This window comes from Dendrobates tinctorius, unplaced genomic scaffold, assembly GCF_039654945.1.
Source record: "Dendrobates tinctorius isolate UK_male_01 unplaced genomic scaffold, ASM3965494v1 ptg000162l, whole genome shotgun sequence".
Lineage (NCBI taxonomy): Eukaryota > Metazoa > Chordata > Amphibia > Anura > Dendrobatidae > Dendrobates > Dendrobates tinctorius.
In genome coordinates, this window is record NW_027361829.1 from 54989359 (window position 1) to 55061447 (window position 72089).

Sequence of the window (72089 nt, forward strand, 5' to 3'; positions counted from 1 at the left end):
ACAGACATGGCTTTCCATTGCATAGTATGCAGCTTACTTGGTGTGTCGATGATGAAAGTGTAAAGTTGTGGTACCTCGTTGTACCAAATTCCATTCCATAAGTCTAGAAGCTACTTGTTGTGATTTGTCTTTAGATAATGACAGATCTCTTACAAGATCATCTAAATCTGATTGGCTCACCCTCCAGTTGTACTGGATCAGGAAATACATCATGCCAATCAACATCTTCTTCCTCATCAGGATCAGAACCTTCAGTTTCAATTACCATTCTTGCTGCTGAGGGACAGGCAGTTGATTCTCTACATTGTGTGGTACCAGTTTAAGAGCAGTTTCACTGTCAGGATACACAATTTGTGACTTGTTTCTCTTTGATTTTAATCATTCAAAAATAACAGTGTGAATGGTGATTTTTCTGCTCATGGCAAACCATCGCCATTGCAAAAGACATTCCTCTCCTTTTAACATTCAACCGCTGCATTAGCTCAGAGTAACACACAGTGAAACAAGCATGAGGGGTTCAGCTTTTCTCTCTCCAAATTCACACAAAATAACACTTGTAAGCAAAACCTACTCACTTTATCAGATTCTTGCACTGATCTGAAGTAGTGTATTTGCCACATACATAGCAGAAATTGTCCGGATTGTTAACACATTTTCACCTATCCATCTCAAGCCTCTAAACCGATAGCACTATAACAGATCACTTTATTGATTTCTGTCAAGCTTGCCTTTTATACTTACTGCTGATATCAGGGAATAGACCTGTTTGAGCGCGTCTGGACAGGTCCGGGAATGTCAGTTAAAATACTTCCAGTATATAATGCTTTAAGATTATAAGTCAATAGGCTTGGAATGTATACCTTAAAATCTAAGAGAAGGCTGGTAGTGCAATAAGAGACTGCGCTGCTGTGGTAGAATTCAAGATATCTTTAATGCCAACGTGTTTCCTGAGCCAGTCCCAGCTCACTTCATCAGGGCATGTTACAGAAGATGATTGCAGGGGTATATATACATTAAAAAAAAAAAAAAAAAAAAAAAGGGGGAGGCGCCAAGAATAATAGGGTGACACGTCAGCATGGATACATATACATGAATCATACAAAACAATATGTTATATTTGTTTATATTTATGTTTCTCCCTCTCCCATATTGATAGTTCTGCTTCACGTCACTTGTCTTATCTATTGCATTTTTTCTAGGCTGTATTGTGCATAAATATGTGACTTCAGATTTTGTATTAGTCTAGCCTGATGAAGAGACCTGAGTAGTCTCGAAAGCTTGCAATGTGTTACCATCTTTTCAGTTAGCCATTAAAAGGTATCAACTACTGAGGACTCTCAATCCTGAATATTTTACAAAACAATAAAACTTTATTACAACCATATTAAAAACTATGTTTAAATTGCCATAAAAAGAGTGTTGGTATAAAAAACGTGATTAAAAAATAAAAAGACACAGGGGGATCACGAGGTAAAAGATGGCTCTTGAGTTCTGGAGTGGATTAGAACTTGCCTCAGAGGATATAACTCATGGTATTAGTCCACTATGCTACATGTGAAACTGGAAAGTAAGGAGAAAATGGTTAGAATCATGTGTAAATAGCTAAAACGTCTCAAATATCTTTTTTCTAGGTGGAGAAAGGAGAATAACAACAAGAAGAAACTCTCTGGAATAGGTGATAGAAAAATGGTTAAAAATTGAGTGTTAAGACTTAATAAAAATAAAAACTAAAAAAAAAATTTTTTTAAATTTAAAAAAAAAAAATTCATGGGTAAAAAAAAATGCATAAAATTTTTTTTCTTTAACCCCTTCACCCCCAAGGGTGGTTTGCACGTTCATGACCGGGCCAATTTTTACAATTCTGACCACTGTACCTTTATGAGGTCATAACTCTCGAACGCTTCCATGGATCCCGGTGATTCTGACATTGTTTTCTCGTGACATATTGTACTTCATGTTAGTGGTAAAATTTCATTCAAATAACTTGCGTTTATTTGTGAGAAAAACGGAAATTTGGCGAAAATTTTGAAAATTTCGCAATTTTCCAACTTTGAATTTTTATGCCCTTAAATCACAGAGATACGGCACACAAAAAACTTGATAACTAACATTTCCCACATGATTACTTTACATCAGCACAATTTTGGAACCAAAATTTTTTTTTGTTAGGAAGTTATAAGGGTTAAAAGTTGACCAGCGATTTCTCATTTTTACAACACCATTTTATTTTTAGGACCACATCACATTTGAAGCCACTTTGAGGGGTCTATATGATAGAAAATACCCAAAAGTGACACCATTCTAAAAACTGCACCCCTTAAGGTGCTCAAAACCACATTCAAGAAGTTTATTAACCCTTTAGGTGCGTCACATGAAATTTTTTGAATATTTAAAAAAAATGAACATCTAACTTTTTTTCATAAAAAAATACTTCAGGTTCAATTTTTTTTATTTTACCAAGGGTAACAGGAGAAATTGAACTGCAAAAGTTATTGTGCAATTTGTCCTGAGTACGCAGATACCTGATATGTGGGGGGGAACGACTGTTTCGGCGCATGGCACAGCTCAGAATGGAAGGAGCGCAGTTTGACTTTTTCAATGCAAAATTGGCTGGAATTCAGATTGGACGCCATGTCACGTTTGGAGAGTCCCTGATGTACCTAAACAGTGGAAACCCCCTACAAGTGACCCCATTTTGGAAACTAGACCCCCCAAGGAACTTATCTAGATATGTGGTGAGAACTTTGAACCCACAAGGGCTTTACAGAAGTTTATAACGTACAGCGGTACAATTAAAAAATCATATATTTTCCACAAAAATGATCTTTTCACCCCAATTTTTATTTTCCCAAGGGTAACAGGACCCTAAAAGTTATTGTGCAATTTGTCCTGAGTACGCTGATACCCCACATGTGGGGGTAAACCACTATTTGGGCGCATGGCAGAGCTCGGAAGGGAAGCAGCGCCATTTGACGTTTTTGGCTGGAATTGAGATTGGACACCATGTCGCGTTTGGAAAACCCCTGATGTACCAAAACAGTGGAAACCCCCCACAAATGACACCATTTTGGAAAATAGACCCCCTAAGGAACTTATCTAGATGTGTGGTGAGAACTTTGAACCCCCATGGGCTTCACAGAAGTTTATAACATAAAGCCATACAATTAAAAAATCATATTTTTTTCCACAAAAATGATCTTTTCACCCTCAATTCTTATTTTCCCAAGGGTAACAGGACCCTAAAAGTTATTGTGCAATTTGTCCTGAGTACGCTGATACCCCACATGTGGGGGTAAACCACTATTTGGGCGCATGGCAGAGCTCGGAAGGGAAGCAGCGCCACTTGACGTTTTTGGCTGGAATTGAGATCGGACACCATGTCGCGTTTGGAAAACCCCTGATGTACCAAAACAGTGGAAACCCCCCACAAATGACACCATTTTGGAAACTAGACCCCCTAAGGAACTTATCTAGATGTGTGGTGAGCATTTTGACCCCCCCAGTGCTTCACAGAAGTTTACAACGCCCGGGCGTGAAAATAAAAAATTCGTATTTTTTCCACAAACATGATCTTTTAGTCACCATTTTTTTATTTTCCCAAGGGTACCAGGAGAAATTGGACCCCAAAAGTTGTTGTCCAATTTGTCCTGAGTATGCTGATACCCCATATGTGGGAGAAAACTACTGTATGGGCACACGTCGGGGCTCGGAAGGGAAGTAGTGACGTTTTGGAATGCAGACTTTGATGGAATGGTCTGCGGGTGTCATGTTGCCTTTGGAGAGCCCCTAATGTACCTAAACAGTGGAAACCCCCCACAAATGACACCATTTTGTAAACTAGACCCCCCAAGGAACTTATCTAGATGTGTGGTGAGCACTTTGACCCCCCCAGTGCTTCACAGAAGTTTACAACGCCCGGGCGTGAAAATAAAAAATTCGTATTTTTTCCACAAACATGATCTTTTAGTCACCATTTTTTTATTTTCCCAAGGGTACCAGGAGAAATTGGACCCCAAAAGTTGTTGTCCAATTTGTCCTGAGTATGCTGATACCCCATATGTGGGAGAAAGCTACTGTGTGGGCACACGTCGGGGCTCGGAAGGGAAGTAGTGACGTTTTGGAATGCAGACTTTGATGGAATGGTCTGCGGGTGTCATGTTGCCTTTGGAGAGCCCCTAATGTACCTAAACAGTGGAAACCCCCCACAAATGACACCATTTTGTAAACTAGACCCCCCAAGGAACTTATCTAGATGTGTGGTGAGCACTTTGACCCCCCCAGTGCTTCACAGAAGTTTACAACGCCCGGGCGTGAAAATAAAAAATTCGTATTTTTTCCACAAACATGATCTTTTAGTCACCATTTTTTTATTTTCCCAAGGGTACCAGGAGAAATTGGACCCCAAAAGTTGTTGTCCAATTTGTCCTGAGTATGCTGATACCCCATATGTGGGAGAAAACTACTGTATGGGCACACGTCGGGGCTCGGAAGGGAAGTAGTGACGTTTTGGAATGCAGACTTTGATGGAATGGTCTGTGGGTGTCATGTTGCCTTTGGAGAGCCCCTAATGTACCTAAACAGTGGAAACCCCCCACAAATGACACCATTTTGTAAACTAGACCCCCCAAGGAACTTATCTAGATGTGTGGTGAGCACTTTGACCCCCCCAGTGCTTCACAGAAGTTTACAACGCCCGGGCGTGAAAATAAAAAATTCGTATTTTTTCCACAAACATGATCTTTTAGTCACCATTTTTTTATTTTCCCAAGGGTACCAGGAGAAATTGGACCCCAAAAGTTGTTGTCCAATTTGTCCTGAGTACGCTGATTTCCCATATGTGGGAGAAAACTACTGTATGGACACACGTCGGGGCTCGGAAGGGAAGCAGTGACGTTTTGGAATGCAGACTTTGATGGAATGGTCTGCGGGTGTCATGTGCGTTTGGAGAGCCCCTGATGTACCTAAACTATTGAAACTCCCCACAAGTGACCCCATTTTGGACACTAGACCCCCCACGGAACTTTTCTAGATGTGTGGTGAGCACTTTGAACCCCCAAGTGCTTCACAGAAGTTTATAACGCTCGGACGTGAAAATAAAAAAATCATTTTTTTCCACAAAAATGATATTTTTGCCCCCAATTTTTTATTTTCCTAAGGGTAACAGGAGAAATTGGACCCCAAAAATTGTTTTGCAATTTGTCCTGAGTAGGCTGATACCCTACATGTGGGGGTAAAACACTGTTTGGGCGCATAGCAGAGCTTGGAAGGGAAGGAGCACCATTTGACTTTTTCAACTCAGAATTGGCTGGAATTGAGATCAGACGCCATGTTGCATTTGGAGAGCCCCTGATGTGCCCAAACAGTGGAAACCCCCAATTCTAACTCCAACCCGAACCCCAACACGCCCCTAACCCTAGCCCTAACCCTAGCCCTAACCCTAGCCCTAGCCCTAACCCTAGCCCTAACCCTAGCCCTAGCCCTAACCCTACACTAACCCTACCCCAACACACCCCTAGCCCTAACCCTAGCCCTAACCCTAATGGAAAAATGGAAATAAATACATTTTTTTTATTTTATTATTTTTCCCTAACTAAGGGGGTGATAACGGGGGGTTTGATTTACTATTTATGGCGGTTTTTATGTTTGGCGGCTGTCGCACGCTAAAAGACGCTTTTTATTGTAAAAATAGTTTTTGCATCACCACATATTGAGAGCTATAATTTTTCCGTATTTTGACCCACCGAGTCATGTGAGGTCTTATTTTTTGCGGGACGAGTTGACGTTTTTATTGGTACCATTTTCGGGCACGTGAAATTTTTTGATCGCTTTTTATTCCGATTTTTGTGACGCAGAATGAACAAAAACCAGCGTTTCATGAATTTCTTTTGGGGGGGGTGCGTTTACACCGTTCCGCGTGCGGTAAAATTGATAAAGCGGTTTTATTCTTCGGGTCAGTACGGTTACAGCGATACCTCATTTAGGTCGTTTTTTTATGTTTTTGTCGGTTTTATGCAATGAAAACTATTTTATATAAAAAATAATTATTTTTGCATCGCTTTATTCTGCGAGTTATAACTTTTTTATTTTTTCACTGATGATGCTGTATGGCGGCTTGTTTTTTGCGGGACAAGATGACGTTTTCAGCGGTATCATGGATATTTATATGCGTCTTTTTGATCGCGCGTTATTGCACTTTTTGTTTGGCGGTATGATAATAAATCATTATTTTTTGCTTCGTTTTTTATTTTTGTTTTTTAAGGGGTTCGCTAAAGGGGTTAACTATTGGGACAGTTTTATAGGGCAGGTCATTACGGACGCGGCGATACCTAATATGTGTACTTTTATTGTTTTTTTTTTTTATTATTTTCAAAAAATGAATTTATTGGGGAATATTTTTTTTTTTTTTTACTAATTTATTTGGCGATTTTTTTTAATTTATTTTTACACTTTTTTTTAATTTTTTTTTTACTTTATTACATAGTCCCAGGTGGGACATCACTGTCCTGTGACAGATCGCTGATCTGTCACATCACAGATCACTGTGACAGATCAGCAATCTGTCACAGGCAGTGCACAAGGCTTCCTCATGCCTGCGCTTTGCAGGCACTGAGGAAGCCAGCTTCCCCAGGCCCCCGAAGGCCCCCGTCGCCATCTTGGATTCGGGGGCCTGGAGGAAAGGAGCCCCCCGCAGCAGCGCTGCACATTGCGCTGCCGTGGGGGGCTCAGGGAAGCACGGAGGGAGCCCCCTCCCTGCCGATGCTTCCCTTTAACCCCCGGTACACCGCGATCATGTTTGATCGCGGTGTGCAAGGGGTTAATGTGTCGGGGGCGGTCCGTGACCGCCCCTGACACATTGTGCCGGGTGTCAGCTGTGATAATCAGCTGACACCCGGCCGCGATCAGCGGCGCTCACCACGTGGGCGCCGCTGATCGCGGTAGACGTACTATCCCGTCCCCGGTCATACGGGCCCGGGTACCGTGGACGGGATAGTACGTCTCATGTCAGGAAGGGGTTAAAGAACCCATGAATTTTTTTTTTTTAAATTTAAAAATTTTTTTTTATTTTTAGTAAGTCTTAACACTCAATTCTTAACCATTTTTATATCACCTATTCCAGAGAGTTTCTTCTTGTTGTTCTCTTTTCTCCACCTAGAAAAAAGATATTTGAGACTAGTTTTAGCTATTTACACGATTCTAACCATTTTCTCCTTACTTTCCAGTTTCACATGTAGCATAGTGGACTAATACCATGAGTTATATCCTCTGAGGCAAGTTCTAATCCACCCCAGGACTCGAGAGCCATCTTTTACCTCGTGATCCCCCCGTGTCTTTTTATTTTTTATTCACGTTTTTTATACCAACACTCTTTTTATGGCAATTTAAACATAGTTTTCAATATGGTTGTAATAAAGTTTTATTGTTTTGTTTGATTCATGTATATGTATCCATGCTGACGTGTCACCCTATTATTCTTGGTGCCTCCCCCTTTTTTTTTTTTTTTTTTAATGTATATATACCCCTGCAATGATCTTCTGTAACATGCCCTGATGAAGTGAGCTGGGACTGGCTCAGGAAACGCGTTGGCATTAAAGATATCTTGAATTCTACCACAGCAGCGCAGTCTCTTATTGCACTACAACCTTCTCTTTGTACCAAGTCCTTGGACCTCGTGCAGACTGCTGCAGCTGTTTTATGCGATTATAGGTGTTGTGACTCTCACAACCCTAACAGGTGAGCCTAACACTTGCTGTGCCCTCATCTACTTTTCATACAGACCTATGCATTGGAAGCGCCCTGTCTCCCCCTTTTCTTTTCATACCTTAAAATCTAGACATGTCAGACAAATTCGGAGTTCATATTTGGAATTTGCACGTTCAGTTTAATATGAATCACATGTTTATTAGAGATGAGTGACTTTGGTTTTTTTAGGGTCAAGTCGGGTTTCATGAAACCTGACTTTCTCAAAAGTCGAGTTGAACGAAATCGGCCGACTATCAAGAAAAGTCAGAGATCCGACTGAAACACCAAACCCAATGCAAGTCAATGGGGAAGCAAAGTTGGCAGGGAGTGGAGGACAGTATACACATCTACAGTGCCCATTTGTCATGGTTAGGACATGGTTAATGTCCTGTTCTCACAGCGTTAACTTTTGCCGGCCTCTCTTTGGATCTGGGAGAGGTATTTATACTCACTCCAGACTAGCATTCTCTGTCAGCTATACCGTTATTCTGGCTGTGAGTCTGACCGACCCCCCTGGTGTGCGTGTATTCTGCATTACTTGTTTGATTCCTGTGTATGACCCGGCCTGTTCCCTCACTCTGTACTCCGTCTCTCGTTTTAGTACTATTGTCTTCTCCGGTTCTGACCTCCTGGCTTGGCTATTGTTACTCTGTTGCAGTTTGTCCCTATTGTACCATCCATTGCCCGTTCTGGTTTTCTGATCTATTGCTACGTCCTGACTATTCGCTCTGTCTAACCCTTTGGTACCGTCCTGCTATCTCGTGCTTTGACTCGGCTTGATCGGGTTTCTGTCTCTGTCTATGCCCCTTGGTAACATTGTCCTGTAGTTACCTTTCTAGGAGTTTCCCTGCAGCTCCTAGCTCTGTGGAGCTTAGGCCACACCCCAGCAGTCACGTGCTTAAGGTCCTGGAGCATGCATCGTCACCGCTGCTGCCCGCTCCACAGGTATCTTTGAGCACTGTTTTTGTACTCAGGACATGTGCACTGGCTCAGTGAGCAAGTGCAGTGCGGTGTTCCTGACATTATAGCTGACCATTTCAGTTTTTTTTTCTCTAAAGAGAAAAAAAAAGTGTTATCCTCATGGATCCCATACAAGCTTTGGCTGATCAGGTCAAGCACCTGACTCAAATGTTCCACAAACTTAATGTGGACAGCGCACGATGGCTCATACCCAGCAACAGTTGGTGGATACTGTGCAGGGGGCTGTCACTGCAGGGGCTTCTAGTGCTGGGGATAGAGATGTGTCATTGGCATCCCCCGAATCTCCGGTCAAATTGCCAGACCCTCAGGGGATAAAAGGGAGTTCAGGCCATTCAGAGAAGGATGCAAGCTTTTTTTTCTCTGAGACCCCGCTCCTCCGGGAATGAGTTCCAGAGGGTGGGGGTCATCGTTTCTCTACTTCGCGGGGCTCCACAGGCATGGGATTTCTCTCTCTCTTCCTCTGCTCCTGAATGTATGCCTGTGAATTTGATCTTTGAGGCTCTGGGGCACATATGTGATGAGTCTGATAGAGTGCAACTGACAGAGGATATGGTGATGAGTGTGACACAGGGGAGGCACTCTGTGGAATGGTTCTGCTCAGAGTTGGACCGCCGAAGTATCCTGGAATGACGCCGCCCTGAGGGGGTTGTTCCGCAGGAGCCTGTCTAACCATCTGCAGGACGCTCTGGCATTACATCCTCCCCCTGATACCCTGGAGGATGCCATGATGCAGGCAGTCTGTATGGACCGGAGACTCCATGCTAGAGGAATGATGCAACAAGAGTCTCCCTTGTACCCCAAATTGTGTGACACTGCACCTGTATCTGAGCCCATGGAGGTTTGGTCAGTCTCGGTTAAGGAGAAAGAGAGAAGGCACCGTAGAGACAACCTACTATGCTTTTACTGTGGAGCCTCTGGACATTGGAAAAGGAATTGCCCCTCCTGCCCTTCTTCAGAGAAACCATCAGAGAAACAACTGAGTCTGGGCAACAATCGAGGAGGTTGTCCAGACTCCCAGGTACAATTTTTCTCATGTACAAAGATGGTGCTCCTGGTTGAATTGGAACTTGCTGGTGGTCCTGTTATGACTACCGCCTTTGTTGACTGTGGTTCCTCCATTAATCTGATTGATGCCCAAGTTGTGACTAAGATAGGGACAGTCAGGGTAAAAGACCCTGTTAAATTTGTGGCTGTTGATTCATCCCCTCTTACCCGGGATGGAATTTGCTTTATGTCTGAAGCTTTTTCTATGAAAATGGGTTCCACTCCTGTGTAAAAGTTAAGTTGTTATATTATGAATAATCTGCCTGCAGGACTGGTATTGGGTATGCCCTGGTTGCAACACCTCAATCCTCTCATTGATTGGGTGAAGGGGGAGATCATCTGATGGTGATGTAATGATAATGGTCTGTGTTGTAACCCGGTTCCTTTTGTCAATCCGATAAGATCTGCATCTGTGTCGTCTGTCGGTCTGGATGGTATTCCGGAGTACCTGAGAGACTTTGAAGACGTATTTTCCGAAAGCGAGGCTGAGGCGCTCCCACCACATATACCATTTGATTGTGCTATCGATTTAGTACCTGGAGCCAAATTACACAAGGCTCGTTTGTTTAACTTGTCCTGGCCTGAGCGCCAAGCTATGAAAGAGTACATCAAAGAGAGCCTTCGCAAAGGGCATATTTGGTCCTCGGTCTCACCCGTGGCAGCGGGGTTTTTCTTTGTAAAGAAAAAAGAAGGTGGGTTGTGACTGTGCCTCGATTTTCGGGAACTGAACAAAATTACTGTTAAGAACACGTACCCTCTCCCGTTGATTCCTGATCTATGCAACCAACTCACGGGGGCCAAATGGTTTTCTAAGCTCGATCTACGAGGGGCTTATAACCTTATGAGGATCCGGGAGGGGGACGAATGGAAAACAGCGTTCCTGACAACTGAGGGGCTGTTTGAAAACCTGGTTATGCCCTTCGGCCTCACTAACGCTCCTGCTGTTTTTCAGAACTTCATTAATGTTGTTTTTTCTGACTTGATTGGGCATTAAGTAGTCATCTACTTGGATGACATCTTGGTATACTCTGAGGACAGTCAGTCACACTTACACCATTTATGTACCGTTCTTATGAGACTCCGGGAGAGCCATTTGTATGCTAAGCTGGAGAAGTGCTCATTTTTTATGCAAGAACTGTCTTTTCTGTGTGTAATTGTATCCGGGAAGGGATTCCGCATGGATCCAGGGAAGGTTCAGGCCATTACCGATTGGGTGCAGCCTCATGACCTGAAGGGGTTGCAGCGATTTCTGGGCTTCACTAATTATTATAGGAAGTTCATTAAAGGTTTCTCGCAGGTGGTGAAACCCTTGACTGACCTCACTTTTAAAGGGGCACATGTAAAAAATTGGTCCGTGGCCGCAAAATATTCCTTCCTTACACTAAAGAAGTGTTTTACCACAGCCCCTGTGTTGGTACAACCCGATTTGTCAAGACGTTTTATCGTCGAGGTCGACGCTTCGGAGGTGGGGGTGGGGGCAGTATTGTCACAGGGCCCCTCTACCCTGACTAACCTCAAACCCTGTGCCTTTTTCTCTAAGAAGTTCTCTTCGACCAAGAGAAACTATGATGTCGGTAACAGGGAATTGTTAGCGGTTAAATTGGCCTTCAAAGAATGGAGGCATTTTTTGGAGGGGGCCACTCATCCCATTACGGTCATCACTGATCATAAAAACCTGGCCTATATCGAGTCTGCTAAGAGACTGACCCCCAGACAGGCTCGGTGGGCACTTTTTTTTTCTCGATTTCATTTTACCATCACGTTCTGACCAGGGTCTAAAAATGTAAAGGTAAATGCCTTATCCCGAAGTTTTGATTCTGTGTCCCCTCCAGAACCTCCTTCCTCCATTCTTCAACCGGGAGTGGTTGTAGCTGAAATCTCCTCTGAGTTACTGAGAGAGATTCTGGAAGCACAAGCACAACCTCCCAGAAATAAACCCCCAGGTAAATTGTTTGTACCCGAACAATTCCATCTCACACTCCTTCAAGAATTTCATGATTCTGTGTTAAGTGCACACCCTGGTATTGCAGCTACCCGGGGGGGGGGGCAGTAACTAGGGGTTTTTGGTGGCCCTCTATGGGTACTGATATAAAAAGGTTTGTAAATTCTTGTGGGGTGTGTGCGCGCTCTAAAAGCTCAGGTCCGGCCGGCCGGGGAATTGGTGCCTTTGCCAATTCCGGATAAACCATGGACACACCTGTCCATGGACTTTATCACTAATCTTCCAAGGGCAACTCAGTGGTATGGGTAGTGGTTGATAGATTTTCTAAGCAAGCTCACTTTGTGCCATTACCTGCGTTACCATCTGCTGAAACCTTGGCCCGCTTGTTTATACAGCACATTGTTCGATTGCATGGAGTGCCCGTGAACGTGGTGTCGGACAGGAGTGTGCAATTTGTGGCCAGAAATTGGAGAGCGTTTTGTATGAAGTTGGGGGTCACGTTGTCATTCTCCTCTGCCTATCACCCGGAATCCAATGGACAGACAGAACGCACCAACCAGTCATTGGAGCAGATTCGGAGATGCCTGGCCTCCTCCAGACAGGAAGACTGGTGTGAGGTAATGCCCATGGCAGAATTTGCATTCAACTGTCGTATTAATCAGTCTACCGGACAATCTCCCTTTCAGGTCAATTATGGGTTCGTTCCGCAGTTTGGGAAATTTTCCTGTATGGATTCGGATTGCCCTGGTGCAGAGGGGATTTTACAACAGTTAAAAACCCTCTGGAGGGAGGTGCAGGGGAACATCTCGAAAGCCCAGAAGAAGTATAAACATTTTGCGGACAGGAGGAGGGGGTTGGGTCCTGCGTTAACAGTGGGGGAAAAAGTCTGGCTGTCCACCCATAACATCAAACTTAAAATACCCTCTACGAAGTTGGGCCCAAAATGTATTGGCCCATACAAGATTGTAGAGGTGATCAACCCGGTGGCATACTGATTACAGTTGCCCACCTCCTTCAAAATATCTAACGTCTTCCACAGGTCCATATTAAAACCTGTGGGGACAGTTAGAGAAGATCCCTCATCGGTGGCTCCATCAGTGTTGGTAGAGGGTCAACTGGAGTACGAGGTAGGGGGCATCATTGATTCACGGTGGGTGCGCCGGACACTTCAGTACTTTTTTCATTGGAAGAGATATACCGTGGAGGATTGGTCATGGGTTCCGGCCAGATTGGTGCACGCTGATCGACTGGTGCGGGCTTTTCATGCCAGATACCCTGAGAAACCTGGGGGTCCAGTGGCCCCCCATTAAGAGGGGGGTACTGTCATGGTTAGGACATGGTTAATGTTCTGTTCTCACAGGGTTAACTTTTGCTGGCCTCTCTTTGGATCTAGGAGGGGTATTTATACTCACTCCAGACTAGAATTCTCTGTCAGCTATACTGTTATTCTGACTGTGTGCCTGACTGACCCCCATGGTGTGCGTTTTTTCTGCATTGCTTGTTTGATTCCCATGTATGACCCGGCCTGTTCCCTCACTCTGTACTCCGTCTCTCATTTTGGTACTATTGTCTTCTCCGGTTCTGGCCTCCTGGCTTGGCTATTGTTACTCCGTTGCAGTTTGTCCCTATTGTACCATCCATTGCCCGTTCTGGTTTTCTGATCTATTGCTACGTCCTGACTGTTTGCTCTGTCTAACCCTTTGTTACCATCCTGCTATCTCGTGCTTTGACCCGGCTTGATCTGGTTTCTGTCTCTGTCTATGCCCCTTGGTAACATTTTCCTGTAGTTACCTTTCTAGGAGTTTCCCTGCAGCTCCTAGCTCTGTGGAGCTTAGGCCACGCCCCCAGCAGTCACGTGCTTCAGGTCCTGAAGCATGCATTGTCACCGCTGCTGCCCGCTCCACAGGTATCTTTGAGCACTGTTTTTGTACTCAGGACATGCGCACTGGCTCAGTGAGCAAGTGCAGTGCGGTGTTCCTGACACCATTTCAATGCCAACAATATCAATTCTTATTACTTAATCTTGTCAACCTTAATTTACTTTATAATAACAGTTACGCATTGAAAACTGGGGGTTATTTGGCTAAAGTTGTGGGGGGGGTAGGGCTGGCTCCAGGTTTTCGTGTGCCCCAGGTGAAAGAGTGTCAGTAGGCCCCTTTAACACATACCACAATTCATGATGCTTCGATTCGGCAGAGAAATATAGGTATAGCACAATGACAAATATTTCACTTCTTACATTACATGACTGATATCTATTTTAAATTCTACAATAGCTCAAAAAACGGACAGTATATTCCTCCATACAGTATTATGGCCACCACATAGTGCGCCATACAGAATAATGAGCCCCATATATTGCTTATATTGCTCCATACAGAATAATTGGTCCCATATAGTGTTCCCTACAGTATATAATGAGCTCCACATAATGCTACAGTATATGATGGTCCCAATACAATGTGCCATACAGTATAGGACGGTCCCCATAGAGTAGAATGAGCCCGACATATTGCTCCATACAGTATAATATGTCGCATATAGAGCTCCATACAGTATATGATGGGCCCCATATATTGCTCCATACAGAATGGCTCCATATAATACTTCACACACTATATGATGCCCCATAAATAATGAACCCCATATGATGCTCCAGTATATGATGGGCCCCATGGATGATGCTCCATTGTATGGTGGGCCTATATAATGCTCCATATATAATGGGCCCCATGTGATGCTGCAGTATATGATGAGCCCCATGGATGATGCTCCATTGTATGATGGGCCTATGTTGTGAGTTCATTTTCCCCTTTGTCACTGGGGTCTGGTGAACTCCCTATTCTGGTAAAGGAAGGTAATGAGCCTGATTATCAGGTACCTGAGTCTAATGAGGATGATTTGTGAGTGGAGTCACGGACTGGATATAAGGCTGCCGACGCCCTTCTGCCCTGCGGGTGATTTCTCTGTGGACTTCTAGGACACCAGTCTGATTCCTGCTCCTCTAAAGCTAAGTTTTCTGTTTTGCCTGTTAGCTTTTTTGTTTTGTTTTTTGTTTTCCTTGCTTTTCAGTATTCTGCCATTCCCTGCTGGGGTGAGCTGAATCTCCTTTTGCCTGTAGCTCTGTCTTCAGTATATTCCTGAGTACTGACATAGCTTTTTTAGAAGCCTAGCATCTTCAGGGCCTTTTTCACTGTCAGTCTGTTGGCTCTTATTTTCATAGGGTTTTTCACGGATTGCAGACAGCAGCCTTCCTGTCCTTTTCTATCTAGTTAGCTTGGGCCCCTCTTTGCTCAGTCTATCTTTCTGTCTGTGTTAGTATTTTCATCTTGCTTCACCGTCATTATATGTCGGGGGCTGCCTATTGCTTTGGGGTCTGCTCTGGGGCAGTTTAGATTTCCCCTTTCTTTCTTTAGGCCTATTTAATTCTCTGGCTGTGATCGAGGGGTCTAGGGCATCGTAGGAACCCCCCACGGCTACTGCTAGTTGTGTTGATAGGTTCAGGGGTCTGCAATCCGATAGCTGCCAACTTCTCTGGTTTTCTGGACTTAGCTAGCATTTCTGTTTTTGCCTCCTACGGTGACTCAATCATAACAGGCCTATATAATGTTCCATATATAATGGGCCCCATTTGATGCTCTAGTATATGATGGGCCCCATATGATGCTCCAGTATATGATGGACCCCATATGATGCTCCAGTATATGATGGGCCCCATGGATGATGTTCCATTGTATGATGGGCCTATATAATGCTCCATATATAATGGGCCCCATATGATGCTGCAGTATATGATGGGCCCCATGGATGATGCTCCAGTGTATGATGGGCCTATACACTGTGTGCAGAATTATAAGGCAAATGAGTATTTTGATCACATCATCCTTTTTATACATGTTGTCCTACTCCAAGCTGTATAGACTTGAAAGCCAACTGCCAATTATGTAAATCAGGTGATTTGCATCTCTGTAATGAGGAGGGGTGTGGTCTAATGACATCAACACCCTATATAAGGTGTTCTTAATTATTAGGTAACTTCTTTTCCTTTGGCAAAATGGGTCAGTAGAGAGATTTGATGGACTCTGAAAAGTCAAAAATTGTGAGATGTCTTGCAGAGGGATGCAGCAGTCTTGAAATTGCCAAACGTTTGAAGCGTGATCACTGAACAATCAAGCGTTTCATGGCAATAACAGTGTCGCAAGAAGCGTGTTGATAAAAAAAGGCTCAAAAAAACTGCCCATGAATTGAGGAAAATCAAGCGTGAAGCTGCCAAGATGCCATTTGCCACCAGTTTTGCCATATTTCAGAGCTGCAACGTTACTGGAGTATCAAAAAGCATAAGGTGTGTCATACTCAGGGACATGGCCAAGGTAAGGAAGGCTGGAAAGTGACCACCTTTGAACAAGAAACATATGATAAAACGTCAAGACTGGGCCAAGAAATATGTTAAGACAGATTTTTGTAAGGTTTTATGGACTGATGAAATGAGAGTGACTCTTGATGGGCCAGATGGATGGGCCCGAGGCTGGATCAGTAAAGGCCAGAGAGCTCCACTCAGACTCAGACGCCAGCAAGGTGGAGGTGGAGTACTGGTATGGGCTGGTATCATCAAAGATGAACTTGTGGGACTTTTTTGGGTTGAGGATGGAGTGAAGCTCAACTCCCAGACCTACCTCCAGTTTCTGGAAGACACCTTCAAGCAGTGGTACAGGAAGAAGTCGGTATCGTTCAAAAAAAGCATGATTTTCATGCAGGACAATGCTCCATCACATGCATCCAAATACTCCACAGCGTGGCTGCCCAGTAAAGGTCTAAAAGAAGAAAAAATAATGACATGGCCTCCTTGTTCACCTGATCTGAACCCCATAGAGAACGGTCACTCATAAAATGTGAGATCTACAGGGAGTGAAAACATTACACCTCTCGGAACAGTGTCAGGGAGGCTGTTGTGGCTGCTGCACGGAATGTTGATCGTAAACAGATCAAGCAACTGACAGAATCTATGGATGGAAAGCTTTTGAGTGTCATCATAAAGGAAGTTGGCTATGTTGGTCACTTTTTTGGTTTTAAATGTCAGAAATGTTTATTTCTAAATTTTGTGTTGTTATATTGGTTTACCTGGTGAAAATAAACAAGTGAGATGGGTATATATTTGGTTTTTATTAAGTTGCCTAATAATTCTGCACAGTAATAGTTACCTGCACAAACAGTTATCCTCCTAAGATAGCCAAATCTAAAAAAACCACTCCAATTTCCAAAAATATTAAGCTTTGATATTTATGAGTCTTTTCAGTTGATTGAGAACATACAGTAGTTGTTGCTCAATAATAAAAATAATCCTCTCAAATACAACTTGCCTAATCATAATTATGCAGTGTATAATGCTCCATATATAATGGGCCCCATTTATAATGCTCCAGTGTATAATAGGCCCTTTATATAATGCTCCAGTGTATGATGGGCCCATCTAATTCTCCATATATAATGGGCACCATATGATGCTCCAGTGTATAATGGGTCCTATCTATGATGCTCAAGTGTATGATGGGCCCCATATATAATTCTCCAGTGTATAATGCTCCCCATATATTGCTCCAAACATTAAAAAAATAAATACCTCTCCTCGCTAGGCACTGCTCTACTCTAGACTCCTCAGCATTGCCATCTTCTAGCTCTCTGCACTTAGACTGTTCAGGCAGAGGGCGTACAGACGTGACATCATCGTGCTCTTTGACCTGAATGTCACTGTCAGGAAAAGCGGAAGAGGTCACAGCGGTGCAGCAGGGAGAGGTAAGTATTGCAAGTGCTGGTGCCCTGAGCAAGCAGGGGGGGCCCAGTCGTGGGCAACGGCACTGGCACAGGGCCCCTCATAGTACGACGGTACTATCAGAGACACCAACGTACTGTGAGGGGCCCTGTGCCAGTGCCATCACCCACGAGTGGGCCCCCCCACCTGCTCAGGGCACCGCCACTTGCCCGGGTGCACCAGATGCTGACGCTGGTCCTGGGGAGGGGTACAGCCCAGTTAGGGAGGTGGAAAAACTAGCATATGTTGAGGTGTAGGCTGGATGTTCAGCAGCTACAAATGGAGGAATTGGAGAAGTCGGAGGAAGAGGAGGACAAAGCGAGCCATTTTGCTGGCAACCTATGTGTCATCAGGGGAAGGTGGGACAAAATCCTTTGAAACCCATTCATGGTTCATTTTAATGAAGGTGAGATCACCGACAGTTTGGGTCGACAGCCGGGTCCTTCTTTCTGTCAGGATTGATCCAGCAGCACTGAAGACACTTTCTGATAGCACACTACCAGCAGGGCAAGCGAGCTCCTGTAAGGCATATTGTGCTAATTCAGGCCAAGTGTCCAGTTTACAGGCCCAGTAGTCAGAGGGGAATGAACTGTGAGGGAGAACATCGATAGGGGAGGAGAGCTTATTTTGAACCATAGTTGACAACTGCTGTCTCCTGTCTGTTGCAATTAATTCAGTATTAACAGTCGTGTGAGTGGTACTCGAGTAATCAGTCCACAACATTGTCATGAAACCCCTGTCTCCAATGCCAGTTCGGCTGTGTGCTCCACGAACACCTCTTCCATTTGGCCCAGTATGGCTCGTGGTAGAACCTGCACCACTACTGTGTGCTGGGAATGCCTCTAACAAACGGTTTACCAGAGTTGCTTGTTAGCCAATATTAGCTCCAGGTTCTCCTGTGACATGATGTTTTGTAATTTGCTTTTATAGCGTGGATTGAGGATGCTGGCAAACCGGTAGTCGTCATCCTTCATAATTTTGGCAACGTGGGGGTCCCTTCTTAGGATCCGCAATACATAATCACACATGTGGGCCAATGTTCCAGGTGTCAATGATTCACTGGCAGTGGTGGGTGGAGGAGTACTTTCTGCCAAATTCACATCCCTCCAGTCATGCACAAACCCTGTACCTGACCTTGGCAAGCCAACATTTTCTCTTGCCCCCCGAGAAGCATCCTCCTCCCCAAAATAATCATCCCCCTCATCCTCCTCCTCTTCCTCTTCTTCCTCCACCTCGTCCAGGACAGTTCCCTGAGCAGACAATGGCTGACTGTCATCAAGGCTTCCCTCCTCCTCCTCCTCTTCCTCCTCTGCTGCAGATGCCTGATCCTTAATGTGCGTCAAAGTTTGCATGAGCAGATGCGTAAGTGGGATGCTCATGCTTATGATGGCATCGTCTGTGCTTACCAGCCATGTGCATTCCTCAAAACACTGAAGGACTTTACAGAGGTCTTTCAGCTTTGACCACTGCACACCCAACAACTCCATGTCTGCCCTCAAACTGCCTGCCCGTGTATCCTCCCACAAATGCATTACAGCCTGCCTCTGTTCACACAGCCTCTCAACCATGTGCATGGTGGAGTTCTACTTTGTTGCAACGTCTATGATTAGGTGGTGCTTGGGGAGGTTGAGCGATCGCTGCAGCCTCTGCATACGACTGGAGTCTACGGGCGAGCGACGGATGTGCAAGCACAGTCTTCACACCTTATGGAGCAGGGCTGTTAACTACAGATAATTATTTAGGAAGCACTGCACCACCAGGTTCAAGGTGTGAGACAGGCAAGGTATGTGTCTGAGTTTTGCAAGGGCTATGGCTGCCACAAAATTACGGCCGTTATCACTGACTACCTTGCCTGGCTCAAGATGTAGACTGCCCAGCCATGACTCCTCGTGTGCAACACTGGCAGCTGCGGATGCAGTGCTCGTGTGACTGCGCTCTGTGGAGGAGCTTTCGCTTCTGGAGGAGGAAGAGGTGGAGGGTCGAACACCTACTGCCAACTGTATCTTATACCGTGGGCTAGGAAGCACTGTTCCACTGCCGCTGTCCCCTGTGGAGCCTGCATCCACCACATTAACCCAGTGCGCAGTGATTGACACGTAACGGCCCTGGCAATACCTACTGGCCCATGCATTTGTTGTGAGGTGCACCTTTTCACTCACTGATTGTTTGAGTGCATGGATAATGCGGTCTTTCACATGCAGGTGTTGGGCAGGGATGGCTTTTCTAGAAAAGAAGTGCCAACTGGGTAGGTTATAGCGTGGGACAGCGTAGGCCATGAGCTCTCGGAATGCTTCGCTTTCAACCAAACGGAAGGGCATCATCTCTAATAAAATCATTTTGGCAATGTAGGCATTCAAAGCCAGTGTATGTGGATGAGAGGATGACTACTTTCTTGTCCTACTCAGAGTGTCTGCTAGGGTGAGCTGGACTTGAGAGCTGCATATGGGGAACTAGCGGTGGACATGATGGACTGAGAACGGGTTGGTGATGGTGATGGTGGTAGTGGTGGTGGTGATGGCCTAGATTCAGTATTTCATTGCAAAAGCATTGTGATTCCCTGACTGCTTTGGCCTTGCGACAACACCTCAACATTTCTTGCTGGTGGTGTGCTTACCGGTGGGCTTACAGTGGGGGAAGTGATGGAGCGTTGCTGGCTACCTTCAGTCGGAGCAGATGCACATGTGCTACTTGAGGTTTTGTAGTCCGTCCACGCTTGCAAGTGTATGGTGATTAAATGTCTAAGCATGCAACTGGTATTCACATTTCGGAGATTTTTCCCTCAGCTAAAGGTCCTTCTGCACTTCTTACAGATAACCTTTGCCTCATCAATAGGATTTTGGTCAAAAAAGTTCCACACTGCACTCTTCCTACTATGGTATTTATTTTCAGGGCTTGCACGCTGTGCTAATTTGACCATCTGGCCAAGCTGTCCTGCAACTCTTTTTGTTTTTTTACCACGTTTTTGGACAGCTACGGGCCTGCCAGATAACCGCTGCTGCAATGTCGATGCCTGCTGCAGATCCTTCTCCTCTTCTGAGCTATTGCCAGCGGCACACTCTTCCCCCAATGAATGCCAATCCGGGTCAACAACTGGGTCATCCATCACCTCCTTTTCAATTTCATCTGCACCTTCCTCTGTGTTACCGTGTAAGGTGGTATAGTATGTGCGAAGGGGCACCTGAATTTCATCAGGGTCAGATTCTGGCTCAGTAGACTGCGAGGGCAATGTAGTGCTCTTGGTCAATGTACAAGCAGAATCATCTAGCAGTGGCTGTGCATCAGTGCACTCCATGTCAGATTCATCTTGGACTGGGGAATTCTGGATTTGACTTGATAGCCTAGGCATGGTATGTGAAAAGAGCTCCATGGAGTAATCTAAAGTGTGGCCTGGCGCATCCTTCACTTTTGGTGGGGGTGAAGGACACAAGGAATGGTGTTGTTCCTGACCAGAAGCCTGCACTGATGACTCAGTGCTTTCATTTTTTTTGAAACTTCAGAAGAGGAACTGATAGAACTGGAGGCTGTTTCGGCAATGTAAGCCAAAACCTGTTCCTGATGCTCCGGCTTTAAAAGCGGTTTACCTACTTCCTAAAAAGGGAGCCTTCCAGGCCTTCTTGAGCCAGACGATGATGCAGGCTCAACACCTCCTGCCTTAGGTGCTATTGTGCTTTTGGCACTACCAGCATATGCACCACCACCATCAGTACCAGCTGGCCCCCCCGCCCATGTCCACGGCCTCTTCCACCATACTTCCTTATGTTTGGGAAAATGTACAAAAAATACCAGCAGATATATGGTACTGCATCAGAAGATACCAGGTGTATATGGTGTTGGGGTAATTGTAAATCTCCGTATATATTTCAGGAGTCACACACAGATGCGCTCAGGCTCAGTATGGATTAGACAAGAATATAAAAAGCTGAAAAAGGGTACTGTATCAGAAGATGCCAGGTGTATATAGTGTTGGGGTAATTTTAAATCTCCGTATATATTTCATGAGTCACACACAGATGCTCTCAGGCTCAGTATGGATTAGACAAGAATATAAAAAGCTGAAAAAGGATACTGTATCACAAGCGTACAGCTGTATACAGTCTAGGGGTAATTTTAAACCTCCGTATATATTTCCGGAGTCACACACAGATAGTCAGCATGTATTTGTCCATGATACCACCCAGTACAAGGTAGTGTGTGAGGAGCGTACAGCTCTATACGGTGTGGGTAAAAATGAACGCTCGGTAAGTGTGCAGAAAAAAAGAATAAAAGTATTAGTGCTGTGTAAAAAGCAGTCTGCACAGCAGTGTACACACAACAATACAGCTAGCAGGCAGCCTATTAACCAACTCTGCTGCTGCACAAAAGAAAATCCTCCCCTGTCACTGGCAGGCAGCCTAATAACCAGCGCTGCTGCACACAAAAAAATCTCCCCTGTCACTGCACACTAACTGTACAGCACAATCAATATCAGCACAAGCACAGAATCACTTTTCTTTCCTGCCTAACTCTCTCCCTACTGAGAAACAGCGGCAGCAACCTCTCCCTACATTAAGATTGGCAGAAGTAAAATGGCGGTCGGCGGTCAGGGTTTTTATAGCCACTGTGACGCCACACAAATCAAGCCAATCACTGCAATGCCCTTCTGTAAGATGGTGGTGGCCACTGCCCATGTCATCTCGTTGCCCACAGTGTGTGTCCTTGCTCATTGGCTGAGAAAAGGCACCTGCAAGCATTATGGGAAACGCAACTTTGCCGCTCGGGTCGACGACCGCATGGCCGACTTCACGCTATGGCAAAAGTCGGCGATTTTTTTTATCTGACCGACCTGTTTCGCTCAACTCTAATGTTTATCTCTTAGTAGCAAAATCATTGTTGTGTAGTGTAATCATACCAGTTTATCTTTTGAGGGTAATGAATTTATCCTCAAACATGTCCAGCTAATGACTCCATCACCAGTTCAATTTCTTAAAATTGAAGTAACAAATCCAAAAGGCAGAAAGAGGACGGTTTTAATAAACCGCGCTGACCAGAGAAACACACCTTCCGCAGCAGATGTAATAAAAACTTTTTTAATGAGCCTACACGTTTCGTGGCTTAAACCAGCCACTTCATCAGGGGATCAAGAGTAATCACAAATTCAAGCTATATATACAAACACAGCTCGTTTACATACACCTTCCTTTGACATCATTTCCTGTGAAAACGCCCATATAACATTTAAAAATCTAGATATGTATAAAAGAATTCTTTTACTTTAGTATACTACTATATTCTAAAAACCAGTAACATTTCTGTCAATAACTTCACAATTTTATACACCAAAATTAAAATTAAATATAAAACAGAATACATCAAAATATCAGCTCGAACCTACCAATTCAAAAAAAGGCTCAAAGGTTTAATTCACATGCTTTAACCCAGTGGACCACACCAAATGTTTCAGAGTAAATATCCCCTACAATCCCCACTCATAAATTAATTATCACATATCCCATTTTTTTATTATTTTATTTTGCCTCAATATATCTTAAAAAAGGTCACTAATTTCATTTAAACCCAACGGTTGTAATGTTTTTAATTTTATTACCAATTTTTCTGCACAAAATTATCAGATTCGAAATATATTGGAAAAACACTGGAAAATTATTTTAAATGATCCAGTTTTAAATAAGGTGATGGATCGGGAGCCGGGTTTGATTTTTAGAAGGGCCCCCACCATCAAAAATATTTTAGCTCCCAGTGTCATCTCCTCAAGAGATATTCCACTTAATAGTAATACACTGTATGAGAAAAAAAGGCGCCTTTCAATGTAATAGAAAGGGCTGTCATTGTTGCAGTTCTATAATTAATTCCACTGAAAAATTTCAATCTTCTAGCTATCCGAATGGAGATTTTAAGATCAGATTTAGGATTACTTGTATGACTAGTTTTGTCATCTATCTGATTCAATGCAAATGTGGGAAACAATATGTGGGTAGGACATCTCAGCCATTACATAAGAGGATGAATTCCCATAGATTTAACATCCGTAAGGGATACATGAAGCATGGTTTGTCCTGTCACTGCACAGTGATCCATCAGGGTTCTGTGTTTCTGACGGTGCTTCCCATAGAACACGTATCTGAACATACCCAAAATAGAATGCTAAATTTAAAAAGAAAGCAGATATATTGGATATATAAATTAAAAACATTACAACCGTTGGGTTTAAATGAAATTATTGACCTTTTTTAAGATATATTGAGTCAAAATAAAATAATAAAAAAATGGGATATGTGATATTTAATTTATGAGTGGGGATTGTAGGGGATATTTACTTCGAAACCTTTGATGTGGTCCGGTGGGTTAATGCATGTGGGTTATACCTTTGATCTTTTTTTGAATTGGTAGGTTCGAGCTGATATTTTGATGTATTCTGTTTTATATTTAATTTTAATTTTGGTGTATAAAATTGTGATGTTATTGACAGAAATGTTACTGGTTTTTAGAATATAGTAGTATACTAAAGTAAAAGAATTGTTTTATACATATCTATATTTTTAAATGTTATATGGGCGTTTTCACAGGAAATGATGTCAAAGGAAGGTGTATGTAAACGATCTGTGTTTGTATATATATATCTTGAATTTGTGATTACTCTTGATGCCCTGATGAAGTGGCTGGTTTAAGCCATGAAACGCGTAGGCTCATTAAAGAAGTTTTTATTACATCTGCTGCGGAAGGTGCGTTTCTCTGGTCAGCGCGGTTTATTAAACCTGTCCTCTTTCTGTCTTTCGATTTGTTTCATCGATTACCAGCGGGAAACCAGCGATGACCGGATATATTTGTGAGTGATTCCAGTTTGTTGTGACTCACACAACCATAACAGGTGAGTATAACAGATTGTGTGTGCCGTTGTGCTTTTAATAGATGATACACCCTATGTGCGCTTTCATTTTTGTATTTAAAATTGAAGTAGACATTTGACTCCATGGTGGCCACCATCTTTTATTAACTGAGCTCTGACTTCAGTTTGTTAGCTTTTTGGTAATTTTTTAAGTACCATAATAACTGGTGCCTAACTTGACTCAACTAATGTACGAAACCAACACGATAAATGATTTAGTCAACAAGACAGAAAAGGACAGAAAAAGCTTATCACATTTTAATTTAAAAAAAAAAATAATATACCAATGCTATGTCCATGTAGTCTACATTGTCCAACATCAGCAACTAAAATCTAGTTTTCTACTACCTTTAATTAACTCTATATGACAGTTTTTTGACAGAGGGCTGTAAATAACACTTTTTGTTATCAAAGAGAGATGATTGAAAAAAGGAGTCAATTTTAATGTATCTGTTCCAAATAAATTCTAGGTATGGGAAAATAATATATATCTGCTGAATTTGCTGAGCAGGGAAAACCCTTTTGTTAGATAGAGAGTGTGGTTGTAAAACATTGGCGTGACAAGGTGAAACTGACAGATTTATTTCATCTTCAGAGACGCTGAAAAAATAACATTGTAAAGCTGATATGTTAAAGCATTATTTGTATAGGGATAATAAAATGACACTTAATTTTCCAACAGTCAATTATAACAAAATAATTTAGGGAAATAGAACTAGTTTGCTTTTCACTCTATCATTTTGAACCCAGTATATAGAGACCTTATTATGCTAAGTTGTTTCCGCAAAACAGGCACAAATGGCACGAGTCATCATTTATTGAAATTACATTTTTTTTTCTTGTGTTATTCATTAAGGTCTTTGCACCAAATTCTTCAAAATGGTGCAGGTGGTTCATGAATCTGATGCAAAATCAAAAATGTTCTTTAATTCTTTTTTCAAATTTTTAGCTGCAAAACATGCAAATCACTTAATAAGTTCCGCAATCACATAACAAAATGCCTAAGAGGTAATGTCTAATAACTATGAACATCAAAGCACCCAATATGCAAAAAAATATAAAAATAGTATAAGACAGGAAGTCAATAATACATATAAATGGGATGAGACTCAAAGTGAGAAAAAAATAACCTTTATTGAAGCAAAATATATATATATATATATATATATATATATATGACACTCCACTGAAATGGGAAAGGAAAGGGAAGCAACCTGATTATAGTAAGCAATAATTATTCTAAATATACAAATACAGTCATGGCCGAAAGTGCTGGCACCCTAGAAATTGTTCCAGAGAATGAAGTATTTCTCCCAGAAAATTATTGCAATTACACATATTTTGCTATACACATGATTTGTTCCTTTGTGTGCATTGGAACAACACAAAAAACAGAGGAAAAATGGCTTATTGGACATAATTTCACACTAAACTCCAAAAATGGCCTGACAAAATTGTTAGGACATTTCCAAAATTTGGGGTAAACAAAATTTTGTGATGCTTGTTCAAATACACCTGTGGAAAGTAACAGGTGTGGGAAAAATGAAAATCATGCCTGAAGCCAGATAAAAAAAGGGGAGAAGTTGACTCAGTCTTTGCATTGTGGGTCTGTGTTGCTACACTAAGCATGGAGGACAGAAAGAGGAGACAAGAACTGTCTGAGGACTTGAGAACAAAAACTGTTGAAACATATCATCAATCTCAAAGTCACAAGTACATCTCCAAAGAGTTTAAAACCCATAGCACTGTAGCTATTCTCTCTGACATAGACAGCAAAGAAAAATTGATGAAAGATTGCAACACAGGATAGTCCGGATGGTGGATAAGCAACACCAATAAAGTTCTAAAGAAATTCAAACTGTCCTGCAGCCTCAGAGTGCATCAGTGTCAACTATTCATCAACATTTGAATGAAATGAAACGCTAAAGCAGGAGACCCAGGAGGACACCACTGCTGATAGAGGCATAAAAAAGCTAGACTGCAGTTTGCCAAAATGTACGTAAGCCAAAATTGTTCTGGGAAAGCATATGGACAGATGAGACAAAGACTGAGCATTTTGATAAAGCATATTAGTCTACTGTTAATAGCAAACGGAATAAGGCCTTCAAAGAAAAGAACATAATATCTATAGTAAAATACGGTGGAGGTTCAAAGTTGTTTTGGGGTTGTATTGCTGCCTCTGGTACTGGGAGCCTTGGCTGTGTGCAAGGCAACATGAAATCTGAGGATCATCAATGGATTTTGGTACAAAATGTAGTACCCATAATAGCTCATTGACCAAAACCCTATCTAAAACACAACCTGAAATGCCTCAAAAAAATAAAAATTTAGGGGGCAACATTAAACCCCCCCCTCCAATTGAGACTCTTACGGAGGAAATGGACACTTCCAAATCAAACAAAAGGAAGGGACCAGGCGTTCAGGGAAAGACTGGGAGTCTCTCATCTGAGGACTCCGACAGTGTCTCAGCTGACTATACTCCAAACACAAGCCCTGAAAGGCAGAAGCCTAGGAGGGATAATGGAGGTCCTTTCCCTTCGTTTGAGGTTCCTCCTCCATCCATTAACCTGGGGGAATACAAGGGGTCCAACAAACAAGCCACTGAAGGATTCATGGCGGATCTCTTCCAGTCCTTCAGTGATGCCCTAAAAATAGGGTTTGAGACTCAGGCCAAGGCCCTACAGGAAACTTGCAGAAATCTTAGCCAAAAGGTTGAGAAATATGAGGTAAAGATGGTACAGGCAGAGAGGGATATAGTTTACCTCTCAAAGGAGAATTCACTCCTCAAAAAGGAGGTTCTTTCCCTTAAAAACAAATTGACGGATCTGGAAGACCGAAGCAGGAGAAATAACTTAAAGATACGAGGTATCCCTGAGTCGGTCTCCCAGGCAGATCTCTCTGATTACACCAAAAATCTGTTTAAAAAATTATCGCCAAAACTGACAGAATTAGAAGTCAATATCGATCGTATACACCGCCTCCCACGTCCCAAATGGGTCCCACAGGAAAAGCCCAGGGACACTATCCTCAGGGTCCATTTCTTTGAAACCAAGGAGAAGGTTTTAAAATCTTTGCGAGAGAGAGGTTCACCCCCTGAGCCTTATAAGGATCTTAAGATTTTCCAAGACTTTTCCAAAGAGACTATGGACGCAAGAAGCTCCTTCAGATATCTAACCTCTAAACTTAGGGAACTTAGAGTGTCATATAGATGGGGTTTCCCTACCAAGCTTTTAGTCTGGTATAAAGATAAACACTACCCCATCTATACTCCTCACGAGGGTCAGAGGTTTCTTAAATTCCTGATGGATGAGCCATCCTTTAGAGATAGGGATTAGGATTGACCTTTGTCTTATGTTTGAATTTATTAGGGGGTCACTATTATTTCCTTTTCCTGAACATGAATATTAGTACCCGTAATTACAGTTTATCGTTGTCACTGTGGGAACTTGCCACTTAATTTTTTTCTCGTTTTTCCCCCGATCAAAGGTGAGACACCAACCAGTTTGGAGTCCTCCAGGAGAACTCTCAAGTTCGTAATTTTTTTTTTTTTTCTGTATTTCATTGTTCTATTTGTTTCCCTTTCCTGTTTTGATATTGCATTCTAACGATGAAAATTTTATCGTACAATGTTAGGGGGCTCAACAGTCCGAATAAGAGGTATGCGGTATGGAAGGAGATCAACCAAACCTGGGCAGAATTGGTATGCCTTCAGGAGGTTAAACTGGCTTCCGATCGACACCCGGTCTTCCAGCACAAGAACTTCCCACACATGTACAAGTCACTTTCCACAAAGAAAAAGGCTGGGGTCATCACATTGGTAGGTGGCACCGTTCCTTTTCAGCTCATCAAAGAGATACCAAACTCCTTGGGTAGGTTTCATATACTCATATGTTTACTCCATGAAAGGCCATGCACAATAGTGAATGTATACGCACCCAACAAGGGACACATTCGCTTCTTGAACAAGCTTATCAAAAAAATTGACAAAGTTAAAACAGGCGAACTCATCTTATTGGGCGACTTTAATATTGTCCCAGATAGCAGCATTGATTCATCCTCTTTAGTTCGCCACAAGGTCCCAGCTTTAAAAGACTGGTTAATTCAAAATGAGCTTTATGATGCTTTCCGCTGCTTGAATACATCGTCACGTGAGTATTCCCACTTTTCAGATGTACATAAGACAGCATCCAGGATAGATCTTCTACTTACTAACATATTCATTCTGTCCAAAATTAAGGACATTCGCTTCATGCAGAAGTCCATCTCGGATCATACCCCGGTTCTCATTGACTTCCTTGTGGGTCCTCCCCCTGACAAACCATTCTGCTGGAAGCTTAACTCAGCTTTACTATATATACCAGATTACAAACAAGAGATAGAAAACGCTCTCTTAAACTACTTCAAGGAAAACGTATCTGGTAAAGTAGATCAGTTCACGGTCTGGAACGCCCATAAAGCGGTCCTGAGGGGGTGTCTTATGCAAATTCTTTCTAAACATAAGAAGAGAAATAGAGAAAATATTTCAAACCTACAGGCCCAAATTAATGATCTAGAGAAAAAACAAACAAACTTAAAAGTTCCTTCCCAGACCGTCCAGGCTGAGATTTTGAGACTTAGACAGAGTTTGAGATCTGAAATCTACCAGGAATATGATGCAGTCATCAAAGCATCTAGGTACAAATCATATGCGCCTCTTAACAAGCCTACCAAGTTTATGATGAGGAAATTAAAAAGAGAAAGAATTAAAAGGAGAATAAATAAGATAGTATCTCCCTTGGGTGATCCCAAAACTCACCCTAGGGACATTGTCAACTCGTTTGCAGAATTCTTTAAAAATCTCTATAACCTGAAAGATGACCCCCAAACGCCGGTGGTTAACTCGAATTTTGTAGATTCTTTTCTACAGAGTATTGATCTACCAAGAGTCGATGAGCTGGACTTGAGTTATGTCAATAGCCCCTTTACAGAGAGAGAAATTGCTGACGTAATCAAGAAACTGCAGTCCCAAAAATCACCAGGGCCGGATGGCTTCTCTGGAGACTACTATAAATCCTTTTCAAAAGTTCTGGCTCCACAGCTGGCTTCCGTCTTTGATCTGGCGTCCTCTCGGGGCTCCTTCCCAAAGGAGATGTTAGAGGCAACAATTATCATGATTCCAAAGGAGGGGGGGGACCCCGAGAGGATACAAAGCTATAGGCCAATATCGCTCATAAATAGCGATATTAAAATCTACTCAAAGATCATTGCAAACCAATTAAAAAACATCCTTCCACGTCTGTTGGTGGATGATCAAATAGGCTTTACAGAGGGCCGCCAGGCCTCAGACGGAACTAGAAGGGTGTTGAATCTGATAAATTTAGCGACCAACCTGAGAACCCAAACTGCTTTTCTGGCACTGGACGCCGAGAAGGCGTTTGATAGGCTAAATTGGCTTTACTTAAATGCAACTCTCGCTAGATTTGGCTTTGATGAGAAGTTTCTATCAACAGTCTTCGCCTTGTACTCAGGTCGAGTGCCAGGATTTATGCAAACAATTTCCTCTCCGACCTGTTCGACATTACCAATGGCACGAGACAGGGGTGCCCCCTGTCCCCCCTTCTATTTGTGCTTGCCATAGAGCCCCTAGCCGAAAAAATAAGAATAAACAATGATATTAAAGGCTTTGAACTGCCATCACGAAATTTTAAAATTGGATTATTCGCAGATGATCTATTCCTCACGCTACTGGATCCTGCAAACTCCATTAAAGCCCTTTCAGTTGAACTAGAAAAATTCTCTAGAGCATCTTATTTTAAGATAAACCTAAACAAATCAAAATTTATAACTCTAAACATGAAACAATCTGAAATTAGCGAAATAAAGGCCCACACCCAGTTCATTTGGGAGGAGAAAGAGATTGTCTATCTAGGGATTAGAATAGCAGGATCAATCCAAGCCACAGTTAGGGCCAATTTAGACAGCATTATAAAGACTATTACAGGCGATCTATCCTTTTTGGCTCAGCTAGAGACTTCCATCTTTGGGAGGATTCTGGCAGTCAAAACTTTTATCCTTCCCAAAATTTTATACATATTTAGGACTTTACCAGTTAGCTTTCCGCGCCAAACCATTGATAGAGCTCAAGAGCTCATCCGACTATTTATTTGGAAAGGTAAAAAAGCAAGAATATCTGCAGACTTGATGTACAAAAATAAAAAACATGGGGGCGCAGGACTGCCCAACATATACGCTTATTATCAGGCCTCGCTCATCAAACAGAGCTGGCACTGGTTTACTGAAAACATGACACATCCAGCTTGGTATGGCTTGGAGAGAGATGCTAGTGATAGAGGTTCCATTCAAAAACTTTTCTTTCACTTCCTTCTGCAAAAGCCCAGTGCGAACTCATCTCATCCTATATTCCGGCCGATAATCTCAGCCTGGAGGGATCTCATTAAGCCGACTAAAAATATCAAAAAAGCAGAGCAAATCTTAAAGTTGCCTCTATCTTCATTGGCACTGATGGATGATCTCCAGATACCGGAGGTTTGGGGGAAATCTGGAATTAAAAGGGTGGGGGATGTTTTTAGTGGAGTGGAGTTCCTGAAATTCGGTGAGATCAGGGTTAAATATAATTTACCGTCATCTGAGCTAGTCTTTTACACCATGTTGAAAGACAGAATTTGGAATTTCATAAAAGGGAAGACTTTGAATTATGAAATGCTATCTTCACTACTGTGCAACCTTAAAAATAAAAACCTCTGGAGTCTGCGTAATTTGTATAGATCTGTTGTCAAAGACCTAACGAGCCACAAAAACATATACATGAAGAGATGGGAGTCCGATTTTGGTGCTGATATCTGTCTCGAGAACTGGAACGATGCCATCAAAAACACTTACAATTCCAACATATCAATGGGTCTTCATGAGAGTTATTTCAAATTGTTAAATAGATGGTACTATACCCCGACGAGGTTATCGTATTTTAACACAGAGCTATCTTCCTTGTGCTGGAGAGATTGTGGACACCAAGGGAACCTCTACCATATTTTCTGGGGTTGTTCAAAAATCAAAAACCTCTGGCTTCAAGTCACACAGCACATTAACCTCATTGCTAAGGACTTCATAATTACACCCGAAAGAGCACTTCTTTCTTTAGACATGGAACAATTTGATGATTCGGTAAGACACATTATCATACACATCCTCTTAGTGACCAAGACCATGTTAGCACAATGGTGGAAGAAAGCAGAGGTTCCCAAGTTTTCAGACATACTTGACAAGATAGGCCAACACAGCGATTTAGAACGCAGATTTGCGATCAACAACAATCACATTCACAAATACTCAAAAAAATGGAAGACCTGGAACAACAAATTTCATATCAACTAGACTTAACAAGAGGCACTATATTTTGAAGTTTAAACCTGGGCGCTTTAGTACTGGGAGCTGTATCTCCTTCCAAGAATGTTACCCCATAATAAGGATTGTCGATTTTTATTTTTTTTTTCTTTTATGTTGTTATTCGATATATGTTATTCTATGCCTGTTTGTGGGTTCTCTAGTTTTTAAAAAAATTTTTTTTTTCCGTACCTGTACAAGGTTGTTTATTCCCCACTCCCTTCCCTCCCTTCCTACCTTCCTTTCCCTACCCTGTTTATTTCCAAAAACCAATAAAATTATTTGAAAACAAAATGTAGTACCCATTGTTACAAAGCCAGGTTTGCATCCTAGGTCATGGGTCTTTCAGCAGGACTTCAAAAAGCACCCAGAAATGGATGGAAACAAAGCAGTGGAGGGTTCTGAAGTGGCAAGCAATGAATAAATCCCATTGAACACCTATGCTTTTGGGAGAAGGCAATCTTCAAATATGAGAAACCTGGAACAGTTTGTAAAAGAAGAGTGGTCAAAAATTCCAGTGAAGTGGTGCAAGAAATTTGTTGATGTTTATAGAAAGCGATTGATTGCAGTTATTTAGTCTAGAGAGTGCGCAACGAAAAATTAAGTTGAGGGTGCCACAGGCCTAATGATTGCATAGAATGACTCACTTTCCTGCCAGAACATGTTAAAAGCCATAGTCAGAGTTTGACAGCGGCATTTAGTTTGTTGAAAGGCTGGATCCATATCTGTGGGAGTACTGTGCCTTTAAACTGCTGTGTGTACTCTGTACCCCTGCCTGTAGGAGTACTGTGCCTGTACGCCACAGTGTGTACTCTGCACCCCTGCCTGTTAGAGTACTGTGCTTTTAAGCAGCTGTGTTGCAAGACTGCATCCATATCTGTTAGAGCACTGTGCCTTTAAGCCGCAATGTGTACTCTGCAACCCAGCCTTTGTGAATACTGTGACAAAACCCACTATGTGTACTCTGCACCCATATCTTTGGGAGTACTGTGCCGAAAAGCCGCTGTGTGTACTTTATACCCATGCCTGCGGGAGTACTGTGACTTTAAGCCTCTGTGCGTACTCTGCAACCCCATGTGGGGGAGTATTGTGCCAAAAAGCCACTGTGTGTACTCTGCAACCCCCGTGTATGTACTGTGCCTTTAAGCAGCTGTGTGTACTCTGCAGCCCCACCTAAGGGAGTACTGTGCCAAAAAACTTCTGTGTACACTGCAGCTGAATCTGTAAGAGTAGTTTGCCATTTGTAGGCCAAAAATATAATTTTACTGTACCACTGTGTCTATATGATTACTGTGCCAAAAAACATAATTCTATTGTGCAGTCATGACTTTGTCATTTTCAGTCTAAAAAATTTATTATTCCATGTCTGTACGAGTAGTATGCCTAAAAAATAAATCTACTCTGCCATAGTCTCTTTGCCATTTGTAGGCCAAAAAAATATATTTTCTTACTGTTCCACTGTGCCTATACAAGTAGTGTATACAAAAAGTGATTCTACTCTGCAGTTGTGTCTATTGTTAATTCGAGTAGTGTTACAAAAAAATAAATCTACTCTGCAGCCTCCTCTTTGCCAGTTTTGGTCCAAAAAGTTACTGTACTCTGCAGCTGTCTCTTTGCAATTTGTAGGCCAAAATATACAGTAATTTCACTGTACTGCTGTGTCTATAAGAGTAGTGTGGACACAAAATAATTCTACTCTGCAGTTGTGTCTGTGCCATTTTTGGTCCTAAAAATTTATTGTACTCTGCAACTGTCTCTTTGCCATTTATATGCCAAACAAATTATTTTACTGTGCCAACCTCTATAAGAGCAGTGTGGCAAAAAATAAATCTCTTCTGCTATCTCTGTGCGAGTAGTGTGCAGAAACAACACTTCCAAAAATGAGGAGAGTATTAAATAGGGAACGTCGATGTGGCTGTGGTGTAGAAGCTGATGGTGCTGGTCGTGTAGCTGCTTCAGGGAAAGAATATAGTCATTCTGTGCCTGTTACATGCCCAAATACAACACCTTCCTCTGGTGCACGCAGGTGATAGAACATTAAGCGTCCTTTTATATGGCCGAGTACCACTGCACGAATGGTGAGGCGAAAAGGTGTTAGATTGGATGGCTGAGAGTGTTTCCAGTTAATACACATTATCTTCCACCGGTCCACTGTACAAAGTGCAGAATTGGCACCTGAGGACCATGGACATCCAGCTTCCACCTCACCCCCTTGCAAATCAGACAGGCAGTCTGAGTCCAGAGTCATGCAACAGTCTTTTCTGCTTTTTAATGACTCTGCTGACTAGGGTTCCATGGCTCTTCCACCTGGCCCTGCTGCCCAACCACTTGATAGGTTAGAGGATTGGTACGTGGGAGCGCTTGTGCATATGGTCAGAAAACCACTGCAGCATATCTCAGAGAATGACAAAACACAGTTGACAACTGCAGTCTTTCTGCAGTGTGCAGACTAGCAAGGAGGGCAGGGATAAGGAGTGGGTGGAAGATGATGCAGGGTATGATGAGGTCCTAGACTCCACATGGATCAGAAGTCATCCTAGTAATGTGCTCAGTTTGGAGGAAGAGGAGGTGGCCACGCTGCTCCAGCAACACAGCAAAAGATGGAGCAGGGTGCAAAGGCACAGTGGGTGGCCCCTAGCTAGTACAACGGCTACTACTACCCACCACGCCACTGAAATCAGCACACCAAATCCAGCTCAATAATTCCTGGCATGGTATTTCGGGGATATCCTGACAACCAGCGATGGGTGGTTTGCACGCCGTTCCGTCAGAGCCTGAAGTAAGACTTAAATCTTCAGAATCTGAGCTCCACCTGCATGATGAGGCATCTGAATTCCAAGCACGAGGTGCAGTCAGGGCCGGTTTTACGTAAAGTGGGGCCCTAGGCAAAGTTTAAAAATGGGCCCCAAATGCTAACATATTGCATATCACACAGAAGCATTTAGATTGTATTTACATGCGCTGAGTTCAGGACGCTAAATGAGTGTGATCGACAATATTGAAGTCGTTCAACACTTGTTTCCTGGCCTCTTTCCACCTCTGAGAAAGAATGATGGGGACAGAACGATAACTAATGGATCAATCTGTCCCCATACAGTATCATGTTATCAGCAGCACATTTACAGGTTACACCCCATAGTCCTCCATATAATATAATGTGCCCCATAGTCCTTCATATAGTATAATACCCTCCTCAGTCCTCTATATAGTATAATACACTCCCCATAGTCCTCCATATAGCATAATACACTCCTCATAACCCTCCATATATTAAAATAAACTCAATCCTCCATATAGTATAATACACTACTCAGTCCTCCATATAATATAAAACACTCCTCCATATATTAAAATACACTGCTCAATCCTCCATATAGTATAATACACTCCTCATAGTGCTCCATATAGTATAATACACTGCCAGTCATCCATGTAGTACAATTCACTTCCCATAGTATAATGCACCCCATAGTTCTTCATATAGTATAATGTATTCCCCATAGTCCTCGATACAGTATAATGCAACCCACATATAGTATAATGCAGCCACCCCATAGAGCATAATGAAGCCACCCCAGAGTATAATGCAGCCCCCCATACAATATAATGTAACCCCCCATAGAATATAATGCAGCCCCCTCATATAGTATAATGCAGCCCCTCCATAGAATATTTGTCAGCCCCATTAGAGTATAATGCAGCCCCCCATAGAATATAATGCAGCCTTTTATATAGTATAATGTAGCCTCTCCATGGAATACAATGGAGCTCTCCTCATATAGTATAATGCAGCCCCAATAGAATATAATGTATCCCCCTCATAAAGTATAATGAAGCCCCCATACAATCAAATTCATTTTCTCCATACACCTGAAGAAGGCTGCAAACAGCCGAAACGCGTTCTGTATATAGTTTCTATCAGTACAAATACAATTTTACCTACAAGCAACCTGAAATTTCTGTACCTGCATTTCTCTTGGTGGCAAAGACATTGCCATTCCCTGGTCCTCCTGTCTGGCATCAACTTTGTGGGATACTCCTGTTTCAGGCTCCAATCCTTCCTGAAAATTCCTAGATACTCACCTTCTCAATTGATTATTTCTTACTACACTTAGATAGCGCCACATTTTTCTCCTTTAGGAACTTCAAAACTATTTACATTTGACTGGAGGATATCATCAGGAACACCGGCTCCCCTTCAGGAGAAACTCTGAAGAGAGTAGTGTGCAGCAGAAATGAGCAGAATGGAATACTTCTGAACACGACTGGAGTCTAGGAAAGAGTTAATATCCTCTCTAATTGGTGAGGAATCGGACCAAGGGCAGATTACCACCAGACCAGAAACACTGAATAAAGATCAAGATGCACGTAAGAAAATTATTGAACGATTTTCTGCATTTGAAAAAGACATGCAGACTGAGAGACACCAATTAGATGCAGACTTTTGGAGAATTTGTATTGCAGAGAAAACAATACCTAGGGGTTTGAGGATAAATATTCCTTTCACTTTCCCTGATGACAAGATTTTCACTATAGACTGAAACTTGCATTTAGAGACATATTCTATGAATTTATTAAATATCCTGATTATGAAGCGAAGCAATCTGGCTTCCCACACAGCATCACACTGTCAAGCCCTACTATCAGATCTAGACAATTACAATTCTTTCCTCCTAATGATGAACTAAACAAAAATTTGACTTCTAGCAAGATTTCTGGCTCTCACAGACCTGTAACTTCCTCTTTAAGAGGCTCCTCTGTCCTCCATTCATTACCTGTAGTAATGGCACCTGTTTGAAGTTGTTATCAGTATAAAAGACACTTGTGCACAACCTCAAACAGTCACACTCCAAACTCCACTATGGTGAAGACCAAAGAGCTGTTGAAAGATGCCAGAAACAAAATTGTAGCCCTGCACCAGGCTGGGAAGACTGAATCTGCAATAGGCAAGCAGCTTGGTGTGATGAAATCAACTGTGGCAGCAATATTAAGAAAATGGAAGACATACAAGACCACTGATAATCTTCCTCCATCTGGGGCTCCATGCAAGATCTTACCCCATAGGGTCAAAATGATCACAAGAATGGTGAGCAAAAATCCCAGAACCACCCAGAACCACACGGGGGGGACCTAGTGAATGACCTGCATAGAGTTGAGACCACCATAACAAAGGCTACCATCAGTAACACACTATGATGCCTGGGACTCAGATCCTGCAGTGCAAGACGTGTCCCTCTGCTTAAGCCAGTACATGTCCGGGCCTGTCTGAAGTTTGCTAGGAAGCATTTGGATTATCCAGAAGAGTATTGGGAGAATGTCATATGGTCTGATGAAACCAAAGTAGAACTGTTTGGTAGAAACAAAACTTGTTGTGTTTGGAGGAGACAGAATGCTAAGTTGCACCCAAAGAACACCATATCTACTGTGAATGATGGAGGTGGCAACATCATGCTTTGGGGCTGTTTCTCTGCAAAGCGACCAGGATGACTGATCTGAATGAATGGGGCCATGTATCATGAGATTTTGAGTGCAAACCTTCTTCTATCAGCAAGGGCATTGAAGATGAATCATAGATCGGTCTTTTAGCATGATAATGATCCCATGCATGGTTCCTCATCCCTATCCTTGAATGCATGACCCCCATGAGAAAAGCATAAAAAAATCCCTCCTACTTACCCTCCCTGGGTGACCTTGCAGCATCCTGTTCTGGCTTCCAACAGCTCCTGCGGCAGAGCGATCATGTGTCCCCGCTCATTAAGGTAATTAATATCCCTTCTCTCCACTCACTGGGGACACATGATCACTCAGCCGTAGGAGCTGCTGGAAGCCAGAACAAGATGATTATTCGTTGCCAGTGCAGTGAATATTCATTTCTCTTTAGCAGCGGCACAGTTACAGCCTCAGCCGCCTGCTCCTGCCTCCTATGACCCGCTACTCCGCCTCTCCCCCCGCTGGATTCTGGGACAATGACTCGTGTATAAGCCAAAGGGGGGCGTTTTCAGCACAAAAAAAGTGCCTGAAAACTCAGCTTATACACGAGTATATATGGTATATATGGTATTTCAGTTCTTCAGTACAAAAAGTGAAACTCATATATTATATAGAGTCGTTACAAACTGAGTGATCTATTTCAAGTGTTTATTTCTGTTAATGTTGATGATTATGACTTACAGCCAATGAAAACCCAAAAGTCATTATCTCAGTAAATTCAAATCATTAGCAAAAAAAACCTGCAAAGTCTTCCTGAGCATTTAAAATTGTCCCTCAGTCTGTTTCAGTAGGCTCCACAATCATGAGGAAGACTGCTGACTTGACAGATGTCCAGAAGGCATTCATTCACTCACTGAACAAGGAGGGTAAGCCACAAAAGTTCATTCCTAAAGAAACTGGCTGTTCACAGAGTGAACAGCATATTAATGGAAAGTTTTGTGGAAGGAAAAAGTATGGTAGAAAAAGGTGCACAAGCAACTGGGATAACCGCAGCCTTGAAAGCATTGTTAAGAAAAGGTCATTCAAAAATTTGAGGAAGATTCACAAGAAGTGAACTGCTGCTGGAGTCATTGTTTCAAAGCCACCACTCACAGACGTATACAGGACATGGGCTACAAGTGTTGCATTCCTTGTGTCAAGCCACTCATGACCAATAGACAACGCCAGAAGCATCTTACCTGGGCCAATCAGATAAAGAACTGGACTGTTGCTCATTGGTCCAAGGTGTTGTTTTCAGATTAAAGTAAATTTTGCATTTCATTTGGAAATCAAGGCCCCAGAGACTGCTTGAGGACTATTGTGTAGTTTCCACAATCAGTGATGGTTTGGGGAGCCATATCATCTGCTGGTGTAGGTCCACTTTGTTTTATCAAGATCAAAGTCAGCACAGCCGTCTACCAGGAAATGTTTAGAGCACATTTTGCTTCCCTCTTCCAACAAGCTTTTAGGAGATGGAAATATTCTCCAGCAGGACTTAGCACCTGTCCACACTGCCAAAAGTACCAATACCTGGTTTAAAAACAACAGTATCACTGTGCTTGATTGTCCAGCAAACTCTCCTGACCTCAACCACATAGACAATCTATGGAGTATTGTCAAGAGAAAGATGAGAGACACCAGACCCAACAACGCAGACAAGCTGAAGGCTGCTATCAAAGAACCTGGGCTTGCATAACATCTCAGCAGTGCCACAGGCTGATCGCCTTCAGGCCACGGCGTATTGATGCAGTAATTGATGCAAAAGGAGCCCCGACCAAGTATTGAGTGCATTTACTGAATATACATTTCAGTAGGCCAACATTTCGGATTTTAACATCATTTTCAAGCTGGTGCTCTAAAGTATTCTAATTTACTGAGATAATGACATTTGGGTTTTCAATGGCTGTAAGCCATAATCATCAACATTAACCCCTTTCTGACATCAGACATACTATTCCGTCCATGTGCCCTGGGCCAATTTGACCATGGATGGAATAGTATGGCTCAGCAATCTGCCGCACACATGAGTGGTTTGCGGCCCATCGCAGCAGGGTGTCAGCTGATTCTCACAGCTGACACCCGGCAGTAAGTGCCAAGAGTGATCGCAGCATTCCAGGAGCAGGCAGAGGCTGACAGCCCCTCTGCCTTTGGATCGGAGACCCCGCGACATGACACGGAGTACCGATTGCTGCCATGGTTACCCGAAGTCGTCATGATATCCAGGTCGCCAGAGCTAAGAAACTTCCTGTCATGCACAAAAAAAATTTAAATTTTTGTAAAAATATTTTTTTAAAAATAATAATAATAAAAAATCAATATTTATTCTATTACTAAACAAATATTTGAATGAAAAAAATCTAAACAATAAAAGTACACATATTAGGTATTGTCGTGTCCATAATGACCCAACCTATAAAACTGTCCCACTAGTTAACCCCTTTATTTAACACCATAAAAAAGGCATAAAGCAATACTTTATCATCATACAGCCGAACAAAAAGTGGAATAACACGCGATCAAAAAGAGGGATATAAATAAACATGGTACCGCTGAAAACGTCACTTTGTCCAGCAAAAATACAAAAAAAACAAGCCCCCATACAGCTCCATCACCGGAAAAATGAAAAAGTTTATATATATATATATATATATATATATATATATATATATATATATATATATACACAGTGTATATGTAAAATAGTTTTTATTGTATAAAAGCACCAAAACATAAAAAAAGATACAAATGAGGTATAGCTGTAATCGTACTAACCCGAAGAATAAAACTGCTTTATCAATATTACCACACGCGGAATGGTATAAACGCCCCCCCAAAAGAAATTCATGAATTGCTAGTTTTTATTCATTCTGCCTCCAAAAAAATTGGAATAAAATACGATCAAAAAATGTAATGTGCTCAAAAATTATATTAATAAAAACGTCAAATTGTCCCGTAAAAAACTAGAGCCCCCATGACTCTGTGGGACAAAATATGAAAAAATTATAGCTCTCAAAATATGGCAATGCAAAAACTATTTTTTGCAATAAAAAGCATAATTTAGTGTGTGACAGCAGCCAAACATAAAAACTCACTATAACACCTCTTTCACACGTCCTGATATTTCCGGTACAGGAGATGTCAGTGTCCGTGTGTGTAATACTTGCTGCACATGTGTGCCGCATAAGTACCACAAGGGCGGACGCCAGGGGAGAAGCATTACAGTAAGTGCTGTTCCCCAGCGCCGGGTGCTGAACACGGCTCTCATTGTCCCCTGCTCTGTTGGCAATCGGCACAAGCAGGGGAGAATGATGAGAGCCATGTTCAGCACCCAACGCTGAGGAACAGCCCTTACTATAACGCTTCTTCCCCGGTGCTGATGTGTGTCACATGGATGATATCCATGTGTGTTATGTGTATGCACATGTGCGGGACATTTTGTGGCCCATGCTGACATTAAAAAATGGACATGCCAGAGTGTTTTGCCCACGGACAAACGGTCCGTGGAAACACACTGACATGTGCACACACCCAATCATTTGAATAGGGAAATAGCTCTTTGTTCCTCCCAAGTCAATCCGTATGGTTGCCCAATGGTGTAAAATTTTGTGACACACCCATGGTGTCAATATGATCACTGCACCCCTCGATGAATTCATTGAGAGGTGTAGTCCAGAAAATGGGGTCACTTATGTGGGGTTCTGCTGTTTTGGCACCTCATGGGCTCTCCCAGTGGGTCATGGCACCAGCAAACCATAGCAGTAAAACCTGGCGCTCCTTCCCTTCCGAGCTCTGCCGTGCACCCAAACAGTGGTTTACCCCCACATATGGGTCCAATTTCTTCTGTTACCCTTGGGAAAATAAAAAATTGAGGCAAAAAGATCATTTTTGTGGAAAAAATATATTTTATTTTTACAGCTCTACGTTATAAACTTCTGTGAAGCACTTGAGGATTCAAAGTGCTCACAACACATCTAGATAAGTTCCTTGGGAGGTCTAGTTTTCAAAATGGTGTCACTTGTGGGGCTTTCCACTGTTTAGGCACATCAGGTGCTCTCTAAATGTGACATGGCCTCCGATCTTAATTCCTGACAATTTTGTGTTGAAGGCCGGAGTCACACTAGCGAGAAATACGGACGGGTGCTATGCGCAAAAAAAATGCATTGCACTTGTCCCATTGTTAATCTATGGGGCAGCTCCCATCAGCTGATTTTTTTCTTGGCCGTATTATACGGGCTGAGAAAATTGCAGCATGCTGTGATTGTCCCCATATAACGCCCATAAATCCCCAATGCAAGTCTATGGGGGCGAGAAAAATACAGGTTACACACGGATTACACATGGACCACACATGTGGCTTGCGAGAAATACGCAAGACTTCTCCAGGTGACAGGAAATGGAATCATCCATTATCAGGAAGCTTTGACATGCTAATTAGCTTAGAAAGTGCTCCAGACATCCCGGAAGAACACCTCCACAGAGTCCACCATCATATCTACCTACATAAATGTTGAAATGCTGATCGTTCTGGTCCAAGAGAGGCCAGAACTGTGGAATCAGAGGGATGCCCATTATGCAGACCAGGCCCAAAAAGAGGCGGCATGGAGGTGGATATGTGTCCAGATGCTTCATGACTATGAGTATGCAAATAAAGTCCGTGGAGCATCATTTAAGAGTCTCAAACACGGGACTAGCCAGATCTTCCTCCAGGGAAGGACCCAGCCAAGGGATGGCTCTTTTCAGAAACCACCATTACCACTATATTAAGTTGCCCTTTAAGTCAATATCCAGCTCTTTACGAGTTTACAGATATGACTGTCACGCCGTGCTCACCTGGGGGCGGGACCTCGGTCCCGACGTCATCTCTTCCGGAGCTGCGGTCACTCCGGGGGTCCCGTAGGGTGCGCACGCGCAGCTCTCGTCCCCGGGCCTCCTCCTACATGTCACGTTTGCGCTTGCGCGCTCCTGTCAGTGCTGTATAGGGCTCGGTCCTCTCTATGGTAATGGAGGACCTGACCCGGAACCTGTAGTGGTCATGTGCTTTCTGGCTAGTTCCTGACCCGGAACCAGTAGTAGTCATGTGCTATATCAGACGACCTCCCCCTAGGGGAGGTGCCTGATTATTGTTGTGCTTCCTGGCTTGGTCTGCCGTGTCCCTGCCTGGCTGTGCGCTGTACTCAGGTCCTCTGCCTTGCACTCTGTTGTGCCTCTTGGCACACGCTCTGAATCTGCACTCTGCTTTGTACTTGGTTGTGCCTCCTGGCACACGCTCTGACCCTGTGTTCTGTCTCGTACTCGGTTGTGCCTCCTGGCACATGCTCTGACACTGTACTGTCTCATACTCGGTTGTGCCTCCTGGCACACGCTCTTACCCTGTACTCTGTCTTATACTCAGTTGTGCCTCCGGGCACACACTCTGATCCTGTACTCAGTCTCTTACTCTGTTACACCTCCTGGCACACCTGCTGCCTGACTCAGTGCTCTGACGTGCTCCTTGCACGCTTCCTGCTTCACTCACACCCGGACGAACGAAGTCTCTGTATACCACGTGTTCCCGTGTCCACACTTTACACGTTCCTGCAGACACTCTCACCCACTCGTGTCTCCTGTGAGCCGGCCGCCTGGTGCCAGCAGTCGTGGTGCCTCACCCCCTGGGGCTTGCCCCTGACACTCCCTGTATAGGGGGTGGTCTTCACTAGGTCAGCTCGCCCTGGGAGGGTTGGTGTCACGACCCAGAGGGTCCACTCCAGGAGTCGTCACAATGACAAGGGAAATACCAAGGCCAAGTATCCATCCACAGACAGCTGTTTCGGGGTGTTGCCCCTCATCAGTGTGGAGTAGGATTCTGGCTAGGTTGGAGCAATGCCTAGTAGACTAACATCACAATACAATCACTGACCTCAGGGAGACCAGTCAAAGAAAACACTGCAACAGCTGGCAAAGGTGCTCAATCACAGTGAAATCCTAGGTGCAATGCTCCCTGGGAAATACAAATATGCAAATAAAGTCAGTGGAGCCTCATTTAAGGGTCTCAAACATGGGACTAACCAGATGTTCCTCCAGGGAAGGACCCAGCCAAGAGCTGGATATTGACTTAAAGGACCACTTAATATGGTGGTAATGGTGGTTTCCGAAAGGAGCCACCCCTTGGCTGGGTCCTTCCCTGGAGGAAGATCTGGCTAGTCCCATGTTTGAGACTCTTAAATGAGGCTCCATGGACTTTATTTGCATATTTGTATTTCCCAGAGAGCATTGCACCTAGGTTTTCACTGTGACCGAGCGCCTTTGCCGGCTGCCGCAGTGTTTTCTTTGACTGGTCTCCCTGAGGTCAGTGATTGTTTAGTGATGTTGGTCTACTAGGCATTGCTCCCACCTAGCCAGAATCCTACTCCACACTGATAAGGGGCAACACCCCGAAACAGCTGTCTGTGGATGGACACCTGGCCTTGGTATTTCCCTTGTCATATCTGTAAACTCGTAAAGAGCTGGATATTGACTTAAAGGGCCACTTAATATGGTGGTAATGGTGGTTTCCGAAAGGAGCCATCCCTTGGCTGGGTCCTTCTCTGGAGAAAGATCTGGCTAGTCCCGTGTTTGAGACTCTTAAATGAGGCTCCACGGACTTTATTTGCATATTTGTTTTTCCCAGGGAGCATTGCACTTAGGATTTCACTGTGGTTGAGCGCATTTGCTGGCTGCCACAGTGTTTTCTTTGACTTGTCTCCCTGAGGTCAGTGATTGTTTTGTGATGACTATGAGGACAGACCATGTGAGAGCCAGCAACAAATTAGTAAGTTCTATCCTTTATTAAGTCATATTAATTAGCAAAATAACACGTTTTCCCATTAAGACCATAAAATAATATGTGTTGGTTTTGGCCCATTCTGTGTAATACAGTGGGGAAAAAAAGTATTTAGTCAGTCAGCAATAGTGCAAGTTCCACCACTTAAAAAGATGAGAGGCGTCTGTAATTTACATCATAGGTAGACCTCAACTATGGGAGACAAACTGAGAAAAAAAAATCCAGAAAATCACATTGTCTGTTTTTTTTTCATTTTATTTGCATATTATGGTGGAAAATAAGTATTTGGTCAGAAACAAAATTTCATCTCAATACTTTGTGATATATCCTTTGTTGGCAATGACAGAGGTCAAACGTTTTCTGTAAGTCTTCATAAGGTTGCCACACACTGTTGTTGGTATGTTGGCCCATTCCTCCATGCAGATCTCCTCTAGAGCAGTGATGTTTTTGGCTTTTCGCTTGGCAACACGGACTTTCAACTCCCTCCAAAGGTTTTCTATAGGGTTGAGATCTGGAGACTGGCTAGGCCACTCCAGGACCTTGAAATGCTTCTTACGAAGCCACTCCTTCGTTGCCCTGGTGGTGTGCTTTGGATCATTGTCATGTTGAAAGACCCAGCCAAGTTTCATCTTCAATGCCCTTGCTGATGGAAGGAGGTTTGCACTCAAAATCTCACGATACATGGCCCCATTCATTCTTTCATGTACCCGGATCAGTCATCCTGGCCCCTTTGCAGAGAAACAGCCCCAAAGCATGATGTTTCCACCACCATGCTTTACAGTAGGTATGGTGTTTGATGGATGCAACTCAGTATTCTTTTTCCTCCAAACACGACAAGTTGTGTTTCTACCAAACAGTTCCAGTTTGGTTTAATCAGACCATAGGACATTCTCCCAAAACTCCTCTGGATCATCCAAATGCTCTCTAGCAAACTTCAGACGGGCCCGGACATGTACAGGCTTAAGCAGTGGGACACGTCTGGCACTGCAGGATCTGAGTCCATGGTGGCGTAGTGTGTTACTTATGGTAGGCCTTGTTACATTGGTCCCAGCTCTCTGCAGTTCATTCACTAGGTCCCCCCGCGTGGTTCTGGGATTTTTGCTCACCGTTCTTGTGATCATTCTGACCCCACGGGGTGGGATTTTGCGTGGAGCACCAGATCGAGGGAGATTATCAGTGGTCTTGTATGTCTTCCATTTTCTAATTATTGCTCCCACAGTTGATTTCTTCACTCCAAGCTGGTTGGCTATTGCAGGTTCAGTCTTCCCAGCCTGGTGCAGGGCTACAATTTTGTTTCTGGTGTCCTTTGACAGCTCTTTGGTCTTCACCATAGTGGAGTTTGGAGTCAGACTGTTTGAGGGTGTGCACAGGTGTCTTTTTATACTGATAACAAGTTTAAACAGGTGCCATTACTACAGGTAATGAGTGGAGGAAAGAGGAGACTCTTAAAGAAGAAGTTACAGGTCTGTGAGAGCCAGAAATCTTGATTGCTTGTTTCTGACCAAATACTTATTTTCCACCATAATATGCAAATAAAATGAAAAAAAAAAAACAGACAATGTGATTTTCTGGATTTTTTTTTCTCAGTTTGTCTCCCATAGTTGAGGTCTACCTATGATGTAAATTACAGACGCCTCTCATCTTTTTAAGTGGTGGAACTTGCACTATTGCTGACTGACTAAATACTTTTTTTCCCCACTGTATATCTGATGTTAACATGATACCTTACTAGGCCACATGCCACTGTAAAATACATGTTAAAGTGTTAAAAAATTTGTACAATGTCCTAATTAATTATTGTGTGACGTTGCAGTGGAAGATGTCCTGAGACGCTAGCGCAGCATCCGAGTCCAATACAGGCAGGAATGTCAGCAGCAGGCCAGGAGTGGGTATGCAGCACCGACAAAGCGGAAATATATTTATTAAGACCACCTGTCTTTTCTGGCTCCCATTCTGAATCTCAGACGGTAAGTACATACATCACACCACATTTCACATATGCTGTTTAGGGTCATAGCTACAATTTTTTTTTTCCCAAAAAAACAGAATTCAGTCCAACCTCACTGAGAGGGAGACAGGCTCTGATTCAGAGGCCATTATTGACCCCGTTGGGGGAGGTGAAGAGGTGGCTGCACCATCTTCTGAACCTTCCAGCTGTATCCCACAACCACCACCCCAGCACCAGCAGTGGCATCATGCAGCCTGGAGAAACAGCAACAGGAGGACCAGGGCAACAGCAGCTGCCCTACTGTGCCTCTTGAGACCTCACCCCAGCCTGCCATCATACCCTGCCATGGCAGATGAAGGAGAGACATCCCTGCCTCTGACATAAGGAGGCATGTCGATACAGGGTTATTAAATTATTTGTCCAGGGCTGCCCACGATGATGGTGAGGAAGCCTATGCCCGCAGCCTGGCCCGGTACCTCCATCCACTACCCTGGGAGGTGAGACTGCATGTGCGAGGATCGATTCAAATCCTGATTGATGCCTGCACACCCCCCAATAACCCATATCAGGTATTTGAGTATTTGGAGCGCTGGCAACGGTCACCCAATAACCAGCTCAGAATGGCCCCAATACCAGAAGTGCAGGCACAATCAGGATCTGAGCCACCTCCTCCATGGGGGCCTACACCACATCCCAATCCACCACCAACCCAACATTGGCCTACACAGGCCCAAATGGCAGCCTACAATCCACCTGCCCAATATGGCCACTTGATCAGACCCAGTGTTGGAGGCTGGTCCCACCCTGGGTTTGGTCGACATGGCCAAATTGGGGGGTATGAGCCACGTGGATACCCAAATCCACAGGAGTATCCACTCCAATATCCCTCATCCCACTTCTATCCTCAGCAACAGGATCCTGGCCACATCCAGGGCTGCCATCAGGGCATGACAGCCCTTACTGCTGTATGGGGCCTGGTGAACAGCAGTACAGAAGGGGGGTCTGCAAGTCAGGGGCCCCACCCCTGTGCTCCTAGTCATCGGACCCCAAGTGCTGTGTGCTGCGGCCAGGCCCTAAGTGCTGTCCGCTGTGGCCAGGTCTGCGGTGCACCGCGCACACATCAGAAGAGCCGCAACAGCGGATGACATCAGATGAGAGCTGCGTAGAAGTGGAAGAGGTGAAGGACCTGTGGTGACGTCATCAGCTCCACCCCCTGATCACATGACGATGACATCACCACAGGTCCTTCAGCTCACAGCAGCAGCTGCAGAAGTGCTGCCGGGTAAGAAGAAAGTTTTTTTTTTTTAATTTAATTATTGAAAGCGTCCAATATGTTTCCCCGGCAGGACTATGTGTCTCCATCCTACCAGGGCAGATTGAAGGCACACGGGCTGATTGGAGTGTGACACTGGGGGCAGGATGGAGACGGGGCATGATTGGAGACACAGGGCAGGATTGGAGATACAGGGGGCAGAATGGAGAGATGGGACAGAATGGAGATGTGGGGCATGATTGGAGACACGGGGCAGAATGGAGATACGGGGCATGATTGGAGACACGGGGCAGAATGGAGATATGGGGCATGATTGCAGACACGGGGCAGAAAGGAGATATATGGCAGAATGGGGATATGGGGCATGATTGGAGACATGAGGCAGAAAGGAGATATGGGGCATGATTGGAGACACGGGGCAGAATGGAGATATGGGGCATGATTGGGGACACAGGGCAGAATGGAGATATGGGGCAGATTGGAGATACGGGGCATGACTGGAGACACGGGGCAGAATGGAGATATGGGGCATGATTGGAGACACGGGGCAGAATGGAGATACAGGGCAGAATGGAGATACGGGGCAGGATTGGAGACACGGGGCAGAATGGAGATATGGGGCATGATTGGAGACACGGGGCAGAATGGAGATACAGGGCAGAATGGAGATACGGGGCAGGATTGGAGACACGGGGCAGAATGGAGATATGGGGCATGAATGGAGACACGGGGCAGAATGAAGATATGGGGCATAATTGGAGACACAGGGCAGAATGGAGATGCAGGGCAGAATGGAGATACTGGGCAGGATTGGAGACACGGGGCAGAATGGAGATATGGGGAAGAATGGAGACACGGGGCAGAATGGAGATACGGGGCATGATTGGATACACGGGGCAGAATGGAGATACAGGGAAGAATGGAGACACAGGGCAGAATGGAGATATGGGGCATGATTGGATACACGGGGCAGAATGGAGATACAGTGCAGAATGGAGATACGGGGCATGATTGGAGACACGGGGCAGAATGGAGATATGGGGAAGAATGGAGACACGGGGCAGAATGGAGATACCGGGCATGATTGGAGACACGGGGCAGAATGGAGATATGGGGCATGATTGGAGACACGGGGCAGAATGGAGATACAGGGCAGAATGGAGATACGGGGCAGGATTGGAGACACGGGGCAGAATGGAGATATGGGGCATGAATGGAGACACGGGGCAGAATGAAGATATGGGGCATAATTGGAGACACAGGGCAGAATGGAGATGCAGGGCAGAATGGAGATACTGGGCAGGATTGGAGACACGGGGCAGAATGGAGATATGGGGAAGAATGGAGACACGGGGCAGAATGGAGATACGGGGCATGATTGGATACACGGGGCAGAATGGAGATACAGGGAAGAATGGAGACACGGGGCAGAATGGAGATATGGGGCATGATTGGATACACGGGGCAGAATGGAGATACAGTGCAGAATGGAGATACGGGGCATGATTGGAGACACGGGGCAGAATGGAGATATGGGGAAGAATGGAGACACGGGGCAGAATGGAGATATGGGGCATGAATGGAGACATGGGGCAGAATGGAGATATGGGGCATGATTGGAGACACAGGGCAGAGTGGAGATACAGGGCAGAATGGCGATACGGAGCATGATTGGAGATATGGGGCATGATTGGAGACATGGGGCAGAATGGAGATACAGGGCAGAATGGAGATACGGGGCATGATTGGAGACACAGGGGGCAGAATGGAGACACGGGGCAGAATGGAGATACGGGGCATGATTGGAGACACAGGGCAGAATGGAGATACAGGGCAGAATGGAGATACGGGGCATGATTGGAGACTCAGGGGGCAGAATGGAGATATGGGGCATGAATGGAGACATGGGGCAGAATGGAGATATGGGGCATGATTGGAGACACAGGGCAGAGTGGAGATACAGGGCAGAATGGAGATACGGAGCATGATTGGAGATATGGGGCATGATTGGAGACATGGGGCAGAATGGAGATACAGGGCAGAATGGAGATACGGGGCATGATTGGAGACACAGGGGGCAGAATGGAGATACGGGGCAGAATGGAGACACGGGGCAGAATGGAGATACGGGGCATGATTGGATACACGGGGCAGTATTGGAGTTAATGGGGGCAGGATGGAGACACGGGGAAGAATGGAGATATTGGGGGCAGGATGGAGACACGGGGCAGAATGGAGATACGGAGCATGATTGGAGGCTCAGGGAGCAGAATGAAGATACGGGGAATGATTGGAGACACGGGGTCAGTATTGGAGATACTGGGGGCAGGATGGAGACATGGGGCAGAAAGGAGATACGGAGCATGAATGGAGAAATGGGGCAAAAAGGAGATATGGGGCATGATTGGAGAAACGGGGCAGAATGGAGATACGGGGCATGATTGGAGACACGGGGCAGAATGGAGATACAGGGCATGATTGGAGACATGGGGCAGAATGGAGATATAGGGCAGAATGGAGATACAGGGCATGATAGGAGACACGGGGCAGAATGGAGATACGGGGCATGATTGGCGACATGGGGCAAAATGGAGATATAGGGCAGAATGGAGATACGGGGCATGATTGGAGACACGGGGCAGAATGGAGATACGGGGCATGATTGGAGACACAGGGCAGAATGGAGATACGGGGCATGATTGGATACACAGGGCAGAAAGGAGATACAGGGCGGAATGGAGATACTGGGCATGATTGGAGACACAGGGGGCAGAATGGAGATACGGGGCAGAATGGAGATACGCGGTATGATTGGATACACGGGGCAGAATGGAGATACAGGGCAGAATCGAGATACGGGGCATGATTGGAGACACGGGGCAGAATGGAGATACTAGGCATGATTGGAGACACAGGGAAGAATGGAGATACGGGGCATGATTGGAGACACGGGGCAGAAAGGAGATACAGGGCGGAATGGAGATACTGGGCATGATTGGAGACACAGGGGGCAGAATGGAGATACGGGGCAGAATGGAGACACGGGGCAGAATGGAGATACGCAGTATGATTGGATACACGGGGCAGAATGGAGATACAGGGCAGAATTGAGATACGGTGCATGATTGGAGACACGCACGGGGCAGTATTCGAGATACTGGGGGCAGGATGGAGACACGGGGCAGAATGGAGATACTGGGGGCAGGATGGAGACACAGGGCAGACTGGAGATACGGAGCATGATTGGAGACTCAGCAGGCAGAATGGAGATACGGGGCATGATTGGGGACTCAGGGGGCAGAATGGAGACACGGGGGCACTATTTGAGATACTGGGGGCAGGATGGAGACACGGGGCAGAAAGGAGATACGGAGCATGATTGGAGAAACAGGGCAGAATGGAGATATGGGGCATGATTGGGGACTCAGGGGGCAGAATGGAGACACGGGGGCAGTATTGGAGATACTGGGGGCAGGATGGAGACACAGGGGGCAGAATGGAGATACAGGGCATGATTGGAGACACAGGGGTCAGAATGGAGGTACGGGGCATGATTGCTGACACAGGGGGCATGATGAAAGACATGGGGGCATGATTGGAGACACTGGAAGCATGATTGAAGACACAGGGGGCATGATTGGATACACGGGGCAGAATGGAGATACAGGGCAGAATAGAGATACGGGGCATGATTGGAAACACGGGGCAGTATTGGAGTTAATGGGGGCAGGATGGAGACACGGGGAAGAATGGAGATATTGGGGGCAGGATGGAGACACGGGGCAGAATGGAGATACGGAGCATGATTGGAGGCTCAGGGAGCAGAATGAAGATACGGGGAATGATTGGAGACACGGGGTCAGTATTGGAGATACTGGGGGCAGGATGGAGACATGGGGCAGAAAGGAGATACGGAGCATGAATGGAGAAATGGGGCAAAAAGGAGATATGGGGCATGATTGGAGAAACGGGGCAGAATGGAGATACGGGGCATGATTGGAGACACGGGGCAGAATGGAGATACAGGGCATGATTGGAGACATGGGGCAGAATGGAGATATAGGGCAGAATGGAGATACAGGGCATGATAGGAGACACGGGGCAGAATGGAGATACGGGGCATGATTGGCGACATGGGGCAAAATGGAGATATAGGGCAGAATGGAGATACGGGGCATGATTGGAGACACGGGGCAGAATGGAGATACGGGGCATGATTGGAGACACAGGGCAGAATGGAGATATGGGGCATGAATGGAGACATGGGGCAGAATGGAGATATGGGGCATGATTGGAGACACAGGGCAGAGTGGAGATACAGGGCAGAATGGAGATACGGAGCATGATTGGAGATATGGGGCATGATTGGAGACATGGGGCAGAATGGAGATACAGGGCAGAATGGAGATACGGGGCATGATTGGAGACACAGGGGGCAGAATGGAGATACGGGGCAGAATGGAGACACGGGGCAGAATGGAGATACGGGGCATGATTGGATACACGGGGCAGTATTGGAGTTAATGGGGGCAGGATGGAGACACGGGGAAGAATGGAGATATTGGGGGCAGGATGGAGACACGGGGCAGAATGGAGATACGGAGCATGATTGGAGGCTCAGGGAGCAGAATGAAGATACGGGGAATGATTGGAGACACGGGGTCAGTATTGGAGATACTGGGGGCAGGATGGAGACATGGGGCAGAAAGGAGATACGGAGCATGAATGGAGAAATGGGGCAAAAAGGAGATATGGGGCATGATTGGAGAAACGGGGCAGAATGGAGATACGGGGCATGATTGGAGACACGGGGCAGAATGGAGATACAGGGCATGATTGGAGACATGGGGCAGAATGGAGATATAGGGCAGAATGGAGATACAGGGCATGATAGGAGACACGGGGCAGAATGGAGATACGGGGCATGATTGGCGACATGGGGCAAAATGGAGATATAGGGCAGAATGGAGATACGGGGCATGATTGGAGACACGGGGCAGAATGGAGATACGGGGCATGATTGGAGACACAGGGCAGAATGGAGATACGGGGCATGATTGGATACACAGGGCAGAAAGGAGATACAGGGCGGAATGGAGATACTGGGCATGATTGGAGACACAGGGGGCAGAATGGAGATACGGGGCAGAATGGAGATACGTGGTATGATTGGATACACGGGGCAGAATGGAGATACAGGGCAGAATCGAGATACGGGGCATGATTGGAGACACGGGGCAGAATGGAGATACTAGGCATGATTGGAGACACAGGGAAGAATGGAGATACGGGGCATGATTGGAGACACGGGGCAGAAAGGAGATACAGGGCGGAATGGAGATACTGGGCATGATTGGAGACACAGGGGGCAGAATGGAGATACGGGGCAGAATGGAGACACGGGGCAGAATGGAGATACGCAGTATGATTGGATACACGGGGCAGAATGGAGATACAGGGCAGAATTGAGATACGGTGCATGATTGGAGACACGCACGGGGCAGTATTCGAGATACTGGGGGCAGGATGGAGACACGGGGCAGAATGGAGATACTGGGGGCAGGATGGAGACACAGGGCAGACTGGAGATACGGAGCATGATTGGAGACTCAGCAGGCAGAATGGAGATACGGGGCATGATTGGGGACTCAGGGGGCAGAATGGAGACACGGGGGCACTATTTGAGATACTGGGGGCAGGATGGAGACACGGGGCAGAAAGGAGATACGGAGCATGATTGGAGAAACAGGGCAGAATGGAGATATGGGGCATGATTGGGGACTCAGGGGGCAGAATGGAGACACGGGGGCAGTATTGGAGATACTGGGGGCAGGATGGAGACACAGGGGGCAGAATGGAGATACAGGGCATGATTGGAGACACAGGGGTCAGAATGGAGGTACGGGGCATGATTGCTGACACAGGGGGCATGATGAAAGACATGGGGGCATGATTGGAGACACTGGAAGCATGATTGAAGACACAGGGGGCATGATTGGATACACGGGGCAGAATGGAGATACAGGGCAGAATAGAGATACGGGGCATGATTGGAAACACGGGGCAGTATTGGAGTTAATGGGGGCAGGATGGAGACACGGGGAAGAATGGAGATATTGGGGGCAGGATGGAGACACGGGGCAGAATGGAGATACGGAGCATGATTGGAGGCTCAGGGAGCAGAATGAAGATACGGGGAATGATTGGAGACACGGGGTCAGTATTGGAGATACTGGGGGCAGGATGGAGACATGGGGCAGAAAGGAGATACGGAGCATGAATGGAGAAATGGGGCAAAAAGGAGATATGGGGCATGATTGGAGAAACGGGGCAGAATGGAGATACGGGGCATGATTGGAGACACGGGGCAGAATGGAGATACAGGGCATGATTGGAGACATGGGGCAGAATGGAGATATAGGGCAGAATGGAGATACAGGGCATGATAGGAGACACGGGGCAGAATGGAGATACGGGGCATGATTGGCGACATGGGGCAAAATGGAGATATAGGGCAGAATGGAGATACGGGGCATGATTGGAGACACGGGGCAGAATGGAGATACGGGGCATGATTGGAGACACAGGGCAGAATGGAGATACGGGGCATGATTGGATACACAGGGCAGAAAGGAGATACAGGGCGGAATGGAGATACTGGGCATGATTGGAGACACAGGGGGCAGAATGGAGATACGGGGCAGAATGGAGATACGTGGTATGATTGGATACACGGGGCAGAATGGAGATACAGGGCAGAATGGAGATACTAGGCATGATTGGAGACACAGGGAAGAATGGAGATACGGGGCATGATTGGAGACACGGGGCAGAAAGGAGATACAGGGCGGAATGGAGATACTGGGCATGATTGGAGACACAGGGGGCAGAATGGAGATACAGGGCAGAATGGAGACACGGGGCAGAATGGAGATACGCAGTATGATTGGATACACGGGGCAGAATGGAGATACAGGGCAGAATTGAGATACGGTGCATGATTGGAGACACGCACGGGGCAGTATTCGAGATACTGGGGGCAGGATGGAGACACGGGGCAGAATGGAGATACTGGGGGCAGGATGGAGACACAGGGCAGACTGGAGATACGGAGCATGATTGGAGACTCAGCAGGCAGAATGGAGATACGGGGCATGATTGGGGACTCAGGGGGCAGAATGGAGACATGGGGGGCACTATTTGAGATACTGGGGGCAGGATGGAGACACGGGGCAGAAATGAGATACGGAGCATGATTGGAGAAACAGGGCAGAATGGAGATATGGGGCATGATTGGGGACTCAGGGGGCAGAATGGAGACACGGGGGCAGTATTGGAGATACTGGGGGCAGGATGGAGACACAGGGGGCAGAATGGAGATACAGGGCATGATTGGAGACACAGGGGTCAGAATGGAGGTACGGGGCATGATTGCTGACACAGGGGGCATGATGAAAGACATGGGGGCATGATTGGAGACACTGGAAGCATGATTGAAGACACAGGGGGCATGATTGGAGACACTGGGGGCACGACTGAATACACTGGGGGCAGGATTGGAGACAGATGGGGCAGGACTGAAGACAGATGGAGCAGGGTTGGAGACAGATGGGGCAGAGTGGGAGACAGATCATGCAGGATCATGGGGCAGGATGGATACATTGGAGACAGATGGGGCAAGAATGGATACTCATGAGGGCAGGATGAGAGAACATATGGCTGAAGCCAGGAATGAGACACACGGGGGCCAGGATGGGGGATATTATTACCATAGGGGCTAATTAAGGGATATTATTACTTCAGTGATGTATTTATTTTATTTTTTGAGTATACTGTTTTAAATGGAGGGCGGTCCTGTTACTGTGTAGAGTGATGCTATGTTGCCTTTTTTCTTCATGTGGTGTAGTGTAGACGTTGGGAAAAAAATAAGTAATGTGTTCTGCAAGTGGAGCTCTAGATAACTGTGTTATTTCCTGCAGAGACGAGCCCTGGCTGGGAGAAGTGATGGCGGTCTGTGCTGGATGAAACATGAAAAGCAAAGATGAAGGACTTCACCTAGAGACATCACTGGTGAGTTAGTGTGCTACCTATATACTGTATACTATATACAGAGCTCCTGTGTATAATGTCATGGATCACTGTATTACCTGTACACAGACACTGCATACTAAGTACAGATCTCCATTGTATAATGGCACTTATGGTGAAAGTATTGTGTTTTTTTTATTTCTTATCAGTATTGTAGTATTCGTTCATTATGTGGTGGTAATATGTGGTCTGGTCATGGTGCGGTGGTATTTGTTCCTTGTATGTGATATTATTCGGTCACTGTGGTGGTAATATGTGGTCTGGGCATGGTGCTGTGGTATTTGTCCCTTGTATGAGCTATTATTTGGTCACCTTGTGGTGGTAATATGTGGTCTGGTCATGGTGTTGCTTTTTTTTCCTTGTATGTGATATTATTCAGTCACTGTGGTGGTAAATATGTGGTCTGGTCATGGTGTGGCTGTATTTTTTCCTTGTATTTGATATTATTTTGTGTTAGGCGTCAGGTTTCTGCGTCTGCTCTGCTGGAATCCAGAGCCTCACATTCTGCGGTCTCCTGCTGTCTTTCTACTGCAGAGGAGATTGCTTTGCAGCAGACCGCTTCTGAGAATAAGTCCCTCTGTGCTCCTACTGGGCATGCTCACGAGACGATCTCCCATTGGAGATCGGGAGTCATGTGCCCAGGTCCTGTTCCAGATCTCATTGGTCCATCTCGGAGATCTGGAAGGTCCCACACGGTTATAAAAAGCGCGCATGGCCGTTCCGCCATGCACTAGAATAGACTATACTGTGTGAATGGTGACAGATGCTTGATTCTGGTGACTGACTCATTTGAAACCCCTTCCCTCTGATAATACGCATGTGGATAGGGAATTAATTTTGCAGTCTGCGCCAGTCAGTGGCAAGCCTTAAGCCATTGTGCTCACCGCACCACTACGCTAGCGTCCGACATCGCGCTTGCTTTCTGCTTTGTTGTCGAGCGGCAGTGTCCTATGCCGCGCTGCAGCTGCAGGCCTCCTTGGTGTCCGCAGAAACGACGCCGCACACATGGTAGGTCTAGAGGGACGCAGCTCCTCTGTTTTGGGTCCTGCTCCTGTGACCAGATACCATGTATGCATCTACATGAAGCCTGTGTCACTAACAGGTTCAGCGTTTTGTATGTTTTTTGTTGCGGCACCTCTGTGTGTGAACAGAGGCCACTCTGCGCACTCTGGGTGAAGTTTAACCAGTGTGCATCATACAGCCATATTGCTTGTCTGCCACCACTTAGCAGCAGTTATACCACCTACTGCACGGTGGACCCCGAGCAGCGAACGCACTTTATTATTATTTTATTTAGTGCGTTCCGCCGTTCCTAACATTTTGTCGCTGTGGTGGTAGTATGTGGTCTGGACATGGTGTAGCGGTATTTGTTCCTTGTATGTGATATTATTGGTCATTTTAAATATTGAAAAATAAATAAAAGTATATCTAAACTGTATTGCATATTTTAGCAAATATTTAATAGGTTACAGTAGAGTAGAGCTCGGCCAAAAGTGTCTATGTGTTATGGTGGCGGCTTAAAAAATCTTTTGGCCAAAACAAAAGCTGCCGGCAATGTGTGTAATCTGGGGATGGGAACTGTTAAAGTGTGATAGGGGAGAAGTGGAGTTTTTCCAAGAGAGAGCGGTGGGACTGTGGACAGTTCAAGGGGTGCAGGGCGGGGCTGGGGTGGAGCCTGGGCGGAGTCTCAAGGGGGCCCTGAAAATTTTGCCAGTATGAGGCCCCGAAATTCCTAGTGGCAGCCCTGGCCACATCACCCATCCTGGGCCAGAATATGTCCCCACACAGGGTGAAATCCAAGTTGCATCTCAAACCCAGCATCCATATCAAGCTGGACTCCCGCCATCCCCACCACCAAAATACCAGAATTTATAATGCTATTTTGTTGATATTTTGCTAATGCAAAACTCTGTATTTGTTATTAATTTTGTTTTTCAAAATGTTATACCTATCTCTTGCCCAAGTTTGTATGGGTTAAAACCATATTATTTTTGTATGTTTTTTAATTACGATATTGGTCATCTTAATATTTACACATTTGCCACAATGTAAGGGAAACCCCACACAAACTTCAAGAGCAAACAGTTTTTTTTCTTTTAAATAAATGATAACTACAACATAGATATAGCATTATCTTGCCATGGAGTAGCTCCCTGAGGTGAAACAAAATAATTAGTGAACACATCACGTACTTTGAGTCCAGAAGATGGACGATGGGGAGGTCTCACTTGTGGAATAGGCATCCCCTCATTTCCCAACACAGTTTCAGCACCATCAGATGAGGAGCAATCATGTATTCGGGTGAAGTTATGTAGGATCACACATGCATTAATGACCTCATTAACGTTAGCTTCACTCAGCTGAATGGCTGACTGGAGGACATGCCATTTGTCACAAAGAATGCCAAAGGCGCACTCCACCAGTCGTTGTGCGCAGGATAGGCGCAAGTTAAAGATTCTGCGCTGGTGGTCCAGGTTTCTACAGGGATAGGGCCTCATTGCATGATGGGACAATTGAAAGGCCTCATCTGCAACAAGGACATAAGGCACAGGTTCAATATTGGATCCTGGAAAATGACGTGGTGGTGGTAGTTCCAACTGATTATTGTGAAGCCGCTGACCCATAATGGAAGAACTGAAGACTCTAGAGTCTCCAGTTCTTCCATAGGCCCCAATATCTACAGTTATAAACCTGCAGTGACTGTCGACCAGGGACAACAAAACTACACAAAAATATTGTTTCTAATTAGAATTGGGACCCTGAGTTTGGCGGCTTACGCACACGGATGTGCTTCTCATCCAGGGCTCCAATACAATATGGAAACTGGCAGGTCTCCTCAAATCCACAGGAAATCTGCAACCAGTCTTCCATCTTTGGCTCAGGCATGACCACTTGATGAAGTCATGACCAGATTTCTTAACAGGTAGAGCGAACTATGCCTGATATTGCGCATTTCCCGATTAAAAATTCATGATGCTGTGCCGCATATGAAAGATCAGTTGTGAGGAAGCTAAAAGCAAAGAAAAACAAAAAAATTAGATAGCATTTTCAAGGTTAAAACAAAATCACATTACTCAAAGTTACAGTGTCTAGCTAACAAGCCATGCAATAACAACATTAAAAGAGTTCCAATGGCTATGTGCTTTTAAAAACAAATAAATATTATGAATAATGAGAGTTTTGAATTGAATTTTCAATTAACCCCTTTCCTACATTAGACGTATTATTCCGTCCATGTGACCTGGGACCTAAGTCCCAAGGACGGAATACTACTTCTAGCATGATCAGCTACGCTCACGGGGGGAGTGCAGCTGATCGCAGCTGAGTGTCAGCTGATTATCACAGCTGACACCCAGCACTATGTGTCAGGGGAGGTCACGGACCGCCCCCGACATCTTAACCTCTAGCACACTGCGATCAAACACGATCGCAGTGTACCGTGGGTTTAGGGAAGCATCGGGAGGGAGGGGGCTCCCTCCGTGCTTCCCTGAGACCCCCACAGCAGCACGATCTCCTTCCCTGCAGGTCCCCAAATCAAAAATGGCAGTGGGGACCTTCGGGGGCCTGCAGGGAGGCGGCTTCCTCATGCCTGGATAGCGCCGGCATGAGGAAGCCTGCAGCACTGCCTGTGACAGATCGCTGATCTGTCACAGCGATCTGTGATGTGACGGATCAGTGATCTGTCACATGACAGTTATGTCCCCCCTGGGATATTGTAATAAAGTTAAAAAAAAGGGTAAAAATAATTTATAAAAAATCACTAAATAAATTAGAAAAAAAAAAAAATATTCCCTAATAAATTAATTTTTTGAAAATAAAAAAAAAAACAATAAAAGTACACATATTTGGTATCACCGTGACCGTAACAACCTGCCCTATAAAACTATCCCACTAGTTAACCCCTTTATTGAACCCCTTAAAAAATAAAAATAAAAAACGAAGCAAAAAATAAAGCTTTATCATCATACCGCCGAACAAAAAGTGCAATAACGCGCGATCAAAAAGACGGATATAAATAACCATGGTACTGCTGAAAACGTCATCTTGTCCCGCAAAAAACGAGCCACCACACAGCATCATAAGTGAAAAAATAAAAAATATAGCTCGCAGAATAAAGCGATGCAAAAATAATTATTTTTTATATAAAATTGTTTTCATTGCACAAAAGCGCCAAAACATAAAAAAGACATATATGAGGTATCGCTGCAACCATACTGACCAGAAGAATAAAACTGCTTTATCAATTTTACCGCATGTAGAACGGTGTAAACGCACCCCCCAAAAAAAATTCATGAAACTCTGGTTTTTGTTCATTCTGCGTCCCAAAAATCGCAATAAAAAGCGATCAAAAAATGTCACGTGCCCGAAAATGGTACCAATAAAAATGACTCGGTGGGTCAAAATATGGAAAAATCATAGCTCTCAAAATGTGGTGATGCATAAACTGTTTTTACAATAAAAAGCGTCTTTTAGCGTACGACAGCTGCCAAAAATAAAAACCCACCCAACCCCCCCGTTATCACCCCCTTAGTTAGGGAAAAATAATAAAATAAAAAAAATGTATTTATTTCCATTTTCCCACTAGGGCTAGGGTTAGGGTTAGGGTTAGGGCTAGGGTTAGGGCTAGGGGTGTGTTGGGGGCTAGGGTTGGAGTTAGAATTGGGGGGTTTCCAGTGTTTTGGCACATCAGGGGCTTTCCAAACGCGACATGGCGTCCGATCTCAATTCCAGCCAGAAAAGTCAATTGGCGCTGCTTCCCTTCCGAGCTCTGCCATGCGCCCAAATAGTGGTTTACCCCCACATATGGGGTATCAGCGTACTCAGGACAAATTGCACAATAACTTTTGGTGTCCTGTTACTCTTGGGAAAATAACAATTGGGGGTGAAAAGATCATTTTTTTGGAAAAAATATGATGTTTTAATTGTACGGCTGTACATTATAAATTTCTGTGAAGCCCTTGAGGGTTCAAAGTGCTCACCACATATCTAGATAAGTTCCTTGGGGGGTCTAGTTTCCAAAATGGGGTCACTTGTGGGGGTTTCCACTGTTTAGGCACATCAGGAGCTCTCCAAACTTGACATGGCATCCGATCTGAATTCCAGCCAATTTTGCAGTGAAAAAGTCAAGCGATGCTCCTTCCATTCCGAGCTCTGCAATGCACCCAAACAGTGGTCCCCCCCACATATCAGGTATCGGCGTACTCCGGACAAATTGCACAATAACTTTTGCAGTCCAATTTCTCCTGTTACCCTTGGTAAAATAAAGAAAATTGGATCTGAAGTAATTTTTTTGTGAAAAAAAGTTAAATGTTCATTTTTTTTAAACATTCCAAAAATTCCTGTGAAGCACCTGAAAAGTTAATAAACTTTTTCAATGTGGTTTAAGCACCTTCAGCGGTGCAGTTTTTAGAATGGTGTCACTTTTGGGTATTTCCTATCATGTAGACCCCTCAAAGTGACTTCAAATGTGATGTGGTCCCAAAAAAAAATTGGTATTGTAAAAAATGAGAAATTACTGTTTAAATTTTAACCCTTATAACTTCCTAACAAAAAAAATTTGTGTTCCAAAATTGTGCTGATGTAAATTAAACATGTGGGAAATGTTACCTGAAATTTCTGCACCTGGATTTCTCTCGGTGGCAAAGACAGCGCCATTCCCTGGTCCTCCTGTCTGGCATCTTTTTTGTGGGATTCTCCTGTTTCAAGGTCCAATCCTTCCTCACCAGGTTGCTCAGAATTCTCTTGCAAATACATTCATATTTGAAGTTGGAGTTGTGCCTCTGCACAACTGTATCAGGTGAGCAAATTCCTATAGATACTCAATTTCTCAATTAATTATTTCTTAATACACTTAGCACAACATTTTTCTTCTTTAGGAACTTCACTACTATCTTCAATGCATATTAATTTGAACACTGCCTAATTGCAGTGAGCCAGGGTAGCACAGTGCGAGGTAGGGGGATTCTATCTGCACTGTTGGAATGCATGTCTAATTAAGGGAGGGGTTGAGGGCACAGGTGGAGTCCCTAGAGAAGTTGGAGGAGCCAGAAGCAGTGGAGGTTGTGTTAGATATAGTCATGCAAGTGTCGCACTGCAGCTCTGCTGGTGAATGCAAACTCCACAAGATGGCAGCAGAGTGGAGGGAAGACTGAAATATTGCTTAGAGCAGACCAGCAGCACTGTAGCGAGGCTACCACCAGGTGGCAGCATAATAGTCAAACAAGCCGGGTTGATACCAGAGAGTAAAAAAAACAAAACAGGGCGCATCCACTGTGTGAAACCTTTAAAACACAATTGCAATGGTGAGGCAAGGAGAGACTCACCTGATAGGGTTGTGAAGCTTCGGGCACAACACCTACAAACGCATGAAACAGCTGCTGCAGTCTGCACAGGGTCCAAAGACATGTGAATGAAGATGGCTTTAAGGTGCAATGATACACTGCGCTGCTGTAGGTATGCCCTGATGAAGTTAGCGGGGACAGCTCAGGAAATGCGTAGGCACCAATAAAGTTCCTTGAATTATACCTACAGCAACACAGTGTATAATTGCACCTTGATACCAGAGAGTAGCGCAGTACCAAGGTAAATACCAAACACAGAGTCAGAGGAAAGCCAAAAAGGTCAGTACCAGTCAGAAGCAGAAATATCAGAAGCAAGAGACATAAACAGGTCAGAGTCAACAATGAGTTGGGTACCAGGGAGTCCAAACACAAAGGGAAACACTGAGTCGGGACGGAGAGCAAGGAATGAACAGACACGGGCACAGTCAGCAAAGCACAACAGGACAAATCAGGGTATAACCAGAGTCAGCTACTCACTCTGTAGGCAGAAAACATAACTGATAATGCCTGCAGGATGAAGCACAGAGAAATAGCCAACCTGACACCAGAACGTGGCAGAGAAAAGTTAACCCCTGACATGACCAGACCACGGAAAACCTGGTCTGGATCATGACAGTACCCTCCTCTCAAGGGGGGCCAACGGACCCCCAGATTTCCCAGGATAGTGCGCATGAAAAGCCCGGACCTACCGATCTGCATGGACTGATCGTGCCAGGACCCAAGATCGATCCTCAGGACCGTAACCCCTCCAATGTACCAAGTACTGAAGCGAGCTGCGAACCATCTGAGAATCAACAATCCATTCAACTTCATTCTCAGTCTGACCAGTCACCAAGACAGGAGATGGAGGGAATGGAGATCCAGCAGCGGAAGGTACAAAAGACTTAAGCAGGGACTTATGGAACACATTGGGGATACAATGCGATGGAGGCAAGTGCAAGTGAAAGGCCACTGGATTGACAACCTCAATGATCTCGTAAGGACCAGTAAACTTGGGACACAGGTTAACAGGAGAAAGTTTCAGACGTATGTTCTTGATAGACAACCACACTATCTCCTACCAGAAATATAGGTCCTACAGATCATTGCTTATCAGCAAAATGTTTGTTTGCCCTGAGCCACTCCAATGTTTTTCTGGACCTCCCTCTCCACCTCCCACAACAGTTGAGCCAACAAAGCTGCCCCTGGATACCCTGAAGCCAGCTTGGAAAATGCACCAAAATGGGGGTGAAAACCGTAGTTACAAAAAAACAGAGAAGTGCCAGTGGACTGATTAACTTGATTATTAAATGCAAACTCAGCCACGGGCAATGAGGAACACCAATCGTCCTGCTGAAACGTGGAAAGACACCTCAAAATCTGCTCCAGTTACTGATTGGTCCTCTCTGTTAGACCATTGGTTTTGGGATGGTAGGCCAAGGAGAAGGTCAAGCTAATACCCAATGTTTTACAAAATGCCCTCCAAAATTTGGACACAAACTGCACCCCTCTATCAGAAACCAAATTCAGAGGCACACCATGCAACCACACAACGTGCTCAATAAACAACTTAGATAGTGTTTCTGCGTTAGGTAGTCCTGCCAAAGGTACAGAATGTGCCTGTTTACTAAATCTGTCAACCACTGCACAGACCACAGTTTTGCCATTGGAAGGAGGGAGATCGGTGATAAAATCCATGGACAAATGAGTCCAAGGTCTATCTGGAAATGGCAATGGCACCAATTCCCCGGCCGGCCAGTTATGGGAGCTTTTAGCATGGGCACACATATCACAAGCAGATACAAACACAGCAATGTCAGAAGACATGGACGACCACCAAAACAGTCTAGCAATAGCTCTCTGGGTGGCCGAGATTCCAGGGTGCCCACTGAGAGCAGAATCGTGGAACTCCCGGAGCACCCTCAACAGATACTGGATAATGTAGATGGTTAGCACTCGGCCAAAGAGTTTGAGTTCGCGGTGCCAGTGAAAAGGAACGGATAGGCCTCAAATTGCATAGACAATATAGAGTCACTGCACACGCTGGTTATGCTTAATGTGAAATAAATTTATTGCTTGACGGTGAGGAAGCGACATCTGTCGACGTTTCGGCCACATCGGCCTTTATCACAAAAGTCGCTGTAATAAAATACATACATAAAAATATCAAAAAATGTACACTTTAAACAAAATATATACATATAGTATCGAGAGAGAATGGAATACATGCATTAGAATCACTTGGGAGGATATAGAGACATTAAAAACGTAAGAGTGAGAGATAATGCGGTAGATAAGACAATGTATGAAACAACATGGAGGAACGTGGTCATACCCCTTTAAATTGAATGTAAGGTCTGTTTTCACCAAATCGATAATGTCACTGCTAGGCATAAATGAATTGATAGCATATTCTGTAAGTAAGGATAAACGGACATATCGTTAGGGTGACATATAAAAAATAAAGTACTGAACTGGGTGTCTGGAGGCCCAATGAATAGATCAGATTTACCAGCGTAAATGATGTAGCTAGTTATGCACACAAAAGACTATAAAGGACTACAAAGGTCTGCCTAGGCATATAGCCGTCCAGGAAAAAGGTATAATGTATTTTGGGGAAAAAAGGGGAAAGAGAATATACCAAAGTTGCCGATAATCCTGTTCCTTGAGGAGGTGGTGGACTGGTAAATATGCCAGAGCTAAATGGAGAAGAAGGGGTACATTAGGTATATAACAGGATTGGTGGTCCTGAGTTGGGACCATATTCAAGTTGGTGGTACAGCGGTGGTCCCTATATGGGACGGTACTTACAGTTATTGGTGGCGCAGTGGGTGAAGTATGCACAGTGGTGCCAAAGCAGTGAGTGGATGCTGAGTAGCAAGTTGTGCTTTTTACACTGTCCGGTCCGGTCACGTGACCGGAAGTGAGGCCAGACGCCGGCGCGTGCGCATTGGAGCACGGCCGTGTCGTCTCACAATGGTACCCACCAAAAAGATGGCGCTGGCTGCCAACACATGCGCAGTAAAGCGCAGTCAGAGAAAATCTAATGAAGACACGCAGAGGCTGCTGAGGCTTTGAATGGAACACACGCATCTAAGGGGGAGGTGCAGTGTGCTACAAATGAAAAGGCTGGGCAGTTGAGATATACAATCAAATATATACGAACAGTATTATTGCAAATAATATACATAGACATATAGCATTTTTACACTGTCCGGTCCGGTCACGTGACCGGAAGTGAGATCAGACGCCGGCGCGTGCGCACCTCAGGACCACCAATCCTGTTATATACCTAATGTACCCCTTCTTCTCCATTTAGCTCTGGCATATTTACCAGTCCACCACCTCCTCAAGGAACAGGATTATCGGCAACTTTGGTATATTCTCTTTCCCCTTTTTTCCCCAAAATACATTATACCTTTTTCCTGGATGGCTATATGCCTAGGCAGACCTTTGTAGTCCTTTATAGTCTTTTGTGTGCATAACTAGCTACATCATTTACGCTGGTAAATCTGATCTATTCATTGGGCCTCCAGACACCCAGTTCAGTACTTTATTTTTTATATGTCACCCCAACGATATATCCGTTTATCCTTACTTACAGAATATGCTATCAATTAATTTATGCCTAGCAGTGACATTATCGATTTGGTGAAAACAGACCCTACATTCAATTTAAAGGGGTATGACCACGTTCCTCCATGTTGTTTCATACATTGTCTTATCTACCGCATTATCTCTCATTCTTACGTTTTTAATGTCTCTATATCCTCCCAAGTGATTCTAATGCATGTATTCCATTCTCTCTCCATACTATATGTGTATATTTTGTATAAAGTGTACATTTTTTGATATTTTTATGTATGTATTTTATTACAGCGACTTTTGTGATAAAGGCCGATGTGGCCGAAACGTCGATAGATGTCGCTTCCTCACCGTCAAGCAATAAATTTATTTCACATTAAGCATAACCAGCGTGTGCAGTGACTCTATATTGTCTATGCAATTTGGGGACTATCCGTTCCTTTTCACTGGCACTGCAAACTCAAACTCTTAGGCCGAGTGCTAACATCTACATTATCCAGTATAAGCATTTCTTTAGTTATCAGCACCGACCCAGTATCCATGACGTCTGAAACATTTATGTACGATGATGCACTAGGATCAACGATTCTATCTAAAATCAAATCTGGCTCAGATTTTCTTCACGTTCCCAGTAGGGACATCAAGACGAGAGATTGGGAGAAAGAAAAGAAAAGACTCATAGCTTATGATCTACATTGCGCCACGTTGGGCGAATACCATTGACAAAGGAAGATACCCCGCGGGCTTCGTAGCCACTTGAGACCCACTCTTTTCTCTGACAACGCTAAGTACTGCGCCACTTTTCAGAGAATTCTGAACAAATGCTCATTTGATATAATTTTACTTACAATCGAATACCTTCAAGAAGCCATAATTGATACCGAAGCAAAAATCTCTACCATAGAGACCCAATTAACTTCAGCCTTGAGTAATACTGAGTTTAGTACTCTCAAAAATAAAGTAGATACTGTTTTACTAACACATCGAAAAACTCTAGAAGAAAGGAAGAGGTCTAAATTTCAACGTGACACAGAAGACTACCTGAACAACAGAGTGTACAGATGGAAAGATCCAGCACCAAGACACTACTGTTCCAGATCTCGTCGCCAACAAGGGGGACATACAGCCTCCGGGGGATCCTCTCCGGTTGGAGGTTCTTCACCAGGATCCGGGAGCGACACTGGCAGCACTTCTCTTTCCAGAGTTCCTTTTTTAGGTCAAAATGCACGCCAACAAGGCGGTCGAGGAGGAGGAGAACAAAATCGCCAGATGACTCTTCGGTCACAACAGGTAGGAGTCCAAACTTAGTTGTAAATATCTCTGACTACTCCCTTTCTCCTTTAGAACTTAAAGTGCTAAACCTAGGTCTCTCATTCTGTCCAACACCAAGATGGGATGCTTTCCAATTAGAGAAAGACCTACAACAATTTTATCGCAACATTAGATTGAAGGTACATTTTGATGATTCTCCAACAAGGTTAGCTAACATTACAGCTCCAGATCCCAATCGGGTCGTAAGCCCTTCTATTACAATTGACACCTTAGGACTACGCAATCCAAGTAGCTTCATGCCTCCCAAAACTAATCATGCAGTTGAGACTTTTGTAGACCTCCTTGACAGGGATATTAAACAGACCATCCATGAACAACGATTGGGCCTACTTCCTGTCCGCCATAATTTATCACCTGTTGAAAAACAAGCCATCTCATCCCTCAGAGATAATCCAAACATCATTATAAAACCGGCGGACAAAGGAGGAGCAATCGTTGTCATGAATAAGAATCAATACGTGACCGAAATTAAGAGACAACTCTCGGATACCAACACATACAGGAAAGTTCATATTGACCCGACGTTCCAAATACGCAGGAAAATAGACCAAATTCTTGATAAACATATGCGCTCAAGACCATAGATGCAAAGACTAGAACATTTCTGACAAATCAACATCCAATAACCCCGGTGCTCTATACCCTCCCCAAAATTCACAAAGACTTACACAACCCTCCTGGACGTCCCATAGTAGCCTCCACGGACTCTATCCTCAATCCTTTATCCATCTTTTTGGAAAAAATATTAACACCATTTACTCACACCACCAAATCTTTTATTCTGCACACAGGAGATTTCCTGAATAAGATCCGTTCCATTAATTCCATTTCACCCAGCAGCATTCTCTGCACCTTTGATGTCAACAGTTTATACACATCAATAACACATGACAAAGGTATAGAGGCAGTCAAACTAACTCTCATTGAAGCTAATATTGAACCAGACACACAGGCACTATGTTTGGACCTGCTAAATGTAGTCTTACGGGAAAACTTCTTCCGTTTCCAGGATGATTTTTTCATCCAGACGTGTGGCACCGCGATGGGCTCTAATGTAGTCCCCGCGTACGCAAATCTTTACATGGATAAGTTTGAACGAGACTACATTTACTCCAATCCACTTGTCCAGGAATTTGCCACAGTGTGGTTTCGCTACATCGACGATGTTTTCTGTATATGGGGTGGGGACTCAACTAGCCTTTTCAAATTCTATGACACCATCAATAATGCCAGACATGAGTTGAAATTCACAATGTCCCATAACTTGGAATCAATCACTTTTTTGGACACTAGGGTCAATAAAGACGCACAAGGAAGACTTTCATCCGATCTTTACTCTAAACCCACCGACTGCAATAATCTTCTTCTGTATGACAGTTGCCATCCAAGGTCCACCCGCAATAGTCTCCCACGATCACAATTTAAAAGGGTCACCAGGATTGTGTCAGATCCATCAACTAGAGACCTCAGATTGCAAGAAATGTCCGATAGATTTGAATCTAGACATTATCCATCTACACTTCTGGCTTCTGAGATGACCAAAGCACTGATTGACCCTGACACTACCAGAACCACAACAATCAAACCACCCAGACTCCCATTCATTCATGGTCACCACCCGTCCATGCAAAGAATACATAATCTCATCCACAAACATTGGCCTTTATTGACCAGAGCCTATCCTAGAATTAACATTTTCAAATCTCCACCGTTGATGTGCCTGAGGAGACCTCAAAATATCAAGGACAAGCTAGTCCGGGCTGACCTGGGTACCTCCAGTCACATCAATACACATACTTTGACAGGACAGAAAAGAACAGGTACGTTTCCCTGCCTAAACTGCATGAGCTGTTCTAACATCATTAAAGGCAATGAAATAGTTCACCCACGTTCTGGTAAATCCTATCCAATTAAAGATTACTTCACTTGTGAAACTAATTTCGTTATTTACATCATCAAATGTCCATGTGGTTTACTGTATGTGGATGAAACCACCCAGGCCATTAGGGACAGAATATCCAGTCATAAGTCCACGATTAGGTGCGGAAAAACATGGCTCCCACTTCCTGCCCATTTCAAGGAAGCCCGACACAACGTATCACAATTACGGTTCCAAATTATTGAAAAAGTCCCTAGACCCAAAAGAGGTGGTAATCATATTCGCCTTTTAAAGCAACGGGAGACATTCTGGATCTACACTCTGGACACCCTACATCCGAGGGGTCTCAACCGAGAAATTGATTGGTTAATCTAATAATTTTTTTTCCTCTTTTCCTTTAGACCCATTGAGTGGTTGCCTTCTTGAGTCTCTTTTTACATCTAACCCAAGCGGTAAGATAATGAACCATGATGTGTTTTCTTTTTTTCTTTTTTTCTTTTTCAAGTTTTCTTTTTCAAATTTTCATTATTTTTTTCCATCCCCTTTTTTTCCCTGCTTTTCCCGTTTTCTTTTTTTGAGGGTGTTTTATTTTACATTTATTTCCCCCTTTTTTTTCATTTCCACTTATTCCTTGTTTTGCCAATTTGTTTCTTATTTATTTCAATTTACCTTGTTTTTTTATTTTCCTATATTTTATCCTTTTTATAAAAATTTTTTTATTTTTTTATTTTTTCCTTTTTCCCCTTTTTTCCTTTTTATTTTTATTTTTATTTTATATTTTATTTTTTATTTTTCCTATTTTACATCATTCATTTGATTACAGTTCATCCTATTGTTTACATCCTTTCCCATCCTCATTACCCGCTCACCACCAGGTCACATATTAACTCTTTTCATTTCTTTTATTTTTTATTTTTACTTTATCTCTATTTAAGTTTGGACTCCTACGCAGTTTAAATGCTATATGTCTATGTATATTATTTGCAATAATACTGTTCGTATATATTTGATTGTATATCTCAACTGCCCAGCCTTTTCATTTGTAGCACACTGCACCTCCCCCTTAGATGCGTGTGTTCCATTCAAAGCCTCAGCAGCCTCTGCGTGTCTTCATTAGATTTTCTCTGACTGCGCTTTACTGCGCATGTGTTGGCAGCCAGCGCCATCTTTTTGGTGGGTACCATTGTGAGACGACACGGCCGTGCTCCAATGCGCACGCGCCGGCGTCTGGCCTCACTTCCGGTCACGTGACCGGACCGGACAGTGTAAAAAGCACAACTTGCTACTCAGCATCCACTCACTGCTTTGGCACCACTGTGCATACTTCACCCACTGCGCCACCAATAACTGTAAGTACCGTCCCATATAGGGACCACCGCTGTACCACCAACTTGAATATGGTCCCATCTCAGGACCACCAATCCTGTTATATACCTAATGTACCCCTTCTTCTCCATTTAGCTCTGGCATATTTACCAGTCCACCACCTCCTCAAGGAACAGGATTATCGGCAACTTTGGTATATTCTCTTTCCCCTTTTTTCCCCAAAATACATTATACCTTTTTCCTGCACGGCTATATGCCTAGGCAGACCTTTGTAGTCCTTTATAGTCTTTTGTGTGCATAACTAGCTACATCATTTACGCTGGTAAATCTGATCTATTCATTGGGCCTCCAGACACCCAGTTCAGTACTTTATTTTTTATATGTCACCCTAACGATATATCCGTTTATCCTTACTTACAGAATATGCTATCAATTAATTTATGCCTAGCAGTGACATTATCGATTTGGTGAAAACAGACCCTACATTCAATTTAAAGGGGTATGACCACGTTCCTCCATGTTGTTTCATACATTGTCTTATCTACCGCATTATCTCTCACTCTTACGTTTTTAATGTCTCTGTATCCTCCCAAGTGATTCTAATGCATGTATTCCATTCTCTCTCGATACTATATGTATATATTTTGTATAAAGTGTACATTTTTTGATATTTTTATGTATGTATTTTATTACAGCGACTTTTGTGATAAAGGCCGATGTGGCCGAAACGTAGATAGATGTCGCTTCCTCACCGTCAAGCAATAAATTTATTTCATATTAAGCATAACCAGCGTGTGCAGTGACTCTATATTGTCTACTCAACAGATACTGAACAGGGACAAAGAGCTTGTTATCAGACAAAGATGGAGGAGCAAGGAACTGAACCTCATGAATTTCCCACTCCAATTCGGAGGACACCCCCTGCAACGACCACCCCATGCTGAAGAATGGAGGAAGCAGGTTCGTGAGGTGATATCAGATCCAAGCTGCAAGGTAAGGCATCCGCTTTGACATTCTTGGAACCAGGTCAAAAGGTGATGGAAAAATGAAAATGTGAAAAAAAGCAACCACCTCGCCTGTCTAGGAGTCAAACATTTGGCAGACTAAATGCAGGACAGTTTCTTGTGGTCCGTAATCACCGTAATCCAGTGAACAGCCCCCTCCAAAAAGTGCCTCCAATCTTCTAAAGTAAGTTTTATGGCTAATAATTCCCGATTCCCGGCATCGTAATTTCTCTCAGCAGGAGAAAATTTCTTGGAGAAAAAAGCACAAGGTCTTAAGTTAGTCAAAGTGATGGGACCTTAAAAAACACCGCCCCCACTCCCACCTCCGATGCATCCACCTCAACAATGAATGGTTCAGACAGAGCGGGCTGGAACAATACAGGAGCAGACATAAAACATTTTTTCAATGTAGAAAAGGCCACCACTGCTGGGGTCGAGCAGTTTTTAAGATCAGCCCCCTTACGAGTGAGATCAGTGAGAGGCTTGACCAACTGAGAAAAACCCCTTAATAAATTTGCACTAGTAATTGGTGATGCGCAAAAAACCCTGAAGACCTTTAAGGTCTCTGGTTTGCACCCAATCAACAATGGCCTGTACCTTTCCAGGATCCATATGAAACTCCTTGGCAGACAGGATGAACCCCAGAAAGGACAGCTCTTGGACAAAGAAAATGAGCGCTTCTCAGGCATAGCGAACAGAGAGGTCTCCCGTAACCTCTGGAGAACTGCACGTAGATGACCCATGTGAGATTCTTTGTCAGATGAAAATACAAGAATGTCATCTAAATATACCACCATAAAGCACATAAAGCACCCAATGAAGTCAGAAAATGCATTATTAATGAAATTCTCAAAAAGCACTGGCGCATTCGTGAGACCAAAGGGCATGACCAAATTTTCAAACAAACCCTCAGAGGTGAGAAATGCCATTTTCCACTCATCCCCCTCCTGAATATGGATAAGTTTATACTCTCCCCTGAGGTCCAACTTGGAAAACCACTTACCCCAGATAACTGATTGTACAGATCAGGGATAAGTGGAAGGGGATAAATATTTCTCACCGTAATTTTATTTAGATCCCAAAAATCGAGGCAAGGGCATAAACCATTATCTTTTTTTTACTAAAAAGAACCCAGCCGCCACAGGAGAGACAGAAGGACGGATGTGACCCTTACATAGACGTTCTGAGATATTTTCTTTCACAGCGGTACACTACGGGCAGGAAAGATTGTATAGACTGGCCTTGGACAGTTTAGCACATGGAATGAGATTAACAGAACAATCATAGGAG